We start from the raw sequence: 58449 nt of genomic DNA, 5'->3' as shown, positions 1-58449 counted from the left end.
AATCTGGTGATCACTAATGAAAACCAGGTTAATGATGAATAACAGGGATGAGGTGGTATCATGGTAATCAGAAGAAAACATAAAGGTAACTGAAGCATCTAGGGACAATGGAAAGAAAACAAAATTGGGTCAACTTAGCACAAAGAGTAATAAAATTTGTTTTTGATCATTTCTCTCCTTTATTAATGCTGACGTGTGATATTATACATAGTTGTAAAGTCTGATTACTCACATTTATGAGGTATAACTTATAAGGTGCAGGAGCCATATTATAAGTCATGAATGTCTGCGAATAGGCTGATGTGTGCAGGCTTGATTGGCACTTGGGTGGAGGGTGTGTCACTTTGGGTGTGAACGCACACATTACAAATAGTTGCACTCACCTGAGCGCATCATTTGGCTGTAAGGATGCAGAAGTGGGGTGAGCTCGGGAGTAAACTTTTTGTTGACCGCAATTAGATGTTTTTGCTCTGCTCATTGTAATTTATTTAAAGTAACTATAAAAATAAACAAACGCAATAAGGAGAACATACATCTTAGTGCGCGTCATCAATATCTCCCGTGTTTAGCCTGCAGCGGCTAAGTAGATAATGGCGTTGGACAGTTAGCCGCAACATAAGGATTGTGCTTCTTTAGATTGAGAAACACAACCAGTCATGTGGGTAGTGCTCCCAAAATCCCCTACAATGCTATCCTGCTGATATTCACTCTTGTTTTGAGATCAAAATGAGATTCTGGTGGCAGTGGCAATCCCATATGTCCAGAATGTGGTACTTAACTCCATCCTCCAGGGTGATAACACATGACACCTCCCCCACAGAGAAAGGATCATCACAGAGTACCTCCAGAATTTGGGAGTTGACAAGTTGGAAACTCCTGTAGTGAGCTGAGACCTCAACTCAACTGAACACTTGTGGGATCCACTCTGGCATACTGTACATGCTAGAGTAACCAGCACATTCGTGCTGGTTGACCTTCAGTAACTCCTAGTTGAGAAATAGAACATCATCCTACAATAAAATGTGACCAGGCTTGTGACCAGCATGAAGAGGAGGTGCAAAGATGTTGTGACTATGTTGTGAGTAGGGATCTCCGACCGACAGTCTGACAGTGTTCAATAAGGAAAGTGTAAAAATTACCAAGGTGTGTGTGTGTTTATTCTAAACTTATTACTGTGGGCGAGTAAGAATCCAATCTATTAAGCATTTTGAAACTAAAGTGAATACCACTGGAGGATATTACAGCCTTTTTTCCTTTTTTGAGGTATGTTGCTCATTCCACAGAGGTACAATCCTTAGAAATTATATCTTGTTGGAAACGTGACTAATTAGACTTTCTAACAATTTGTAAAATACCAGTCATTAACATTAAAGAGGAAAAATAATCTCTTACTTTTTGCGCCAAGTATCTTCTTGCCAAGAACTGAACCAAAAATAAACAAACAAAGCATAAACTATAAAGATAAAGCAGGATAAGTAGAGCATGAAGATCCATTTAACCTCAAGTGTTTCACACCTGGCTCAAATCAACCAAGACTGACCGTTGAATTTAAAAAGTAAAAAGTTGATGGACAGTATTATTTTAGACAGAAGATTTTATTTAGTGAAGGCATGCAAGAATGACCTTCAGCTCTTCATAAGTGTGTTTGAACACTAAATTGTCATGCAATATCACAATTGTGACATTTCCATATCATATCAGATTTAAGTATGTTACAGTTTTTAAGGGAAAATGTGGGCATGTACGGCATTTATCTTGAAAATGTATAATAGTAAATGTATAACATTTACTGATGAGTGACTGCTCTCAGCAGGAGGGACATGTTGCCCAACCACAGACTGTACTCAAGCAATTCTCTACAGCCCTGAATGCACTTCACCGGGAACAGATACAGCAACATGTCTGTTTTTGTTTGAAGATTGTTTGGAGAAAACTGAATCAAAGCTTAATGTGCATGTTGGAGTCATCTGCTGCTCACCTGTACTTGCGACTGTGACAAGCTAGTGACACTAATGCATGATCAGAGGCTAATGGTCCTTAAGCAGGGTCACTTGTTCTTATCTGACTTGAATGTGAAAACTGAAACTTTGTGTTCATCATCTTATATAGATTTTGTTAAAGGTGAGTGGCTAAGTGGGAGGAGTGGGATCAGCCTCTTAATACATCTGTAGGCTAGTTGATCACATTTTATTCTGGCATGAATATTTTTCCTCATTCTACAGCCTTTCATTAGAATGAGTGGTCATCTAGGGATAGTTAATACAAAATGACTTACAATTATTCCTATGAAGGCTTAACCTACTTTATAGCACTCAGCGCAGGGTTTATGGCGAGTTTATGGTATATTAAATTTTTTTTTTTATCCTCTATGACATCACTGTGACTGTTTCATAATATTCTCATCTTTGACAGAATTACTTTTTTGTGCATCATGGTGTTCTAGTAAAATACAAACAGCCTGTGTTAATATGACTGGGGAAAAAAATAAAAGATCTCGTCCCCTGCCTCTGGACATTAAATGAGTCTTCTGCTGAATGCTCAGATAATATGAGTAGTGATGGGGACTGTCATTTCAAGATACCAGCCTCTGGTCTCAGCTGGACTCGGCGCCACCTCAGATGCTTTTTTTCTTCTTCTGAAAAACAGCCACTCGCCTGCTCTCAGGAAGTACTGTTTGCATATTAATATGGATGCAAATACACGGTGAGGATGCCCACAGCCTGAGCCTACGCAGCGCGCTGATGTCTGCGCATTTTTGTTTTGACGTTTCTGTTTTTTTTTCCCCTGTTTATGCCTGAGCTGGAACCATGACTCTTTTTCGGTGATCATTTCGGAGCCTCAAATGGCTTTTCAATCACATCACACGCCGACCAGTCTACGACGAGCCTCGCTGGTACAGTATGCTGTTTATCATAAAAATGGTAGACCTTTCACGTCAAGAAAAGGCGTCAGTCCGGTGATGTGCGTCTGAATATCTTATTTTTCATCTCCACGTCAATTGACACATCTGGGAACGGGATTTTTTTTCCCTCTCTCTCCCTTCTGTCTGTCAAGACAGCTGTGTCATCAACAACCGGCGTGGTTTTGTTGTTGTCTGATTTTTTACGAGTCTGGGCAACTGGATAAGGCTGTCGGCTTAGTCTCCCTCCTAGCGAACACAGCTGTACGGTCGCCAAGGTATGTATCCCACCTTCTTTCTACTATTAGGCCCGTGTTGTGCTCCATAAATCGCCGCATGAGTTGCTTGCATCATCCAACCCATATAGCCAGCTGTCACAGTCCAAATGCGCCGTCTGCCTAATTAGCAGAGGGAAATCTAATGCTGTATTGAAGAGGGACATCGGGCCTTGTGGCATTTTATGCGTACGTTTTAATCCAATGTTGACAGTGAGCTGCTGTATGTTCACAAGGCAAAATATTCAACCTTGAGGACCGACAGCTCTTGTTGGTGAACATAAGGCCCGTAATTCTTTCCCCCAAACACAAAAGATGTGTCCAAACTGCCGCGAGGCTGTGAACCCAACTCACAGCCTGTGTTTAAGTTCAGTCGTGACAAAGCTCCTATCAATATTTGACCAAAAAACAAGCCAGCGTCAGCTGACAGGAGATGCCGGAGCAAGGATGGCGTTTTGTTATTATTATTTTTTATTTTTAGTTATTGTTATTTTGACCAAATATTCACAGCAAGGCAGTGACGGCGGTGCTACTATGCGGAGCTTTATCTGCGTGGACGTGGAACATCTGCATGTTTACGAATAATGAGAGTCCGTAAATACTGTAGACCTGTGTGTGTGTGTGTGTGTGTGTGTGTGTGTGTGTGTGTGTGTGTGTGTGTGTGTGTGAGAGAGAGAGAGAGAGAGAGAGAGAGAGAGAGAGAGAATGGGCGGTATTTCTGGGATTGTGAAAAATACGAGTGACGTGAATGTGTATGTGTGTGCTTGCGCGCGCGCAGCCAGGTGAGGATGTGTTGGCGCGTCTTTGAGGTGCGGGAGAGGCAGGTGTCTGGATGGAGGGGGGCACATTATTTCTTTTTTTTTTTTCTTTGAAAAAGGGAAAGCCATTTGGCGATTAATCTTCGATCAGTTGCCGCAGTATTCCACCTTAGATCGTTTATAAGACGCTTTCAAAGCACGAGTTGCGAATAAACGTGGTAAAAAGCTCACCTTAGCATCGTTTTTGTTATCCCCCATTTTTACCGGGCGTGACAGTCCTCTCAAAATTAATATCACACCTACTGAGAGATTACAGCTTCTGTTCACGCCCCACCACACGAGGAGAATGAATGGGGGAAACAAGTACATCACTGAGCCTATTGCAGTTCGTTTATAGCTTATATTTAAGTAATTTTCTAGCAAAATAAACAGAAAAAAAATAAGAGATGGTTACTCCAAATGGTTCGTTCATGTTGCATGCATTTTATTCAAATAAATGCAAGTTTCTGGCACAAAATAAATACAATGTAATAATTTAGAAGGCACTGCAGTGTGTACATAAGAAGATCACAACCTTGCAGTTTGAATGTAGAAATAATATTACCTCTTTTTTTTTTTTTTTTTTTTTATCTGTAAAGATTATGCACCAGTATGTTGCATATCAGACTCTCCTTGAAACTGAGGCTGAAATTAAGTCTTGCTTGACCTTGGAGCTGCATATGACAAAAGTCTTCCAACACATGCCTTTAAATCTTTCTCAGGCTAACAGATGCACATGAGCAGGATCTGCCTCTGTGCACTTTGGTTTAACCACTATAGAGCAGGCATGGCTGAGAGCAGCTGTGACTTTGGGGTCATTGAGTGCAGGTGGTGAGCTACACACACGGTGCAGTGTGTCTTCAGTGCAGTGATAGAGAGAGATAGAAAGAGAGAGAGAGAGAGAGACAGAGAGAGAGACTCAGTTTGCACCACCTGTCACTGTCTGTTGTGCTCACCTGGTGATCCTAAAATTCAGTCTAGAAATGTGATTAAATCACAAAACAGCAGCTCTGTTTTGCTGCTTGTGCCAATTGAATATGCTTAATTCCAACCCTTCAGTTCTAAAAGATGAGCATAACTAGAGGACTACAGCCTGTGAAATACATGAAAAATAACCCAGTTTGACTGATAGTGAAAGGAACTGAGTGTAGCATATGTTTTTATAAGCTGGTGAAAGTAATTTAAATAAAGTCACCATGGTTTTCTATCAAGAAGAGAGGATTTTCTATATAGTCGTACTTGTTTCTGAAGTGAAGGATTCATTAGCTGTTGTGAGCGTAGATTGTGTCCTGTTCCAAAAGCGTGAAGAACAGTGGGAAAAAAAAGGAGTAGTAGATCCAGAGAGAATAGGAACTGATGGGGAAGATAGTGAGTGAGGGGATGTGAGACAGACTTGGCAGATACTGACATTTTCTCTTGTCCAGTGGATTCCCCTGTCTGAATGAGTATTAATGGATTTTTATTTTTCCTGTAGATTTCCTGAAACAGATTGTTTAATTAGATTCTGAGCAGCAGGTCAATAGGTTGACGAAAGCTATCCGAGTACCTGCTTTTGTCCAATGGTGTAGATACGCTAAAATCTATACAGCAGCAGTTATGATAAACTAGCTTTAGGGTGCATTGTTATTTTTCAAAGGACAGAGCACATGCTTCCTTCTTCTGTTGATTCACCATCTTGCTTCTCTGAGCTCTGCTGGAGAGATGTGGCATAAGAAATGACGAAGGAAGGGTGTTTCTACTGCAGCATGTGAGCAATGTGAATGACTGCAGTCAGTAGGAAAAAAAAACTGATTTATAGGAAACTCTTCTGTTGTTGTAAATCTTACATTTTTTCATTGTATATGAATAGCATTTATTGACCTAAACTTTTGCTACCAACTTATCTTCAACCATTCTGCTTTACTTTTCCATGTACTTACAGATTATAATGATTTAAGAGTTCCAGAATATACATGCTGATGCTCTCCATTTGTTTTATTGAACGAAGGATATTTTCTTCCTTTCAAGTATAACTCTGTGAAGTTGTTGTAAGTCAGTGTGTTACCTGCAGGAAAAGATTAGGCAGTCCGAAACAGCTGAATTGTTGTATAGCTTACTAGCTTACTAGGGTACAACCTTAGTAAGAATTCAAAAGATGAGATGGTAACCATTTATGCTTCTTTGAGGTTTTAATTTGTTTTGATGATTGTATAGCTGCTAAGTCAGAGTTAGATCAGCAGAGATTGAAGTGAGACTTGTTCAGCTGTTTGTATGTTTTTGGCAGCCAATCTTCTTGCAATGACACATGCAACATAGATGCTCGTTGGCTTGAGGAATTGGAGACAAAGTAAACAACAGATGCAAAAGTGAAGTGGTATAAAATTCAAGTCAGAGAACTTGGAGCGTTACTAGTAAACTTCTTTCCTTCAGTTTAAAAACTCAAGTTTTAGGGATATTTTGTTAGGATTTTACAGTTTGAAGAACAAACTAAGTGTGCTGAAAATGATCAGGGCCTGAGGATACTATGACTGTTTGAAATACTACCATGTGTTGATTCCTGAAGTATGTATGAATCCATGCAACCATGACAAGATGTTTGTATGACTTTATACACGCTATGATATTGTTTCACTTGTGATTCTTTTTATAATTTAAGCAATTGACCAATATTTGCTTTAGTACTCAATTTAAATAAACACTCTCTCTCCTTTTTCTAAATAAAAAAGCTATTAAATAAAAAATAGAATGAATGCAAAGTTTTCTAACCCAAGAAAAGGATTGTGATGTAAAGTAACTCCAGACTTGAAAATGTGGGGAAAAATTGATGGAGTGCTCTTTAATTCTTTAAACATCTGTAACCATGGAAAGTTAAATTGATTTAATCACCTTCAATACCTTTTTGTATTGTATTTATTCCTTCTGTGAACATGATTTAATCTTAATTACATCCACTCAAACCATATTCCCAGTTCTCACCAACTTTAACATGAGACTGAGTGTTTCTTCTGCATCAAATTAACTTTTTTCATCAACTTGAGTCAATCACAATTTATAATAAACAAGTCTAAAGGTAAAGGTTCTCTCTAGTGGCTTCTTGATTAAAGGGCTTGCCATTTATAGGCCATGTCCTGTGTACAATACTGCTTCAGACAATGTTAGAAGCTTACCTCCTTTGTCTTATGTCTTGTGTTGCTCTTTGCACACAGGCTGTTCAGTAATATAGTGAAAAATTAAATGAACTTAATAATAGGCAATCAAACAATTTCAATGAAATAGTGGTATAGCTTTCAGCTGTGTCCTTTGCTCTAATTTCTGTAGATAACATGAAGACAGACATATTGGCCTCTCTCCCATTATTTTTCAGTCATAACTTGTTTGTTTTAGTCTTTGATCCATTCACTGAAGAACAGAAACAAATCATGTAAAATTTACAGACAGACAGTCATTGCAACCACACAGAGAAGAGGAGGAGGAGGGTTACTTTTCTGTAACAAATGAGCACTGACTCCTCAGTGCTTCATCTAGGAGCTCCCTCCACAGCTACATTGTTGGATGTTGTTTCTCCCAGCGTGCCCCTCCTATTAAAAGCCTGTGCATGTCTGTCTCTTGTCTGAGAGGGGGGATAGCTCGGATGAATATGACCAAGTTAACCAATTCAATTTTAAATTAAATGTTGCCTTTAAATGCTTCCTCTCTGGATTGTAAGCATCTTGCAACATCCTGTTTTCACTGCAGTGTGTAGTCAAGAGTAATGATGTGTGGTAATGATTTCCTTGAGGCAACTCATCTTTGTTCATTTTCCTTCTGCTTTCTTCTCATTAAACCTTTCAGTCATTTGCATGGTACCATGCAAAATAAATAAAGTTAGGCACCAGCAGTTACTCCCCTTCTTGTTGGAGCCCCCCAGTCTCAAGTCATGTTTATCACTACCTGCTTCCCTCTTTTTAGGATTGTTTACATAAATAATGAACAGGTGTGTTTACATAAACATGTATGTGTGCTTTTCATGATTTGTCATGATAAGCCTGCAGCAAAGTCATTTTAGGTTCATAATGCGACAACAGCAGCTTGCTAAATTTGAAATGACAGAAGAGGCACATTTATACTTTTATTTTATTTATTTTTTTTGCTCTACATGTTTACAAAATGATCCAGATTGCTATTAAGATGTGCTTGCTGTTTGGGCTGGGTGATATGACCAAAATTTCTAATCCTGATATAGCTCTTTTATATCCCCATTACAATATACATAACGATATAAAATTGTTTGGGTAATTTTGTGTCAGTCATCAGTTATTTGTCAGACGGCTTGACAACAGCAGCAGTGATCTCCTTCCATCTGCAGGAACTATGGCCGTATGACGTTTCACAGGGAAAAGCCTGCTGCAGCGTTTGTGTCTAGAGTTTATTATGAGTGCTTTTGCCACCATTTGACGCTGCTTTAGCAGCTTTTGCTCTTGCGCAGGTGCTAAAATGAGTTACCGGTAGTTGTGTTAAAGTCCGTTGGGACTGTGAGCTCGTCTGTTGTCGTTTCCATGTCAGTCTTTTTATATTCAAACCACATCCATGTGACAGAAATTTCCCCTCTTTTATGAACAAGTTCATCAGTTTTGGTTGGCTGGTCATCTTTTAGTGAATTATTCTGGTCTGAAACGCGTCTGTTACCGTTTTTCTCCATGTTTGTTTTTATATTGTAGCATGCGTGCCGTAAAGTGCATCTTGACGTAAAACACCTTATTGTAGTGTAAACAATAGAGCCTCATATGAAACGACAGACATTTTCTATCGTCCAAACGATATATACCGTCATATTGCCTACCCTAGTTGCTGTCATTAATGAGCTAAATGTATGCTGAACCTTCTAAATAACTTGAATGTAATTCACTGAAGTATCTGGAGGCAGTAACACGTTCATGTTCACAAACAACAAAAAACGTTCCACAAACATAGTTGCCCCAACATGCCTCTGCATGAATATGGGTCTGATACTGATATGGAAGATAATAGTCTTAGAAGTGTCTCACAGAGATAATTTATAGTGTGCAACGTTGCTAAAGGTCACCGAAGACCTGCAAGAATTCAAGATAACAGGAGCAATGTGTGCAAAAGACAATGGTGTACAGTAACTTAAGAAATGCAAATCCAAACTGATGTGTAACTTAAGTGGCTTTGTAAATGTCAAAGCAATCTGGCTTTTTGCTGAGAGGAAGCCAAGACATTGGCTAATAGTCAGCAAAAGGGACTCAAAAGTCACTAGTTTGGAGGACAAGCATATTATGGTTTTTTTTTCCCCCTTTGGTTGTATTTCCATTGAGCAATGCTTTTATTTTTTAGAAATTATTATCTGTAGCTATAAAACACTTTTCAGCGTAAATATCATGTCTGGTACAGTTGAAAATTTCCCTTCTTTTCTTCACTATTTTTGCCCATTTTAACAGTGGTGCTTCACAATGTATTTTTAAAAACAAGATATTGGAACTTTATAGGCACTTTTACTCATAAAACAGTAATACACCTTTCCATCATGCTGCTGATAATACTTTTGTCAACATATGTCACAACATGTTGTCATGTTGTGCTTTTTCTAGCTACAATAGTAAAGTGTAAGTAAGTCATGCCCGGCTCAGATATCCTGTTGTATGTAATGAGCTATCACCTGCCATTTGCCCCTGTTAGTGCCTTTTTTATATTTTATTGCTGTCAGTGCACTGAACTACAGGAATGACAAGAAAAAGGAATTGCCCAAGTGAGACCTTGAGTTGAAAACCTGTCAGTCACACCTGTGGGGGCAATAAAGCTGTACCTTTCACTACTTCTCTTGCATCTCAGCAGCAAGGAACCTAAAAGGCTCCAAGACGTGTTTGACTTGATTATCAGAGACCTTCAAAAGTGCCTTATGTGATTTTATGTGTGTATACAAGGCAATGAATGTCAGAAAACAGAAGCAGTGCTGTAGAATCTGTGCTTTGCTGGCTATTTAATTTGTCATATGAAGTCTTTATGTCTTCCAACTTGATTTTTGACGGTTGAGTCTTAAAAAAGAATCTATTCAGCCCAAGTTTCCACCAGGCTCGTGAACACTGTGGGGTGCAAATAAAGGGGCCACAAGGGAAATGATCTGTATGTGCTGAGATGAATGAGTGGGAGTGCTGTGTGTGGGCATGTATGTGCTTATACTGGACAGCCTACGCTGTGACTCGTTTATTCGGGGATTTTGAGCACAAAGAGTAGGTTGATTTAAATGGTGGAAAAAAAACACTTGTGGCCTACATGGCATGGCTAATCACACCAACGCTGCTGCTGCTCCACCTGTCAATCAAAGGCAAAGCAGCTCAGCAAGTGCTCCAGCAGGGTTATTAAAGTAATATCAGGCTGGCTTATTTAGGACAGCTTTAATGATTTGTTGTATGTAGCTTTGTTTTTATTTCATTTTTATTTTCATTATTAGTGAACAAATCTTTTAACCCTATTTATTTCTTTTATTCTGCAACATCTTTCACACATTATTCTTTTTTCAAACATAAAATTTCTAAGGCTAATCTTTTTTTTTGTTTTGCATGTTTTGAATTTGGGAAGCTATGAGTCAAGCCTACGATGAGCGGCTGTGAGACAAATCATATGTTGAGCATACAGTGATGTTCAGCTGATCCCTGTTTGGCTTCAGGCTATTGGACGTTACTTAATTGTTGCTGAATAGTTTATGAGGTTTGTCATGTTGGGGCACGGACTGCCTACAGTGCTGCAGGCTGTTACGCTTTGGACCTCTGATAGGTGACTCAAAAAATTCTGTCTTGTAAGGAAAAAAAAAAAAAACAGCTTCTGTAGCCTTCCATTTTCCTTCAATAATACAGCACTGGTTTTATGTTGTGGAATTGTTTCATGGGAATCGTTAAAGATATGCAAATTTCAGAACTAAGACTTTAAACTGAAGAGATTTAGAGGGAGGCAGGAGACGTTGCAGGGTAATCCACATCTTAAAGAAGTCAGATTTTGGTCAAGAGAAGGATGCTGGCTCAGTGAAGCATGTGCAGCTGCAGAGTGGTGCTCTTCCCTGCCAACCCCCCCCCCCCCCCCCCCCCCCCATGCACAAACGTGAGCATTAAAGACTTTTTCAGTTCTCGCTCTTTTCCCTGCAGCGCCATATACCTTACAGTCCTGGTTTCAGTGGCCAGATGAAAAGAACAAACAAAACAGAGGCCATGTCTTTCTGCATCATGTGATCTCTGTTTGCTTTTCTTTTATCATGCAGGGACTCCTGGCGATTTTGCACGCTGTCTTCGTATCTCATCCAGAGTATTCATGCCGTACACACTGACATGTGGCTTTCATCAAGTTTCGCTGTTCAGTCTTTATTTCTCCTTTCTGTCTTACTCTACAAGTCATTTCCAATGCAAAGTGAGAATGCCTTATTTCCCTGTGATATGAGGAACAACATGTACTGAATGAAGAGCTCAGCAGTGCTCCATAAGGGCTTGTGAATCGGTAGGTTGCTAAGTACTTATGTATGCTAAGTGCAGTGGGTCACCTTGGTTACTGCAGATTCCAGCAGAAGATGATGAAAGCTAGGGCAAGCTGGGGTGAGATATAGAAATCGGAGGGGTCACTGACACTACTGCCTCTTTATCTATAGAGAGAAATGACAAATGTGCTGTTTATTTTTCCGATTTATTTTCCAAAATCAAATATTCCATATAACTCGGTTGCTGATACATCTGTAACTTCTGTAATTGTATTGTTGTATTTACTTTGTGAAGGTGTTGACATAACTTACACACAATTGCTGGAAATAATAGTTGCATTGTTAAGATAAACACTGAGCATCTCTTCAAGTTTGTTGTGGCTCAGGGCTGTGTCCTGGTTATGCAGGGTTTGCCAGATCAGGAGAAGCTTTTTGCAAGATATTTTTGGTTGCAGTCCATGAAAGATTTAACAGTCACTCAGTTTATACAACATGCAGAAGGAGATTCCAAAGACTGCAATTCATGCTGTGCATGTATATTTAAGTGACTATATTTGGGTCTTCTTTGTGTTTCAATGATGCAAAGCTCTTTGGGTGCTCTTAAAGTTTTTCCCCCTTTCTTTCTTCTTTTCCTTTCTTATACAAGCATAAGAAAGAAAACGCAAAAAGTAGTTTGAGAATACCCCCTCTTGCATCTTATGTGCCCACCAGCATTGGCCTGGAATACTGGAATACCCCCCTTTTCTCTACATCATCAGTTACTTGTATCTCACTGCATGAGATTGAGGAGAAACTAAGCAATGCACCTGCAGAAAAAACAACCAAACCCTGAGGTGAAGATAATGACGTTGGTTCAGTAATTCAGAACATGCATATGTCAAATGTGAATGCTGAATTAATGCCTCTGAGTCTGATTAGACAATTACATCATGCCAGTAGTTTTCAGCAGATCTAGGCTGGAGGAAAATATTAATTGTTTTAAGTTTGTATTTTAAACAGCGTTGCTTGAAATGTTTTCTGGGATGCAGGTCAGTAATGTGGAGGATTTTGGTTTTAAGTCAGAAATGTCTCTCAGTCAGGTCTGCAGTGCATGTGCAATACTCTTATGACTTTTAAAGGGCTGCACAACATAATGTGACATTATTACCTTATTTACATGAGTTAAAGTTGGATGTCCTGCCCACATCAGGACAGTTTTGGTTAAGCTGATTGTAAATGATAGAGCACAAATTTTTCAACAGACCAAATGTTTAAAACAACATATTGCATGTTTAGCCTCTGTACACAAAAAGTGAGAAATAGGACCATTAAAATTTCAGAAGCATGTTAACATAGACAAAAATTGTAATATTAACTTTTGGGGAATTTAATGATCTGTTTTACTTCTAAATTTATTTGATTCAGAAAATTCTTGCAATTTTTCAAAAGAACCATATTTTCTTCCAACCTTGTCTGGTTCTCAAGTTATCACTTATTTATTCTTTTTGCAAATTATAAAATATTCACTGAACCCCAATTTATTTAGGTCCACAGACATGAATTAATGTTTTTTCATGCAGAACAGGAACTAAACCTCAAAGAGGCAAACAGTGCCTGCATTGTGATTTTTTTAAAGGTGACAAAGTCTGTATTTGGAGGTCAGAGAGGTTGGAGGATGGAGCTTTGCATTAAACTGTCAAACCATACAACTCAATTAAACTCCTGTCTATTGCTTATATTCTAATTCAACTTAAAATGACAATTTAGGATTCAGTCACAGTTTGGCTTTGTTAAAGTTTGAAAAACAGACACTATATCTTTTTCCTAGCTAACTGGCTTCGCGCCACCACCTCAGCTAAACTCAGAAAACCTGTCAGATCCACAACCAGATATTCTACTGACATAAATTGCTTTGAAAGTTATGCTTGGTGGCAGGAATGAAATATAGAATTCAGTAGGGGTGGGAAAATCGAATAGAAAAATCGAAAATCTGGATTTTTTTTGTTTCAATTTTAAAATCGATTTGTTTTTGTTAAAAAAAAATTGATTTTTTAAAATCCAATTAAATAAAATTAAACCACTATAATAGTTTTGTCATTTTTATTGGTTTTATTGATATTTTTATTTGTCTTCTTGGGTATTATAGCTGCAGAATGATGGTCTGGCTACTGTGTTGTTTTTTCTAACTGAAATCAAGAAAAATTACTAGCAAAAAAAGTTTTTATCATTTTTTGTTTGTTTTTAATCCACAAAAATCAGCAAAATCAAAGAATTTTGAGAATCGCAATTTAAATCGAATCGGCACCCAAAAAACTCAAAATCGAATCAAATCGGGCCAAAAGCATATCATCACAGCCCTAGAATTCAGTGTTAATTCAAACAGCTCACAAGTGTATTTTTCTGAGAACATTTCAGTGCAGAGGTTACACTTTTAGCTTCAGTATCTAGCATTCTCCATAACTTCTATAAAAGTCCCTGAATGACTGAAATGCTCAAAAATGTCACTGAATGCGCACTTTACTGTTCCCGATGAAGAGTCTAATGCGACAAGTTTCTTCTACGGCTGAGTCCTCAGAGGAAAAGATCAAAACCCATTTCATAGATAATTTAGCTTAGCAAAATGGCCTTAAACAGGGAAACAGCTAGCCTGACTCCATTTGCTTGCTAGCATATCCACAAATTAATTAAATAATTTGTGACCATGAGAGAGGCTGATAGGCAGTTTTTTTGTTTTTTAAAAAAAAAAAAAATTCTAGTCATTCTATTGTTTTTTATTCTTAGAGGCCTCACTTCTTTCATTTCATAATCAAAGGTTGAAGCTTCTATGGGCAAAGTTTCATACTTACCATAAAACCTCAGATTTTTGGGAAAAAAAAAAAACCTACAGGGCAACTGATAAAAGTTTGATTATTGATTAATTAATCCAGAGTTGTCACCATGCTAATGTAACACAGGCTATATCATGCTGTACTTTAAAAACATACAGTAAATTATGAGCTCACTTATATATTTTATTTCTTTAAAAAAAGTAGATTTCAAATCAACCTTGTGTTGCATCATTTTAAGTCTCAGTTCTCAGCACATGGCACTGTTTATATTTGTAAAACCTTTTTGGTTTGAGTAATCAAGCAACTTATCATCCTGGATTTTTTAATCTGAGGGTGCATTCACAAAGGAGTAGAATTAGATTTTTACTTATTTATTTATTTAATCTTTTAATGGAGTTTTTGATGCAATTCTGTCCTGTCTTTTCATATTTAGAAGCTAAAAACCATCTTCATATTTTTGTGCAGTCAACAGGTTTGTGCAAAGAGTAACGCCAAATTGGTTAATTTTTTTATGAGTTTAAGTAAAAGGAAACCATGGAAACATCTAGTAAAACAAAATTACAATATTTTTTTTTTTATCCAGCATGTGTAAAAACTGGAATGTAACCAGAAACAGGTGATAATTCGTGTGACCTCTGGTGTGATTTTATATGTAGCATTCAGTTCCAGCCTCTAGTGCAGATATCCTTAAGTTTCAGTTGCTGGAATACATTCACCATTGCAATTTCTCACTGTGATGAACTGTTGATCACAAAATGTACACCTGCTAATTGGCATGCCTCTTTGCTCTTTCCAGACATGCAGCTGGAGAGAGAGAGCACATTGTAAGGCATTTATAAAATTTATAAGAGTTATTTTTGTCTAATAGTTTTACGTTTCCACATGATTAAGTTGCAGTGTATATAATGTGTAGGGACTGTATCAATCAGTGCATTATGTGTTCACACCGAAGTGGTTGCTATTGGATACAGATGCTGTCTCCATTTAAGATACATCAGATACATCAACCCCAAAATATCAGGTATAAATGAAGCCACAGTGAAGTTTAACACAGGAATAATCACATATGACGAGGTTGACATCCTGCTTTGTGCATATTCAGTGGCTTAAGGAAGAAATGCATGATGACAGTGTTGCTAGGAGACCACACACGGCGACTAGTGTGAGCGGCTTGATTTAACCTCCCTCCCCCATTCTTGTAGTCTGGCTGCCTTTCAGTGTTTCTCTATTCTCTCTTCTACTTTCCTTCATTGCTTATCCCTCCACTCCTGTATTTCCCATCCCGATACTCCTCTCCAACAGTCTGTGCGCAGAATGTTTTCTGTATGATTATATTCATCTTATGCCCGGGTTGATCTCTCTCTGACTCTTTATTTGTCGGCTTTCCCCATTTTTCTCAATACCCCCTCCCGTCTCTTTCCCACTGCCTCTAACTCTCCTCCTCTTTGGCTGTCTGCAATTCAAGCTGCTCATTCTTCTCCTGAACGCCTTGCTCCATGTTCACACTGATTCTCTGGCTAAACTGCAGCGCTATGACTGATGGGTCAAGATGCTGTACAGTGGTGGACAGAAATGACTGATAATTGTTTAGAAACCAAAGACAGGCAGACATTTATTTGAATTTTTATTTCACTTCACCAACATACACCCTGTTTCTTCCTCCAAAATAAAAAAAAAGAAAAATGAAATTGCAGGTTTTAAAACTGCTTTGACTTGTGCGGTTGATTTTTCTTATTTGATGTCATTAAGTTGTTTAAATGAGTTCTGATGATTATTTTTTTCAAACCACATTTCTTCCTTAACCCTTTAAGGTCCTGGTCTGCAATTTTGATAGAGGTAAATTTGCAGCCACTTTGGTGAATTTCTTTTAAAAGTTATGGAAATAAATCTGACTGACCCATCTCTACTAATTGGTATGGGTTTATAAAACCCAAATGAAGTCTTTGTTTTAACACTACTGTTTCAAGTTTCAATCATTTCACTGTTGTTATATTATTATTAATTTCTTCTTCTTCTTCTCAGCCATTTGCTAAAAAAAATTATTCTGTTCATTATTACACAATAACAAACAAACAGAGAAACACAGAGAAGCATTCTTCTCTGGCCTTTTTTTTTAGTGTGAAAGTTAAAGGGTTAAACATAATGGTTAACCGCCATCATTTACAGTTTAAATAATACATCGAGCTGTCTTCATGCACTCTTAGAAGTGTTAGTAGACCTCTAAGTTTTGTTTGCTTAAGGCAGACCAATAATGGGTCCCTTTTGAAACTAAGTTCCATTTTTTCCACAGCCACTGATTATGTTGTACAACATGGTCGTCTGAGGGCTGCTCACCACATGAGGGTTGTTGCCAGCTAAAGCATATTAATCACTACGGTAGCCTACTTTTTTTTCCCAAATGGGACGCTTTTATCTATATGATTATTTAGATCCAGCTGGTAGCATTTTTATTTATTTAAATTTTTTTTTAGTGCTTGTGATTAGTTGTCTCTGGCCTTGTGATGGACTGGTGATCTGTTTATGGAGTCTCACTTGAAAGCACCTAGGATTGGTTCCAGCTCCTGTGACCCTAAGCAGGTATTTGGACTGAGAGATATGACCCGAAATCAATATCACTATTAAATAGTTAATTAACAGGTTACCTCTATTGCAATTATTAGCAATTATTTCAATATCATTTTACTTTTAGCCCTCATAGCTAAGTGAAATTTTTTGTTGCAAATATTTTCATAATAGAGGAACAGATACTGGTAATACTGAAAGGAATTACCTTATATATATATATATATATATATATATATATATATATATATATATATATATATATATATATATATATATATATATATCATCCAAAAGAAGTCACAAGTTTTTAGTACCATTTAGTTGATTTTTGCAAAACACATTGAGGTTGAGTACTCCAAAGTAGTTAATTTTTATTTTGAATTTGTTTTGCCCATTTGTCATAGGTCAGGTGGGTGGCATGATGTGTCACTCCACTCAGCAGTGTTACTCTCCCGCTCGCAGTAAGGTGCAGCAACATTACTGGACTGTTTGCTGTGGTAGTGGCTGGAGGGCAAAGGGCTGCAGTGCAAAGCTTTATAGGAGTATTAAATTCAGTAACAGTAATAGGCATTTTAAACAGCTGATACAAGAAGTGAAACATCAAAGTTGATTTTGTGACTACATTGTGTTTCCCTCATTTCCTAAGGGAACATGAGCTCTTTACTCTCAAGTATGATCCTTTGTGACTTTAGCTACTTTAAAAAATGCAACTTCCTTCTGTCTTTTCCCTACCAACAGAAACCTGCAATCAAATAAGCTGCTTTGTATTTTCAATTATGACTTCACACCCATGGTGAATGTATTTAGCATGCACGAAGGGCTTTTAAGTTAGCGTGTGATGTGTTTGCTTATGTGCATGAATGAGCTGTCTGCAGCATTGCATGCAGAATGAGATATATGAATCATGGCTCCATCTGTCCCCTGGTCTTAATGAAGAATTCAAACTATTCCAGACCCTGCAGATGCTACTCAAACAACTAGCTCGATGACCATAATTTATTCGTGTTGGGCTATAAAGTGACTCAAGGGATTGATACAGTCAGCTAATAAAAGTGATTATTTTTAAACAAGATAAACCTGTTTGTGAATGAAAGACTTTGGTTTCTTCATCCATTAAGCTTGGGTAATTGTACACCAAACCACAATGCATAATGGGAGAATTGTGGGGCTTACTGTTCAGCTACCTGATCATAGAAATAAAAATCAAAGCTTCACTTAACAAATGTCCAACGTAGAGTCGCAGCTCTCTAACCTAATTAACATTGAGTCAGCAAGCATGGCAGCAGTGGTCGAGGTTGTGGTCAGGGCTGTGGAATACAGGAATAGCAGTAGCCATGCTGACACAATGGATGACACACTGGGCCATGACAAAAGGAAGACGCACAGCCACACAGATGGGCATGCCGCCTGGTCCAGGTGACAGAGCCTGCTGCTCCCAACAGAGTATTCTTTCTGTATTTTTTAAGTTGTTCAGGTGTTGTGCATACATTCAAGATAGTGTACAGTTGGTGGTAAATGTTTATTAAATACTTCTAATAATCTACAGAATGAGGAGCGCTGCTATTCACTAAAACACATAACCTTGATTTTTTAAGGATATCAAAAGAAGAATTTCAAATGCCCTATGGTCTTTTATGGTTTAACTGCTTTTTAACTTTGTGGTGCTTCACAAAGTGCCCAATTTAGTTTTGATAAACAAAAATGTAACTCAACAAACTGATGCCAGAAGCAGCAGTGATAATATTCAGTGTCCTCCAGAATACAGTTGCTATTTCTGATGGAAAAACACTAGCATCATGCATCAGCTGACAGCTGTGCTTTTCTTAGCCAATTGTGTTGCTCACTCACATTCCCTTACATGAATGCACGGTTGGACTCTCATAGATCTGCCCCACAACAAGCCTGGCTTCTCATGGGGAGAGCATGAACAGGAAGCTGTGCATGCGCTACATATGACAAACCACATTATTGTCTGCTTATCGGACAAGCTTAGATAGGCCATCCCAAGGCCTGCAGCCAAGGATGCTCTGCAGCTGAGTTACTATGCTTACTCAAATATTCATAACTGGATAATGAAAATATAAATACACTAGTGTTTGGGGTAAACAAAACAGCAAATTCCATCATCATGCATCACCGTGTCTTTGCTGTGATGGCTGCCAGGTGAAAAACTGCACAGGATTGTTCTGTATGTTCCTTGAAACTTGATACGCCTCAAGTTTTGCCATTGAGTTTAGTTTATTTGGGTTTCGTATGGTGTTTCCTCATCACATAGTCACCTCTGTGAGACTTGTCAGCTCAATGTGACTGTGAAGCTGTTATGTGCTTTCTTAATCATTAATGTGTTCAAATGTGGCTCTTGTTTCTTGTTTAAAGGAGGGCTGCCTGTGGCACACTTCCACTTCTTCTGAGTCTTCTTCAATACCATGAGCTCTGGCTCTGCCCAGGATGTGGCAGTCGAGCATTTCTTGCGTGACATAGAGAGGCGAAATAAGCGGCTACACTGCGCTGTGATTGGCTGCGAGGAGGAGCGATCCCGCAGCGACATGAACCTGCTGTATCGTAAGAGCCGTTTGGACTGGAGGCAGAGAGATCAAGAGGGAAGTAAAAAGAGGTGAGTGGATCAGCTCACAGGAGCTCTGCATATAGGGGATTACAGTAAGGCTTAGTTTGCTAAAATATAAACCTCTTTGCTTGTGTGAATGAGTTTAATTTCAAAATCTTAATTCCAAGCTAAGTTCATGAAGTCAAAGGGGTTTGCATGAGGAGTATCATGCAAATTTGCCTTGCAGCAGTTCACAATGAAGACAATGCATTACATTGATTAAATACATAAATAAAGGTTTGTTTTTCAGTGGATTACTATGTAAATAATGTCAGAAAATTAGTTGCAACTCTCATTTACCAATGTTGTACTAGCAAGCAAAGGTAAAATAACATAAATGTTTCAACATAAGATGTTTCTCGAAAATGCTTCTTCATCTTGACTTGAATGGTAGAAAGAAGTTGGGAAAACAAAAAAGTTGGGGAAATAAAACAAAAGAATGAAAAAGTAAGTGGCACAAAAAACATATTACAGGTTTAAAACAGTATGACTTGAACATAGAAGAGGCTGGGTGATGCACTGGTGTGTCTGAAGTTCAGACTTTTCACAAGGTGAAAACATTTGGTGCATCATGAAATGCAAAATACGACAAAGAGGATTCAGGACTGTTGATCAGCTAGAATCATATCAGGACAACTTTACTCCCCTAAAGATGCAGCGGCTCGTCTTCTCAGTTCCCAGAAATACACAGTCTGCTGTTAAAAGAAGAGAAAGTGTTGCACAGTGGGAAACATGGCCTTGTTCCAACTTTTTTAAACATGTCACTGCCATTACAGTGACAAGGAGCTCATTTTTTCAGGATATAGGGAAATGCCTAATTTCTAACATTTGAAAAGCTCCTTTTGGTGTTTTATTGGGATTGTAACATTAATCTATACTGAGTATTTTGACATATACTTTTTATTTAACGTAGACTGTGAATATGTTTGTCCTCTGTCTCTCAGAAGGGTTTTAGACGTTGTGGTGAAACACGGTGCAGTGTGCGTTCAGGCTTTAAATTCTGCAGTGCTACAAACCTATTAGTTGATGATACATTTGTCCAGCTGCTGTTTTCGGGAGTTTTCCAGCACAGGTGAAAAGTAATCAGTAATAATGAACTAAAACAGTCTTGTACAGGTGTTGTAATCATTTGTTCTAGTATAAATGTAAGGATTTTCAGGGAAAATACAACTTAAACACACTCACAAATGCACATCCAGAAAAACAAGCAAGTACTTTAAATGATGACGTCATCACACTCACATCATATTATAGTCATGACAGTGTTGTCTTAAATACAGTATACATGACAATAAGTGAGTGACTGTTCTGTTCTGTTCTGTATGAGCATCCAGGAACAGAAGTCAGTTTATATGCGAGTCACCTCCAAATCACCAAAAGAGGGGGAGCATTAAACATGACCATTGAGTTTATTTAGTAGTCCCATCCAGTGCTTTCTGACACACAGGGGTAATTGGAGGTCTTTGTGCTGGCAGTAGGCATCAACGTCACAGCAGCATCAAGGTAGTGGAGGTGTGGGACAGCAAGTAGGACACAATGAAGGATGAAAGCACAGTCGGGCAGGGCCAGAGCAGCAGAGGTGGGAAGCAGGACATGACTGGTGATGATTAGGAGCAGGGCACGGTTGGGGATGAAACCGAATAGGGACACAGGTACTCAACACAAGGTGGTGGAAATGGAAGAGTGTAGACGGAAAACGTTAACAGCCTGGAAGTTAAATGGGAATGGTAGACAGTTTGAGATCTTGGGGCCTCGTGAGAGAAATATTATAAAGCAGAGGTGGCTGTGGATCTACAAAATGGTAAATAGGTGAGTTTCAGTATGAGTTTTAAAAATAGAGTGGGTTTCCTATGGCTCTCTAATACAGACAGACAGACTATTCCCAGTAGTGACGAGTGGTAGGAGAAAAATTTGCTATCAGCTTGGGTTTTTTTTTTAAACCTCAGCACAGCATTATGATACAATGCCATATATTGTGTATCTGGTAATCCACTTAAAGGCAGTCAGATAACAACTTGGCAGGGAGGGGAAAATAAAAGGCAAATATATGCTCTTCAGATCCACTGATTGATAATTCCTTTGAAATGTTGAGCTCACTTGTTTGAACTCATTTAGTTGAATCATAAATGTACTTTACTGTCGCTGTCAGCCAGCCTCATGATCCCAGAAAATAAGTGATGACTAGATTAATAAAAAACCTCAAAGCTAAGGTCAATGCCTGAAATGACAAAACCATGTATTGTCTTACAGTGGAAGTTCCAAGAAGTTACAATCTCTGTGGTTATTCAATGCGAAGATTGAATCAGAGACAGGAAACTTATTTTGGCTGTCAGTTGCTTCAAGGGATCTACAACTTTTTGTCACATGCTAACAAATAATTCAGCAACACAGTGATCGGCATACAAAGTTTTACTGCTGCAAGTTAAACCATTGGGCATTGACATGAAGAGGAATCACATTGGTTTGAAATCACACAGAGACAACCCATAACTTAATAACTATAAATGCTGTATATTGTGTCAACTACATCTGACAGGTTCAACACAATGACGATAGCTACACAATCCGTGTCAACAATGACACTTGTAATTTTTCTGATTTGTCCACAAAAGACTGTTTCAAAGATAATAATCTAAAATATCTCATTCAGCTGCTTAAACATTCTTAAATTTTGCCCCCAAAAAGTAAATTAGTAATGGGACAGAAGATGCTACAGGCAGAATTATATAAACTGGATTTCATCTATTAAGCCTTTTCATTCTAGTTGAAGCTTTTGGGAAGATCTTACACTCTAAGGAGGTAAATAAAATTTGCCCAGAAATTAATTTACAAAAATTAGGATGTTGAGACTGAAAACAACAGTGATATATTGTAAGCAAATTTGTGCTTGATGATTATTACTTTGTTGTAACTTGGTAATACAACCTGGCATTTTCTCCTCATGCTGGTCACCAGCTTGGTCCCACTCTCACTGCTATGGAATAGCATCCTATTCTTCAACCAGCATCTGTCACAATTCAGCCAGTGTGGTTGTGTTGGTCACTCTTACACAAACAGGCCCAAAATCATACCACAAATGTTCATTGGGATTACAGGCTATTCCCTCATCTACACTTCCAAATTGTGGTGTGATTATTTGATGAATCCCACTCTGTGGGGAGAGCGTTGTGTTCTTGGGGTCAGAGTTCAGTTGCACTGGTTGCAGAAACTTATCTTGATGTATCTGTGTATTAAGATAGCCTCAAACAATGAAAAACCTTGTTTTTCCAGTGAGGGAGAGGCGGTCGCACGCCATCACAATGCCTTCACCAGAAGCTATCAACCCTTTGGTGCAACAGTTAGTATAGCTTTCTCTTCATCTTCTTGACACTTTGATCTCATATGATCAGGCATCAATCAAGCTCCTGATTGTTAATACCAAGGGTCCCAGAACCTCAAAGGCAACACTCGGCTGCAGAGTAAGATGTTTGGCATTGGCAGAGAAAATTTGGCAAGTTATTGATGGGTATAACGCACATATTCAGTTCTGTTGCTCATCCCATAAATACATTTTCCTTACAAATATGACACCAATTAAAAGTAAAATAAACAGTCCTACTAATAATATGAGTTATATTGCCACGAAGGATCGTTTAAACAGCGAAATAGTACACCTCACACAAATGTTCTTTCTTTTTGAGATGTTTACTTTTCTCTGTCTCCTTCCTTATCCTAATTAGGTGAATACCTAAGAAAACTATGTAATAAAGTGTTATTCAAGCTAAAACACTGATCATGCACTTGATAATTTAATTGCAGACAGTAGAAACCCAAATATATTCACTATTTTGTGTTATAAAATATAGTTGATAAATAAATGTGTTGTATTCCTGCATTTCAGCCCTACAACACCTAACAAAACGAAAAAGAAACACTGACTTTTTAACACTTTGCAATACTGTTTTTTTCTTCACCCAACAGTTAAAATACGTTCTAGCTTTGTGGATACCAAGTCATGAAGTAGTTATGTGTTTTTTTTTTGTCAAATTCTTTTTATGAACAAGTCCGCAACAGCACAGGGTTTGGTTCTTGTATTATTTTGTCTACTGGAGGCAAGTCAGAATTGCAATCTGGTACCTCCATCCCCATTTCCGTCTTTATATTTGTGGAAAATAGTTTGACACTGTCTTGTTGAGAAAATGCATGGAAGTCCACATAAAAGATATCAATACAGAGGCAACAAAAGTTGCTCTCTAATCTCAGTTAATTTTTTTGCAGTCATGCTGCCATCGCAGAAGTTCAAATGAGCTTTTTCCAGGGTGCTGGTACATTTACATACAAACACAGACTCCGTTTTTGTTGCTGCTTGTTTGGTTGATAACAGTCTGGATGGGCCTTTTCTTTAGTTTCAAAGAACATTATGTCTGTTTTTCTGCCCATTTGGTAATGCAAGCTATTGATGAATTGTCAGTTTTTGATGCATAACTGTCTGATTATCATGAGCTGATCATGAGTGATGCCTTTACCCAGCTGAAATCCCCTCAGAATATTTATTGATAATATATAGTGTAAAGGCAGAAATATGATGAAAATTCTTATTCTTGCACTAAGGGTCATACTTGTCAATCATCTAAATTATTTGGTGGCACATTTTTTTTTGTTTAAATCTAAGACATTCTGCTCATCTTTACTCTTCAAAGACTAAACATTTCATGGATGCTCATTTTGTACCAAAACATTAACTTCACCTTCATTACCTTTTTGAGGTAATGATAATAGTTTTCTTTTTTTATATCTTACCTAACTAAATTTACCCCATTCCAACTTTTTCCAATGTTTAGCAAGTTTGAAAATGACCATAAATTATGAATTGAGTAAATACTGTCTGTAATAACATCCAATCAAAAGTAAATCAAAGGACCTGCCTTTTCGCTATTTCAGTACCACTCCAATTTTCCTGATTTTAGGTGAAAATTCTTATTTGGACTTTATTTAGTCTAAATTAGCATCAAGATGCTGAAATAAAAATTTTGTCTCCCGAATACAAAGGAAAGGGTTTCCCTGTGTTTTCAGTCTTTGTAGCAATCTAACAAAAGCAGCAGCTTGCTGTAGCCTCTTATTTAAGGAGCAGATATGAGCATGCTATTGATCTTGTCTTTCAACTTTACTTTAGCTACTGCAGATTATAGGATCAATGTAAAGTGACAAGAAAGAGAGCGCAAATAAAAAGGTGAGAGTCCTGGTAGTCTTTGAACAGCTATGTCTTTGGTCTCATTTTGAAGCTGTTGAGAGCCCCAACCCTTTAGAAGAAATAAGAGAAAAAACAGAGCTCTCCAAGCTGCTAGAAGGGAACCGCTCAGCGTCTGTTCTGAGCTAAATTTGGCCCTCTTGTTTCTATGTGGATTGTGAGGAGTCACTAGTACATCTCCGCAGGCATTCAAGGGCACAAACATACTTGTACAGATGTAAATGCACTCTGTCGCCATACCACATGCATAAGCAAACTTACACATGCACACAACCTCGCACAAGAGGATGCATTTAGGAGCCTGTGTTCCCTGTGATGAGCAGCCTTAGTGCTCCTTCTGCTGCTGCTTCTAATGCTGAATACAAATTGCAAGCTCCAACTGTCTTCTTGTGTGCTTCATTGCCTCACAGGGATTGCAACTTATCTAAACAAGCGTGCTGCATGACTTGTCATATGTTGCCATTATATACTATGATGAATCACTTATTCTAAGAAAAATCACACACTCAAACACTACTTTCTCCTGTCTTAAATATGTAGAAACATATATTATTATTAATATGTGCTCCTGGTGTTTTTTTCTGTGAAATAATAGGCAACACTAAACTCTATGGATGCCAGCCCTTTCTCTCCTAAGTGCAGAAACTTCAGAGTTGCAGCTGCAGTAAAAACAAGGAACTTGACCTATGTTTCTGTTGGGTGAAGCTGCATAGAACCCCATGAAGAGTACCGGTCTATAAGGCACAAAAGCAAGGAGAGGGTTGTCAGAAGCCATTTGGTAAACCTTTGACAGGCTCAGCACGGTACCAAAAGGCAATGTTTTATGTTAGTAAGCTGAACCACTGATCTAACACTGTATCTGAAATTCAGGTGCTCTAATCATAATTAGTCAACAATGATTTTGTTTTATTTGATAATGCATTTATAATATTGTTCATAGTTCATTTTAAAGATATTTTTGTCTTACCTTTTATTCCCCTTTTATAACTACAACAAAACCAAATATCAACATTCAGTGGTGTCGCCCAAAAGATTTTTACTTTACACGTTTGGCAGAAATATCACAGATACTGAAAAGGTGGAATATAACCCCTAACAAATCCACAGTATAATATAAATACTGCACTACTTTGTCTGATTTCTACTTCTGTCAGTTTTATTCATTGTTGTGGGAGCCTGTTCCATTGATTACTTCAAAGAGGAACTATCAAATACCAGAAACTCACAACTGTTCCCATGGCAACAGATGAAATGCTTCTGGCAACCCTCAGCACAGACTACAGATATGCATCGAGGATGTAAACATTAAAAGAAAAAATGGATTCTGTCAGCTGTGTATACTTCTACTTTCCTTTAGTCAGGGGATTTGATTTCCTAATTGAATGTGTTGGAGGTGTAAACAAATGGATAGGTGCATGAACTCCTCCTTTTGCAGTGAAAGCCCAGCAGGCATGTCTTCAATGCAAACAGAATTTCTGATGACCACAGATATAGTGAGGAAAAAGTGTGGTCAATAAAAAGGTTTGCACATGAATTTTCCCACTGTATTTTGATTTCTTTGTGATGCAATACTTTTCCTCATTCCACATCTTGTCCATCTCCTTCCCACACTTGCAGCTCCGCCCAAAACGATCCAGCAGCTACTGTTGGTAAAGTTAGAGACTTGGCTTCTTTCAGACGGCACTTCCGGATGGGTTTTATGACCATGCCCGCCTCCCAGGACCTGTCTCCTCACACCTGTGCCTCTGCCATGGCGCCACGCTCTCAATCCTGCCATGCTGTTGGTGCTGGGGATACAAGCCTTGAAAATGGAGATTACGCAGAGACTCAGTCCCAGCATGGAGGCCGCTGCCCCCCAGCAAAACCCAAGCGCCATCCAAGTACTCGCCTCAGCTCCTCATCAGCTGACAACAGAGGACCTCCTGAGACCCCACCACCGCCTCCACCCTCTCATTCACAGGCCAAACACTCAGAGAAGAAAAATAGTAAGAAATGTGGTTTGAGGCACATTATTTTCAAAGAAATGTACCTCTCTTCATGACATTTCTTTTATCTCTTTCAGCCATGAAAAAGTCTGACTCTGGGGAGATTGGAGCAAAGAAGGTGCCTCCTTTAAAACCCAAGAGAAGTCCCAGCACCCAACTTACCTTTGACTCCCTTCCTCCACGTGTGCCTCCTTCTGCCACATCCATGCCCTTTCAGGCAGCAGACTCTCAGATTCAGACAAGAGATGGGGAGGATGAGCCTGTATATATAGAAATGGTGGGCCAAGTGTTCACCAGAGACAGCCAGACAGCCACACCCCATCCTGTCACCCCTGTGGCCACCACACCAGACTCTGACTCAGACCAGAGCGAGGCGATCTATGAGGAGATGAAATACCCGCAGCAGGAAGACAGAGAGTCCCAGAGACACCTCCCTCCTAAACATGAGAAACTGAAATCCTCAAAACACTTCCATGCCACCCCTTCCTCTTCTAGCAGCTCTTCTTCTCTGCCACGCCCTTCTTCCTCTTCTCCGTCTTATTCCAAACCTAAAGCCACAGTGTCAATCTCTCATTCATCTCCCCTGCCTTCCTCGACATCTTCCACTCCTATACCCCAGGTCCTCTCCACCAGTCCCCACACGCCACGAGCTCCTACTCCCTATCTGCTGCAAGGAAGTAGATCTGAGCCAGAGTCCAACACAAAGATCCCAGCTCCTTTCCCCAATCTTCTACAGCACAGGCCCCCACTTCTTGCCTTCCCTCAGCCTGCAGCTGCTTCCAGTGGAGTTGGGGTGCAAACCAAGGCATCAGCTTCTTCTAAAATGGGAACTCAAACATCCAGTTCATCAGCTCAAGCCAGCATTTCTTCATCTTCTTCTAATGTCCCTGTGTCAGGGTCCAAGGAGTCATCAGGGGGAAGTGCAACACAGCAGGACAAACACAGCAGAGAGGCCCAGTTAGCCCCTGCACCTGGACTGAGAGCTAGGAGTCACTCAACACCACTACCGCCCTCTTCCAAATCCACCTCTCCCTTTTCCCACCATCATCACCACCCTCACCATCGCCCCTCCCATTACCATCACTATCGCAAGCCAGATAGAGGAGACTCTCCTGCTCCAACCAAGAGCAGCTCTCAGACTTCAAACCAGGCCACAGTCCAGACACAAACGTCAAGTACCAGTAAGGAGGGCAAGTCTGTCAGCTTTCTCTTAAAGTCTGAAAAAGGAGAGAGGGATAAAGAGAGAGACAAAGACAGAGACAGGGATCGTGATAAAGAGAGGGACAGGGGCAGAGACAGGGACAGAGAACGAGACAGAGATAAGGAAAAGGACAGAGACAGAGATAAGGATAAAGATAGAGACAGGGACAGAGAAAGGGATAGGGACAGGGACAGAGAAAGGGATAGGGATAGGGATGGAGGACCGCACTCCTTACCAATAGAAGGTGCTACGACCAGTAGCAGCCAAACGCCTCAAAGCAGCACCAGCTCTACGCCAACGCCTTTATCCTCATCCCAGCGTCCTCATTCTCGCCCACATCTCCGCTCTCACACACCTCATGGTCTGCCAGCGTACAAGCCTCCCTCCTCAGACAGCCCCCTGCTGTGGACCTACCCTTCTGGTGGTTTCAGGAGACCGCCAGCATATGAGAGCTTGAGAGGCAGCTCTCAGACTCCATCTCTGCAACAGCCCCTAACGCTTACTGATGTAGGTGAGGGAGCACCTAAAAGCAATGGGGGGTCTTCGTCCCTCCATTCGAAAGTTGGCTTCATTCCCTGGGACAGCAGTTGCAGCTTAGCTGCAGAGGATGGGTCATACTGGCCTATGCAAAGGAAACTGTCTTTCAGCCACGGGAGCAGAGAGAAAGAGAGTAAGTGGATAATTTGATGTGCAAATGTTGTAACAAAAAATAATTGATTAGATCTAAAAAAAAAAAAGTTGTTTATGTTCTTTAAATAAATACCTCACTTTCCTTCCCCTGATCCAGAAGATGAAGGACGGGCCTGGAATGGGAGCGCTGATGCTCTGTTAAGGATGGATAAAGATGACCTCAGAATGGGGTCTAGAGGAGGCCACTCTGGCATCCCAGTCCATTATAGTGGTGCCACCAGCAGGGGCCTTGGTCACAGTGAGTCCTTGGCAGGTGTTGACAGTGCCCCAGGGTTCAGAGCTCTACCCCGAGCAGGGCTACCTCTTCCCTGCCAGACCTTTCCTGCCTGTCGCAATGGAGGTAAGCAAACTGTGTTTAACCATAACATTTTCACTAGCTTCTAATCACAACAGCTTATTTGTGCTAATCTTGCTTTTTGACACGACTTTTTATAAAATCTTGTTACAAAGACTTGAACAAATAAGGATCAAGGGCTCTGCTCTCGATTGGTTCAAATCATATGTATCGGACAGACACCAGTTGGTATATGTCAGTAGTGTATCTTCCAATCCTTTGGAATTATTTTCATTTTTAGATCTTAATGCGGCCATTAGATCATTTATAGGGTAATCAAAAAGCATTATATAAACTTTCACTGCTATGCCAATAACACTGAGCTTTAATTATCATTGAATCCAAGTGAAACAAATCAGATAGTTATATTGCAGATCTGTCTAGCAGATACTTAAAACTGGATGTGCAGGATTTTTTTCTTTTACATTTTTTATTTATTTATTTATTCTTTTAAATTGAACAAAAACTGAAGTCATCATTTTTGGTCCCAAACATTCTACAGATTCTCTGCAGATGCAAACACTCTTGGTGGACAGCATCCCCTTAACTTTGAACCCTACTGTGGAGTTCTGTGGGGTTTTCTTTCACCAAGATAATTTTTTTCTTCCCCATTTAAGGTGGCTATCTAGAACAGCTTTCTCTCATTTAAAAACATAGCTTGGAACAGGAACTTTATGTCCCAGTATGGGGTTAAAAAACTCATACATGCTATTATCTTGTCAAAGCTTGATCGTTGTAATCTCATTTTGGCAAGTTGTCCAAACCCTGTTCTTTTAAAATCATTTGGTTAATTCAGGACTTTTTACTTTTACGCAGCACAAACAAGTTTGAGCATATCTCTCCACTTTTCACTGGCTTCTTACTAGATTTAGAGTTCATTATAAATGTACTCTCATTAGCTACTAAACTCTAAATCAGGGGTGGGCAAGTCCGGTCCTTGAGGGCCGCAGTCCTGCAAGTGTTTGGAGTTTCCCTGCTGCAACACACCTGTAAAATATAAGTCTTAATAAAAGAGATTTGTGCAGAGCTTGACATCAAACATGCACAAGTCGACTAATTGCCCACTGATTTTAGTATGGTGTGTTGCAGCAGGGAACTCTTAACACTTGGAGGATTGTGGCCCTCGAGGACTGGACTCACCCACCTCTGGCCTAAATGGTCAAGCCCCACCCTATAAAAAAAAAAAGTCTCATAGCATCATATAAACCACAACATCATCTCCTTTCCCAAGATGCTGGTCTCCTTGTGGTACCGAGAATTTGGAAGACCAGAATGGGAAGCTGTCCTTTGTTTTCATGCCCCTCTATTATGAAAACAGCTGGTTTGTGTGTGCGACATGGAAACAAGACATAACAAGCCTTAAAATAAGAGTTACAAAATATTCATTTGAGAATAACTTCTGCTACTTTTAGTTTCTGGTATTCTGGCGTTTTTGTTTTTATTGTTATGATTGATGTGTTCTTTATTGAATTTATTTTGTAAAGCATTTTGTGTTTGATTAAGTACCGTACTATATAAATCATGTTCAGATAAGTTTAGTCAGTTCATATAGTGGTGAATTTCTAGTTTGGTTCTTTCAGTTCTTGTAAAACATAGAATGTGGTGGTGACATGTTGGAAGTCAGGTAAAATGGATGCAGTCATTCAACCATTCAAGAAGCGTGTGAAAATGTGTCCTCTGTGATTTAACAAGATTAACTTTGATAGTACATATTAGCACTCCCAAAAATAGTCACATGTGGGTTTGTTGTCAAGTATAGCTAGCCAGTCATTTATTAATATTGAATCATCTGATTTAGGAGGAAATAGTAATCATTCATAAGTTTTAAAGTGAATTATAATCATACCTTAGATATAAAAGAAATCAGTGCACATTGTTAATTCTCAAGCGTAGCTGGAGATACAAAGCTCTGTGCTTTTTATTTTACTGTTCCAATTAGCAGGCACACATTGTAACGTTTGTTTCTTCACAGAAGTGGGGCGGCTGGGCCGCTCCTCCTCTGCTGCTGGAGTGAGACAAGTGGGTGGTGGAGACGTCCAGAGACAAAGCAGTTTACCAGCAAGAGAAGCCCTAAATCAGGTAAATATATAACATCAGGCTTTATAACTGCAAAGACCATAATCTTCAAACACATTTCATTTTAAAGTCAATATTAATACTGTTTTTGTTATTACTTCCCCCTGCTGCTGGAGACAGTGCTTCTCCAGATCTATTTATAGCTGGTAGATGGGCTCACTGAGCAGAATAAGGTTCTGCCTCTAAGGGGAAAAAGGTGTATGACGTTGGTTAATATGCAATCAGTAAATTAAAGAGTAATGTGGATATGAGAACTTGCTGAACTGTGTTAAGGAGGGGTGAACTGCAGTCTTCTAGTAGCACACTTTTCCCCATTTCTGGCTCCATAGCAAGTGCTGACGCAGTTCGAGTGTACTGCAGCGACCGTCTGCATGCAACTGACGGACCCTCCCTCAAACTGCAACAAAGCAGCAACACTGCAGCCTTGTGGCTGTCCATAGAAACTGCATCTTTCTTCTGATTGTTCCTGCAAGCTGCACTGCAGTGACAATACAGATTTAAAGTTTCGGATGCTATTATGTCATGAAATTCAGCTCAGAGTAACTAAAGTAACTATTTCCTATATGCAGCTGCATGGTATGGCCCTGCCTCAAACGCCCTGCAGTCCCAGTGGTCCCAGCGTGTCTCGGCAGCAACAGCATCTCCAGCTCCACCAGCAGCAGCTGCAGTTGAAGCAGCAGCTCCAGCAGCTTCAGCAACAGCACCACCTGCAGTTGCAGTTCCAACAGCTTGCCCAGCTGGCTCAGGGACAGCCTTCTGTCAGTGGGGGAACCACCCCGTCCTCAACGCAGACCCAGAGAGATGGCAAGCTGCTGGAAGTCATTGAACGGAAACGCTGTCTGTGCAAGGAGATCAAGGCTCACAGACGCCCTGACAAAAGCCTCTGTAAGCAGGACAGCATGCCCATTCTCCCTAGCTGGAGACGGACACCTGAACCTCGAAAGACTGGCACACCGCCCTGCCAAAGGCCGCAGGCCGTTGTGTGGGACACAGCTATATGAAGTGGAAACACAGGCGAGTCCCCAAAACTCGCAGATGAGCAGAAGATATTTTGAAAAAATAACGATGAAATAGAAATGAAACAAGTAATTTCTGATGACATTATAACCACAAGGAAAAGAAAGACTGTGGATGATGAAAAGGAACTTCTACTGTACTCTTCTTGTGTTATAGACTGAACTGAAAATGGGATTAAAGGATTCTAAACTTGTTTGTGAAAAGGATAGAACCACAAAAAAGGCTGATAAAGAGGTGAAGAGAAATAGGTACTACAATCAGTCTAAATTCTTTTCTTACATGGCTGTTTTTATCTGCTCTGTACTACGTACTACACTGATGTGTTCTATTTGCCAATAATTTTGTCACAAACACCAGTATTATCGCTACAAAACAAAAAAAAGACAGCCACTAAATACAAACGAGTGGGTTGTTTGCTGAGATTGGTTTTGCCAAATTTTTTCCTGACTACTTGAGACATATCTAAATCACTTTTTTTTTTTCCAACTCACAAGCATAGAAATTACTCTGTGGATGAGAGAAGGCAAGACTCATAGATAAGTTACTGAAGTGTTTCTTGAAATTGTGAATGTATATGATATGTCTTGGTATCAATAGATTGTCATTGTGGATGCAAATAATCATCACTGAGACGTAAAAGCTACCTACTGTATCCGTTTGCATATTTGTAATGTAAAACTAATTACTTTCTCAACATTTCTGCAATTTTATAGCAATATTCTCCCACAGCTGGAGAAACATAATTAAAACTTGTGTCAACTAGCCTAACATACATATCTAAGACTTGGAAAAAGTCATATTTACTGTGTCATCCTCTGCATGTCATGATAGACATACAGTGTTGTAAAGGAAAAAAAAATATGTGTAGAGATGATCATATCAGACTTTTTCATACAGCAGAGCTTCACTAATATGTGGTTGTAGAAGATGACAAATATGTTGCCGCAGGGTGTGGTGAGAATAAGTGGCACGTATCAGTGCAGACCAGCCAAATACAGATACAGATCAATGGTACAAAAAGATAATCACTCATGCTTATCCACAGTTGCACATGAGAGATTGTTTCACCACACAGGAATACCAAGCACTGACACCCATCATCACAGACTGTACAATACGGTGCAACTGATGAGACTGTGAGTATTTGATCACCTCAAACCGAATGCTGGAACAATCTGCACAAAGCATCGTATATGCTTAGGAGAAATTAAACCCTAATGTACTGTAAATAGATATGTACAACTGTATTGAAAATGTAGCAATTATTTCCATTTTCATACTTGTAATCAATACATATTATGTAGCATATACTGTATAAACATAACTTTGTTCACGTTTTTTTCTAAAAGAATTAAGTACTTTATCTGCTGCAGCCAGTCCATGCATTACTTAGAGTTCTACTAATAAACAGTAAACCCTCTAAAGAAAGGCACAGGTCAACAGTTGTTTATTCAAATTTATGCAAGATTCCCTTTAAACTCTGTTATCCATTTATTTAAGGCCCATTTTCTACATGCTATTTTATTTATGTACAGATTTCCACAGCTACACATTTTTAATACTTTGCTGCTATCTTGAATTAATAGTGTTGTTTATTCAACTTCATGGTGTTACCATGACAAACTTGATTAATATATTGCTTCTTGTTACTTTATCTTTTTTCTCTGAAAGCCACATGAAATGAAGTTTGTACCTTAACGAGTCAGCCCTCCTGTAATAGTACTAAGGCGCTTGAATGTTGTTGTTGTTTTATGATAGTTAGTACCAAACTGTACTTAACAGTACACCCAGTGAAAAGAAGACCTATCTAAATGTTTGACAGTCACTGCTTGGCCTTTTTTTGGTTATTGATCTACCTGCTCTTGTTTGAAGGGTTTTCGAGCTTAATGAGCAAATTTTAAAACAAACCAAGGTTGGGTTGAGGAGAAATGGGCAAGTGCAATGCATGCAGAGATTCCTTACACTGAAATGTTCCAATAATCCTTGTGCCCAGTTTAATTTCAAATACCAGGTAATCACCTTACTATGATTCCTTTTCACACATTGATACAAAATCCAAGGTAGGCTATCATTTCCAAAATAGTTTACAGAAGCTGTTGGTTTTGTGTGTCTTCTGAAACAGTGGCCATTATATAGTGCCATACTATAATGATATGGTAAAATACGGTGTACCTTGGAAATCACTGTAGTGCTATATTTGCATTGATATTGTCATTGAAAATAAATTTTATATAATGAACTTTACACAACAAACAAAGGTGCTCCATGTTTTCATGCAACATGTTGATATCGGCTACAGCCAGATGTGAAGTGGACATCATGTTCCCGCTGCATTCCTGCAATGCCTTTTGCTTCCAGGTGAGGGCGCTCCCCTCACTCCCCACTTGCCCAACTGTGGCTCCATTCAAGTGATCATACAGTCACTCCTTCACTGTTGGCACACATGAACTAGAACCTCAGACAAATCCCATAATGTAAGTTTGATTTAGATGATTGAGGTTTTTTTTTTTTTTTTTTTGGTTTTTTTTTAAAATGTCTTTTCCCTCCTTACATTTTATTTGTGACCATGCTTGAAAAACTTCACGATATTCCAGCAATTAGTAAAATAATGAGGTTAATCTATATTTAGATTTTATATTATTATCTGAATGTCAATTGGTTGTTTATTATTATTATTATTATTATTATTATTATTATTATTATTATTATTATTATTATTTGTAACCAAGATAAGAAAGTTTGCATTAAACTTTCTGAAAGTCTTGAAAGTTATTAAACCTAGGCATAAACAATACGCATAAACGTACACATTTTAACTATTCTGCAGAATGAATTTGTGCACCCCAATCATTCAATGACCGATTACAGTCACTTGAGAGTCTGCGTGGAAATAAAAGATTGGTATTTTATTGATATTTGTGTGGATATGTTACACAGAGGGCTTCGGGGCCAATAAAAAAAAAAAAAGACCTTTACCCGCCACAAGATTTGCTCTTCAGGTTGTCTTTCATGGGTTGGCGCAAGAGATGAAGATGCAGGACAGATGATTGGTCAAGTGGGAGGAGGAGGCGGGAACAATTTGCCGGGGTTGGAAGTAGTTTGGGCGTGTGTATGCCGGTGTGCGTGTGTGTGTGGAGGGTAGCGGGGTGCACGTAGAGAGGCGGAGGGAGTGCTTTACCGCAGTATCACTACATTTCTGCACCACTCATCAAAACTCTGCGGCATGCAGACAAGAGCTGGGGGGGAGGGCACTTATTAGGTCTGTTCTGGGTGCTGGACCGCTTCCTCCTCTGGTAGCCTATCAATTCCTCTCACAAAATAGGCCACGCGGGTGTTTTATTGCTTAAATTTCAGTTATTTTCTGCGTGCTCAGGATTTTAGGGGACTTCTTATATTTCCGGTATTCCTCACACGGTGATAGAGCGCAGCTGTCACTCCGCTGTCTTGGTAATTGTTGCAGTCCAATTAGGGCGCTTTTATTAGAGGTTTGGTAGCTAAACTTTTAGGAAAAAATGGCAAATGAAGGAGCAAAAAACCAATGGAAGGAATTTATCTGGAACCCCAGGACGAGGGAGTTTATGGGCAGAACGGCGAGCAGCTGGGGTGAGTATACTGTCCAGCCACAGCAATGCAGCAAAGACGGCCCCCCCGGCTCCGTAACAGGTCGCTGTCATATAGTATGAGGCCTTCCCTAAATACTTTGTAATGCTTTAAGCCGGTTGGCCATTTAAAGATAAGTGTGTACATTAGTCTTGCGAATATAACCATGGATAGATTTGCTTCCGTGTAGTTGGTGTTCAGATAATTGGACGTGTGTAGCTGTCTAACGGAGCCAGGAGCTGAAATCTGACTGCGGCACCACTGCTGTGGAATCCGGCACATTTTCACTCCTCCCGCTAGTTTTTATTTATTAATATACGACTGTAGTTTTTGTGCGCAATGCGCCCAACCTAAGGATGAGGGCATAGATTATACATGGACTTAATTGAGCTACTTTAGTGAATTTGTTTGTATTTGCCAGATTAGCGCAACTCTACTGAAACAGGTTCCACTCTGTTGCAAAGTGCCAATCATCACTTTCTACAGTGAAAAGTGCTGCTGACAGCTGTGATATAAATTCTGCTGCACACAAGCCTTTTCTTGGAGAGTGGCTATCTAAAGTTGTGCAGAATTGGTTTGCATGTTTCTAAATTTGTGAAATGTCCGCTAAAAATTATGCTTTTTTTTAGGCTTTCCCTCAAGAGGTTCTCTGGAGAATAGGATTACCCACATTGCATCCCCCAGTCCCCTCTTGCCACAGGGAAAACCAACACATATTTAAAAGATTCATGAAAGGGCACATATGGTTCTGTTCTAATGACATTGGAGCATTTTAATCTGGGTAAAGCCAAATGCTATTTGCATCACCTCCAACCCGGCCCCTCCCAGCCCGTGTAAATCAGTGAGGGATTTAATCCTAACCTAATGACTTCATTGGCTGAAAAGGAAGATATCAAAGCAGGATTTTCTGGTAAAGGAAAAGACTTTGAGGAACTGTAATTGTTCTTGATATCTTAACCGGTAACATGATCTCAGTCTCAGCTCTAATGCTTAGTTTCTTGTGGCTTGAATGATGCTGAAAGTGGTTTCACTTGCAATTACTGTTTTTGTGATCATGTTTCATCAATGGACACTTAGAGGGGAACTGAGAATCATTGGTCTTGGCTTCCTCTGTTGCAATCCTCCAACAGTGTAAACTTAATCCAGCTCAGAGTGTCCCAGGTGCTCTGAGGTCTGGTGGCCCTTTTAAGCTGTGCTCTCTAAGGCTTGTTAATTAGGCTATTTCTGTTCTAAGTTACTACACGTATGTCTGCTAAACTTAGCATTTCAAAGCAGCATTTCATGAACAAGGTCATGTAGGTTTTCACACAGATTGCGTACTTGTTAATTTTATATACACTTCACACATAATACACAAAATAACCAGCTGTTTAATCAGCATCACACCACTCATTATACTGTGTAATGTTGCTCCAGAGCATTGGATCAAAGAAGTGTGTGTGTGTGTGTTTTAGTTTGAAACATACACTTCTTTGTGTGTTCTGCTTTGTTTGAAGAACTTAAATGATATGGAAATACTCTGACTAAAGTTTTGACGTTTCATCTTTCTATTCACTGATGAAAGATGGTTGAACCTTGTACTTAAAACGGGACTACTTAGATGTTTTGCACCACTCTTTTACAAAAACAACAAAAAGTTTCTATTGCAATAAGCAAAAAGAAATTTAATCGGTTTATCACTGTGGAAAATCCTCATGGTGCTTCTGGTTTTTAAATTGCATCTTGCATAAACCATGATTTAATATTTAACATTAGAAGATGTGCAGCTCAAAACCAGCCATTCTCTCCCTGGATCTTTTCACTTTGAGTTCAGAGGTCTGTTTGATCACCAAACTAGAAAACAATTAATCAGCAAGTCCTTCCAATTAATTCTGAGAGAAAAAGAGACACCATTAATATTGAAGAAAGACCAGGATGCTGCGCTATCCCAAGCTGTCCTTTGGTTCTTTGCTTTCAACTCCTGTCTACAAACAAAACTGGGATGAAAGAGAGATGCTCTGCCATCCATCATCGATGTGGACTGAGAGGCCAGACTGTAAACCTAACACCCTCTCTGCCAGGGGGGAAAGCCACCCTGCATGCAAATTCTGTGTGTACATGTGCACATTCAGTCTCCCCCGGGTGGTTTCATATTTGTGGTCAGCAAAATCCTCACACCATCACCAGCCGGGTGACAGAAATCACTTAAACAGTGTTTTTTTTTGGTTTTTTTTTTTGTCCCCTAAAGAGTGTCTCTTATGTCTCTAACTGATCCATGGCGTGACAATAGATATTCAATAATGTGGAACAATTGTGTGCAATGAAAGAGCACACATGCAGGCAATAAATTATTAAGACACCCATATGCACATGCTCCCCAGATCATCTTCCCCTTTGACATTTTGTTATGGCTTCCTGCAAATGTTGCTGTAGAGGAGGCAGATACAAAGCTGAGCTGACTGATGGGGCACTTTGCTGGGGGCCTTCCAGCAGAGGCGCCGGGTCAGGTCACTCAGCTGCTTCCCTGTGCTGACCTCAGGCATTGATGGATCATATAAAAAAGCTATTTACATAGTTCTGATCTCTTATGGATGGAAATGCCAGTTAGCAGTTGTTATGAAAGTAGCAGGACCCACAACATTATTCTTATTTGAAGAGGGTTGAAGAAAGTTTATTATATACTGCCTTCCATTCTGTCACATGTAACAACATAACTGTGGTCTTTCAATCTGATGACTCTGACCCAGTCTCCTGGGGGGGTCCTCCTGTTCTTCTCGTCCCTGATCCCCGTGTCATCATTCCTTCCTCTCTGTGATGAAATTTGTCACCAACCATTCACTCATTAACATCTTCATCCTGGCTTGGGCAGAGACGATGCCTCTTTCGCTATCAAGCCAAAATGTGTTAGGAAACAAAGTGTTAAAACTTTGTTCTTTTTCCTATTAAGTCAAGTCAAATTTATTTATATAGCACATTTAAAACGGCCCCTGCTGACCAAAGTACTTCAAAAAATAGAAAATACTGATAAAATTGTTACAAGTAAGATAAAAAATAGAAAAATAAAACTTAGGATGATGAAACAATAAAACCTACTAATAAGACAACAATAAAATAAATTACAAGTAAAAATACAAAATATGAAACAGTGAAAAAAATTAACTAAAAAATATAACTCTGTCTTTGGCTTTGTTGTGTATTGTGGGACAGTTTAGGCATAAACAACACACACAGACACAAAAAATGTTTGTGAAAAAGATAATCAGATGCTGCAGATGGAATAAAAGCCCTTAAATGGTTGAGCATTACATGAATTTCCTTGGAAATTTGATGACTTCAGACACAGCAACAGCATTTAACATGAATAATTTGTTTTATCATTCAAGATTTTGGTCATCAGATTTTCACATTTCCCTTAAAAGTCCTCCACGATGATGCACAGCCACCAGTTGAACTAGTGGCCTAAATGACACGGAGGTTTGAAAACAGGAATAAAGGAATGGATAAAACTATGATTATTGTTCCTGGAAAAGCGTCACACAGCAACTTTTAAAGTTAAAAAGGTTTGAACTGAAAGATTTTGATTCTAGCTTAGAGTTGACAGTGAGAATCTAGAATATTTATTTACTGATAGCATGGAAAATTTGAAATTATGTCAAATATCTATAAAAAATTAAACGAAGAAATAAACCAACATTTTGAAGAAAAACAATGTCCTAAGTTTAACGGGATGCTATTTAGTTGTTTTGCTCATTAGCCTCGGTTTATAATAGTTACAGCAAACTCATTATACTGTGTCACACCAACAATATATAATTGAAATTTATTAATAATGTAGGAAAACAGGAAAATAGATATAATTTTGGATGTATTCATGATCAAATTTATTTATTCCACTCCTCTCTTTTTGTGCAGGTCTCATCCTCCTCTTCTATTTAATTTTCTACATCTGCCTTGGTGGCCTGTTTGCCCTCACCATGTACGTCATGCTGCAGACCTTGGACGACCACAAGCCAACGTGGCAGGACAGGTTGTCCACACCAGGTACCGATGCTACAGATTTAAACTACGAACACTTGTCACAGTGCATGCAACATGTCATAACATTCCTGCTGTCTCCCTGCCATTCATAGGCTTGGTAATTAGACCCAACTCTGATGAAACCTTCCAGATTATCTACAACATCCAGAACACTGAAAGCTGGGACATGTATGCTCAGGCCCTAGACAAGTTCCTGTCACGTGAGTACAGCTCTTTCTCTTCAACAGTGACTCAAAAGGCTTACTGCCTTGGATTATCCAGTGATCCAGAATGAATTGTTTTTACCTAATAAGAGATAATTCCTTTGTCGTCATTGAGTAGGTAGTTGCCCTCCAACAAGGTTTTAGTTGAGTCATAAGCCCTTATAAATAAAATGAACCCTATGCCCAATGTCCTCCCACATGCAGCCTACAACGACTCCATCCAGGCCCAAAAAAATCACGAGTGTACCCCTGACCAGTACTTCAAGCAAGAGGACAGCGGTGATGTGAAGAACAACCCAAAGCGCTCCTGTCAATTTAACCGCACCATCCTCGAAGCATGCTCTGGAATCCACGACCGTTACTATGGTTACCAGGACGGCAAGCCATGCATCATCATCAAGCTGAATCGGGTATGAAAGAAAAAGAAGGAAGAGAAAGGGATGGTGTTGCTAGGAGACATGGAGTAACTGGTTGGAAATTAGGAAAAAGTCTCTGATCAGCATCAGTGTTAGGGTTAAAGTATCTCGCAATAATGTAAAAGGTTTTTTTTTTTTTTTTTTTTTTTTTAAATCTCACTGTGTTTAAAAAGTAAAAAAACAAAATGGTGTTTCTTTCTCACCAGGTAATTGGGTTGCTGCCAGGAAATAATGGACAGGCCCCATCTGTCACCTGTGGCGCAAAGGTAATCCTTTTGTCTCATACACTGAACAGTTTAACGTAACAGTTTGGATTCCAGCCCATTCACAGCGATTGCGCCTCATTTTTCCTACAACATACCAGCTGTTGCGTCTCTCCAGCTTCCTTTTAATGTTTATCTGTGAACTGTTTCAAGCTTGACACGTGTGTTTTGAATGCTGCTTTGTCTTTGTCACCAACTATATTTTGCTGGTGTCTTCTTTTATTTTATTTTATTTTCCTCTATTGTGTTCCGTAAAATTGCCACTTCTCAGAGATACAAAGTTGGCAAAGATGAATGGGTAAGAGCAGGACAGCCTGCATTTGGTAGAGTTTAGATCATGTTTACATGTGTAGGGATGTATTGAGTGTTGTGATTCAATGTATTCATGTAGATTCGGTGGACATGTTGTATTAAATAGGCTTCTGAAGTGAACAGTGTTGTTTGAAAGTATCAATTAGAGGAATGGAGAAGCAATATAACTGATTGAGTTGTTTAACCCTCTCAGAAAGAAGACAGTGAAAAAATGGGAGAGCTAGTCTATTACCCTCCAAATGGCACTTTCAACCTCATGTACTACCCATACTATGGCAAGAAAGCTCAGGTAAGAACCTAATTTCAATCAAAATTTGAATTAAACATGCTTTTAATTTCCACATAGTACATCTCTGTTGCAGTTCCTACCTTTAAACATGTCATTGGATGTTTATTTTGCAGGTGAACTACTCTCAGCCTTTGGTTGCTGTCAAGTTCCTTAATATTACTCACAATGAAGATGTCAACATCGAGTGCACTATCCATGCCGACAACATTCCTACTGGAAGTGAAAGAGACAAGTTTGCTGGGAGAGTGTCTTTCAAGCTGAGGATTAACACTCACAATTAGGTTGACCCCTGAAAATCTCTGTCCATTTCCTGCAACACTGCACATACACAGAAAAAAAATTGCAGTATTCACACCCTTTGTAGGATTTGTTTACAAACCCTCCTTGAATTATGAGGGGGGGGGGTCTGGGCTTGCTTTCCCAGTTGAACGACGAAATGAAGCATGAATAAAAGGGTGGTAATCCTGTCATTGTTTCTGTCTGTGAGCAATCAGACAAATTATTTTCTGTAAATTAGTTTGAGGTGACGTCTATTTATACTGCATGATAAACTAGGGGATATAAAGGATGTGTTTTCAAAGTTTGCAAGATCTGCAACATTACCGGAGTACTGCTGCTCACCTCCTGCTGCCTCCTTATAGAGTATCCCTCTATATATTAATATACACAAATTACAAAACCAAATGTGTATATCTACAGTATTTATATGGCATCATAACCTTATATCAGTACGTCTATTTTGTTGCACTTAAAAGAATAATCCAACAAACTTGCATATATCTTGATGGATGGATGCTGAGATGAAGCCATTTGCATGTGTGTTTTGTCTTAAGTGTGATATGAGGACAGGAGCCCCACCTCGCTGCGTCCCACCTCTCAGCTCAGTTTTAAATAAGGTTATGCTAAATGACTGACCACCAGGAGGGATTGCACTGCACTCTGTAACCCTCAGCACTGCGAGTGTTTATGTATGCTTTGAAAACAGTTACAGCCAGATCTCCCAAAAATAAGAAAAATTCAGTAGAGGTCAAGAGACATGATCAGTACATAAAACTGTGAATTTCCCTCTGTATGTGTTCCATTTTTAGGTCCCATTTCATACCGTAGGTCGGGGAGTTGCATGCAATGTGCAATATTCATTAAGTGGCATACATTATGAATGCTTGTGTCCATTCATCAGATGACTCTTATTAAATAGTCATTATTTTGGATCATTGGATATTCACACTGGTTGAGCTGAGAGGAATGGGTAAAGCAAACATAATTCATATTTAGGTTACTTTGAATAATGGTTACTTACCAATTATTAACTGACTGTTCATCGGTCAGATTTCTTGAAAACCCAAATTCAGTTTAACTTATCTGGGGTCCCAATTAACCATCTGAATATCATATAAATGCAGCAAAAGGGAGCCATTTGCTGACATTACATTCCTTGTGGTTGATTTTATTCTAAAGAGATACCAAAAGCTATTTTGCAGTGTTTGAGTTTTTAATGAATTTAAATACAAATATATCTAGTTTTTTTTCTTTTTGTTTTTTCTTGGTTTTTATGCATCTATTTTGTTTGTATGTGAAATAGATGCAGTTATATTTTTTATTGTTTTGCACTGGAAGTGTGTGGTTTTTTTTTTTCTTTTTTTCTTTTGTGAAGTATATTTAATAAGTGTATTTACAGTTTTGGAGGAGGACAACGTAGAAAGTTTGTTGATGTTCCCTATATTACTTTCATACTCATTGAGTATTTACCCAGGATGTCAGAATGTATAGTTTGTGTTTACTTGAATAAGTGTGAAAAATTTGTGCATCGGAGTTTTGATCAGAAGATTTGTAGGAAATGACAAAAAACAGGAGATGAACACTTCTTCACTGACTGTACAGAAAATGTTGATTAATTTATTTAGTTGCTTTTGTGTTATTCTCTGATGTTGCATCTCTCAGAAGGAAAAGCCATCATAACTATATCAACCTCTTTAAATACATGCCAGAGTGTGGTGCTGGAGCTGAGGTGCCTAGCATGCACTTGTGATGTAATCTGTAGAGTCACACTTTGAAACGTACGTCAGCACAGCCACAAAATACTAAGCCAACTCTGCTGTGATCCGGTCTACGCAGCAGCTGATCTTGCACAGTAAGGTCTGACTTGACTTCACAACTCAATTTTTCTCGGTTAAGTATGCTTGCTTATATCTTGCAAAAGTCAAAAAACAGACTTTGTTATTTGATCCAAACTTTCTAAATAAAAAGAAAATTAGATGCAATGTGATTATGTGAAGGCTCATTCAATTGGCAGGATGTTCTCTGATGGGCACTTCTTTTATAGCATTTTGTGACTCCACTGGCCAGTTCACATGCATTTCTTCTCTAGCCTCCCTGTAACACTTACTTAATTTCACTGTAATCTCTTAATCTGGTCAGATAATCCTGTACAGGCATGCTGAACTTCTTTACCCCACCTTGTTGCTCCTCCTCCTGTCAGACGCGTCCCTCCCTTCTTTAAAACTGCATTTTCACTGCTTGTCAGTACATTTAAACTCATGCCCCCCCCCCCCCCCCCCCCCCCCCCCCCCCAGTCAGTATCAGATTTAATGAATTATGAACCGTAAAACAGCTAATCAAGTGTTTGGCTTCACTGCCTCATTGGAAAATCAAGTTTTATTCATGTAGGCTTGAAAATTACTTCCTAAACCAAAGATCCTTATGACAGTTGTATTTATTTCGACAGCACTGACACATCAGCAAAAATAAAAAGGGATCTCCTGTAGAGATATTATAGGATGCAGTCGGAAGGCCTAAAACCCTGTTATAAAAAGGTCCCACTTATATAACAACGCACAAAAGGAACATTCTTCAACATAACAGTGCCTCCTGGTGGACAGACAGTGTTGTTAACCAGTGTCAGAAAACTATTTCTTGCCATCTCCATTATCTCTTTAATTTTATTGTGATAATTTGGAGATGTCCTCAAAGAGCAATATATTTTTTCCTGTGTGGATGTATGACCATTGAGCGAAGAAGCTGTAACAAAACTGGTGCAAAGTGTATCAACAGCAAGGGGCAAAAAAAAAAAAAAGGGAAGGAACAGGTAGTTATTGCATTCTGGCAATTTTGCAGGCAATATAAAAAAAATTGCTTTGTTTATAATAGAGTATTTTTGTTGTACAAAGGCAAGAATGTACTAGCTTGGATTGTATTGTGTAATGAAAACTACCTGGTAGATTATGAACATTTTGTTTTGGAACTTTTTAGTTTAATATTTTTTCATCTTTTGAGTTGTCCTTTCTTGAAAGGGAGTTCTGGCTTGCAATCAAAGTCCTAACAGCACTTAATTTTCACAGCACTTTTAAAATTGCTAAGGTCCCCAGTAAACAAGCTGGTGAGGGTCAGAAATTCATGGTACAAACAAAATGAATGCAGCAGACATAACTGGCACATTTCCTTTTAACTTTAACACTCTTGTTCAAGATTGTGGTTAAGGAATTATTCAGTAAAAGAAATGTATGACATTTGTTCCAATTCTTGTCCAAATGGGTAAAAAAAGAAAAATCTGGATCTTTATATTTTGCTCTTTATTGTATGTATATTTTTGCTCATGTTTACTGCAAACAAACAGAGAAATAAATGTCATTTAAGGGAACTCAAACTTCACTTTTTGACTGTCTCTCAGTTGTTTATATTGTACTGTTAAGTTTTTTCTATTCCTTTTTTTTAGAGTGACTGCCCATGAAAGTGTTTAGGCTCCTTTAGATTCACAATATGCTCAAATATACTATGATCTTTGCAAGTGACGGGAAAAAGAAGTCCGGCAAAAGTATAGGTAGCTTCAGGTGGATATAATTGGTAATCTCATTCACTATAATCCGCGCAGCTTGCTGTCCAGTCTTCAGTCTTTGCACACATCCGATTCATGGTAACAAATCTAAAATGGGTAGAGCTCCATCTCATCACACAAAGCAATGAGTTAAAATGAAAATGTAAGAACGTGATGTAAACATTTGTCATTAACTCATGTAGTTTCTTGTATCAGAAGTCAAAGTTCACTTGGTGGTTTAGATTGTTTAACCTATGATTATGTAAGATCATAAACAGTTAGGCAAATAGTGTAACAATAATGACTTTTATAAAAGTGAATCCTGTTTCGACAGGGTTTTTTTTTTTTTAAATTTGTTTAAGAAGAGCCTTTCAACAATTGCTTGACAAGATTAGTAGTGACGTGTGCTTCCGCTCACTGACATTCACCCAGTTCCTGTCTCCCACACAATCTGTAGCTTCAAGCTCTATCCTGAGCCCTCTTTTCTTGTGCCTCCTCCTCAGAAAGAGGTAGCTCAGTACAGGAACATGCAGAGAGCCTGGACTATGTGCATTAGAGGTATTTGTAGGTTTAAAATAATTTGATGAAGACCAATGTGTGTAGTCTCACGCTATTCTCTCTACTGGCGATGTACTATTTATGCTAGTCTGGAATAGCTTCTGTATGTCTTCAAACTGATTTTTAGAATAAAACAGGGATGGAGCTTTAAAAAAATATCAACACACTGAAAATAGGTCCACAGATTTAAAATAGTCAAACAGAGCAGATTTTACTTATTAATTTCAGTGACATTTAATTATGAAATATCATACTAATGTATTATTCATTCATTCATTCATTTTCCGAACCACTTATTCCAATTCAGGGTCGCGGGGAAGCTGGAGCCTATCCCAGCCAGCTTTGGGCGACAGGCAGGGTACACCCTGGACAGCTCGCCAGTCCATCGCAGACTAATGTATTATATTATGTTTTTATTTTGTTTGTAAACAGGCACATTGAGTCTTTGATGTTATCTAAATATTTAATTCTGAACATACATGATACAAAATGTTTTAATGTATATTTAAATAGAGACATGAAACTCCACATTACAGTCTTTGTGAAGCACCATATCATCTTTTTAAGCTCATATTGATTTTTGTGTAACACCTCTTTAATCACAATAGATTGGCCCCAAAACAATTTTAAGACTCAGCCAGTTATGAGGTAGCATACTAATTCAGAGATCAGCGCCTACATTTAAACAAGCAATGATTTAAAAAACAAAAACAATGATAACCACATATGGGCTAGAGCAGGCAAATAACGTTTGTGCACTTCTTTCGGTTGCATAATCTGAAACAATAAAAAAAAAAAAAAAATCCCCCACAACTTGTATTTTAGTGCAGGTGATTATTGCCCTGCTACTGTGCCCATTTCTCTGAATAATTCACAGCCTGCATTCATCATTAGCTGCCTTAGGTAAGCAGACAATTGTATCATCAAATCAAAAGATAAATGCCAGAGTAAAACTGACTTACAGTTAGATTGTTGTACAGCACTTTGGTTTGGCAGGATAAGTTTGGCTAGACACAATGGTCAAATGTTGCCAAAGATACCATGATAGTATAAAATGGAATAACAGCATTTATGGCAAGTCCAGCATGCCATTTTCCTCAAAGGCTTTTTGTGTCCTGTCATAAACCTCTCCAATGCCCACAACTACTTTGTTGAGCACCGCGCTCAGCTCTTGCTGGTTTTGCACACACACCAGTCTGAAGAAAATGCCCCGCTCTGGCATAGCGATAAAAGCCAGTTCGGCAGCTCTGCGGACAATCCAGGTGTGGTAGGTTGAAAGGGTGCTCTGGTAGGCTTCTTTACAAAGCTCTGAGGGACTCCTGAGTCGGCCAGCCACTGGTGTTTCAGCTAGCTTCTGCAGGAACAGCTTCAGCCAGAGCAGAGCTCGATGCAGGCGCAGAAGAGTCCGACATCCAGATTCTGTCTGGTGGTGGAAATCCACCAGGCCTCGATTCATCTCCACCCAGATCATAGAGCGCACAGAGTGGTATGCATCTGTGTTATGGGAGCCCTTTAAATGATTCTTTTCCTCAGACTGTGTGTCTACAGAGTTTAATGAATGTCCATATGGGCCAAGCTCTGCTTCAGGATTCTTCTTAGACAACAGGGCCAACTGCCGGATAATGGAGGTCTTGGTTTCTATCTCTTTAGATATCAGACCCACCATTGGGCCTAGAGCTTCCATGAACCTGGAACAGTAACACAAACCAGAATGAATCATCATGCATATTCCAGACCCCCTCTGTTGTAAACAAATCTATCTCTCCCACTGTATTGCTGTTTGTCTGATGATCTTACTTCACAAGCTCGTCCCAGCTGGACAGATATGGCTGAAGTAGCACGTCAGAGGTGTAAGCTGGAGTGGCCAGCAGGTGGGAGAGAAGCGCAGACACCTGGAAGGTCTGGCCAGGGCACACTGAGACATGTGGACCCTCAACCACGTCTGCCACACTGCTGTTGGACAGCTGGGGAAACTGATGAATGGGGGATGGGAGGTGAAACAGTTAACAGGGGGACAAAGCAAGGAAGAAAGCTGATGAGATTTATGCATTCACTACCCATCTGTTTCCCCAAATCAAACTTGCAACCTGCAAGCAAAAATAATAACTTCTATATAATTTCTACTTACATTATTTCCCTGATTATAACCTTTTAAACAAGAATCCCAGTGGTAATCCAAACCGCCTTCTGCAGAGATTGTAAAACGGAACATTAGGAAGTCCTACAGTCTGATTTCACAGCACTGTTACTTAGAGCTATGTTTTCAAATAAGCATAAATGCATAGTGAAATGTACAAATAAAACGTAAAAGCAGTGACTTACAACTAGTGCAGTTTCATATTTAACTGAGAATATTACAATGGTAAAAAATCAAATGTTGAATTGAAAAATCTTTTGTTTTATTTTTATATAACGTACATCTTGACTTTGAATTTGATGCTAGAAAGATGTTCCAATAATATTAGAACTGTACCAAAGGAAGACAAAATATATTCTTACAAAGGAATGATTAGTGGAGCAGCACATTTTTAAAGGGTTAATAAGAAGCTGTCGAGTAGTAGACAATAAGGTTTATTCTATTCTATTCTATTCTATTCTATTCCATTCTATTCTATTCTAGTATGACTGAAAAGAGGAGGATCTCAGGGAATACCAAAGTACTGGGGAGTTTACATTTAAAATTCTGAGAATCTGGAAAAATCTCCAATACTAGCATGCTTCAATCTGTTTTCAAGCTTTCAAAAACAAATAAAAGATGAGATGCACTGCATGGGGATAGAGACACCTTTTAAAAAAGCTTTCAGTGAATAGTTCAATTTTGCATCCACTATTTAGGCCTTGAATAATAATAATAAAAAATTCTTAAAATAGGCTTCTGTCTATAAGTCCCAGCTTGTTTAAGATGACCTGAGGGGGATTGAAAAACTGTCCTACATTTGGGAAAATCATTGGAATAGTATCATCTGAGCTAGAGATTACAGGGATCAACAAGAAACTGAACTCAGCCTACAGTTTAAAAATCAACATCTATTCTGACGTGATGCTGCATTAGCACTCACTTGGAGGCACCTTTTACATTGAATGATGTACAGAGTTTGGAACTACATTTACTGGTATACTGTCTTGTTTGGGGAAGATATTGCTCAAAACGATATCAAACAGCGTTTTACAACAACATAATTTCTTTGTAAGAAAAAAGACAAAGGTGCAAACTGACCATGAGAACTAGTTATACACGATTTGATGAAACACATTATCAACAGCTGTTCAAAAATTAAAATCTTATGTGATGTTACAGTAAGAAAATATTCTATTAAAAAAGATTCAGTGGTGTTTATTTAAAAAAAAAAAAAAAAAAAAAAAAAAAAAGGTGAAGCATCAATTATTTTTGCTGTCATCAAATTGTATATATTTCCAAAAGCAATGTGCTTTGGTGTGATGCCAGACAAAAGGCTGTTTCTCTTGCTATACTCAGTTGTATTAATTTAACTCATTTTAATGATTTGTGAATTATTGCATTCAGTTTTTAGCCACATTTTAACAGCGTCTTATGCTTTGCATCAGTGTGTTTTTGGATAGGAGACAGAAACAGGTGCAACATTTATGCTCTTTTACGGTAGCACTGTTTCGGGTCTGTGTTAGCTCTTGTGGGAAATCTTCTGCTGTGTTTAGCAGCTTGTTGCCAGCTGTGTTTGTTGACTGTTAGGTGCCACCAATTCAATGTACTTTGGGCTTTTTTGAGGTTTTCAGTTAAAACAGTTGTCTGCTATTCAGCCAAAAACATCTGTGAAACTAGAATGAAGAAAAACAATTCAGTTGTGGTCCAAACAGATGAGCCACAGTTCAGTAGACATCCAACTTTCACACCAACTCTTTAAATCTTTAAAATACCTTTTATTAGCAAAAATTCTGATTGTAACTACTTGAAATTACCTGAGAGTATTCTTGCTTACATAACAGTTGCTAATGCAAGCTGCCATTTAGCAACCTTTTCCTATTCCAGTAAACGGTAAACTGATTATGAAAAGCCTGTACCTCTGTACTCATTCCTGATTATTTCAGGTTAGGCCTGAGATAATATTGTACAGTGTACAAAGGGGCATTCTTAGGGGCACAGATAACGTTCTTCTGAAAGTAAATCAAGCATTAGTTTTAATTAATTTCGAGTTCTTTTCTGCTCATGACAAAGCAAACATTATCTTTAATTGACATCATATGTGCAAGTTGCTGTTGGTCCTATGAATTATATTACTGTATATAAAACCACAAGATCAGTGATTTAATAATGGCGCCTGTACACACCATTATCAAATCAGTTTAACAACATATGCGAATGTTATTTATACAATTATTGAATTAAAGCATTTTTACACTTCTACATAAAAAATCTCAAAATTTAGTTTGAGGTCTCTTTAATAAATTAATCCAGATACTGACAGGAGTGTACAATTACTGATGCCATACAATGTCAAGAGAAATGTTAAGTCTTGTCACAATGGACAAAAACCTAATCATTGAAACTTCATAACTGTTTACTGTGTTAGTACAAAGATGAATGCTAAAGGTTCCACCTGGAAACCACGACTGGTAATTAGTCAAACTGGAAAAGGAGATCTCATGGTCTCAGTTTGAACCTTTCTAAAATCATTATTTTGAACCTCTTTTAGGACTACATTTACAGCATTTATTTTATATTTTCTACATAAAATCTGATAAAGAGGAGTTTTGTTTTTTTTACGCAGTTAGTTTATCTGAGTAAATATCAAATCATTAACATCAGCAGTACAATCACTGTGCTTAAATCTGCAGCCACTGCACCATGTGACACATTCCTGATGTGGCGCAAAATGCATTCCAAACAAGGGATATTAAATAGATTAATAAGACAACCCCTGAATCAAATTCGCACACTGACAGAGAAATACTTACGAAGCCAAAGCGAGCCCAGAAACAGCAGCAGGACTAAGATAGCAGCAGCAGCCTTGCTCTTCACACCCATACTGAAGTCCAGTTGAGGCCTGCCAGTTTGCTTTTGTTCCTTTTCTCCGTAGTTTATCTTTTAATTCCTCTGTGCCTCACATGAGTGCTTGTCCCCTTGCACTGGCTGTCACCACAATTACTCTCTACTAGACCCCTGCCTTTGACCCCAATTCCCCTAAAATCCATCATTCTCCTCCCCAAAACCTAAAAAAAATAAGTATGTCTGCCATTTTACAAAAAAAAAATCCTCTTTAGAAAATGAACTCTTTTGGTTAAATAGTTTTAAGACACTGTCATATTTCTGTCTTCCCTCCTCTCTTGAATTTGCGTCCCTTCTCAGGCGTACCTTTGTCTCTAACTGATTTTGAAACTGCCTGCCTCTCATCATCTGAGAGTCCAGAGATCAGCTGAGTGTAGCCACTAACTGATAAAACACAGCCAGCACAGCTTGTCCGACAGTAACCTCCTTCCTTCAGATTCATCCTCTGTATATGCACTATATTTCTGGTCAACCCGGGTAAACACATGCTCCCTCGCCTCTCCTCCCCCTGCTACCCTCCCTCCTCCCTTTTCCCTCCTCTCACTCTGTCTTTCTGTCTTTCTATAACTCATTCATAGACACTATAAAGAGCCCCACCATAACCCCCACCACACCTTATAACAGTGCTGACAAACATTTCTCAAAACATATTGGTTTGTAGGAGTATAACATGAGTAATTAATTACTGTGTAAGGGTCATGACAACCTAGAGTGTCCTTCTATTGACTCATTTTAGTCAAATAAAACAACAAAAAACCAGTCTTGGCTGAACAGAGAGGGATGATATCAAATGCATGTTTGTCAATGGCTAACTAACTCTAACCGAAGTTCATCCAAGCTAATGGATAAAAAGGAGCAAATGTGGCTACACAAAGGAATTAGTCCATAATTAAAAAATTACATTTAATTTCTTTTTTCTCTGGGGTAATTTAAATATATTATTTTGGACCTCTAAATCTTTTTTAGTACAGTAGTATAAAGTCTGAGGCATATCAGTAAAACAGATGTATTGATTGTGCTTATAAATGAGTGTTCACATTATCCCCTATGATAAATGATAAGATTAAAAAACCTAAGGATGGGCCCTATCAGTGCTGCTGCTATGATAGTGATGGGGGGAGGTGTGCAGACATCGAAGTTCATACTCAAGCCAAACCACATGTGTGCTCATGAAGAGGGACTTAACAATGGTATTTTCCTGCAGAGGAGCGGGAAAAAAGTGAAAGCAAGGCCATTCATTACAAGGCTAGGAGGGGGCTGGTCACGGGGCTTTTATTTAGTACAGACAATGAATGAGCCTTTCTGAAACAGGCAGCAAAGGATAGGGGGAGGCTAAAGGGTAACCTGTGACTGATTCAGATGCTTTGCTTTTACATAGTAACTACAATGCTTTTATAAGTATTATGGAACAGCACACATTTTCAAAGAGATGCTAAAAGTAAAACATGCTAAAACAGGCTGTTTGACAAAAACAAGCTGTGAAACTTAACATGGTCTATATCTGCTGTAGGTTAAAACACACAAATTCACACTCAGTGAGTCCGTCTATTCATATAAGTTAGGGAGGAAAATGCCTTTTTTGTTTCTTTGTAAGTTTACTCCAATGAATGACTGTTGCAGATCTGTCAAAACTTTAAACCATAGAATCAAGTTTTTTCATAGAATAATCCCAAACTTTAATAGAAGTATACTAGGTGCAAATTTAAACAAATTAGGAATAACAAAATAGTATTAAGATACTCTTCAAACAAACTCTTGTATTGAAATTACAGAGGATGTCACACAAGTTGATCAGATATGCAATGTACAATGTTTTTCATATCAGTATACAAAGCCATTGATCCACTTTCAGTATTCGTTTATTCTAATGCAGCGTTCCATAAAACCCTGAACAGGTCACTAGTTCATCACAGGATCAACACAAAGATACAAACAACCACTCATGCTCACACCCATGGCGAGAATTTAGAGACAGCTAACTTTACCTGCATTTATTTGGACTGGGAGGAAGTGCAGATACCCCTAAGAGAACCATGCACCCTGCGAACATGTAAATGATGCACACAAAGGTATATATAAATGCTGTGTGCAACACAGAGCAAACCTGTCTTCCACAGAATCACATGTAAGTTCATGGTTCATAATGACAACTACCCTAATCATTCTGCTAAAAGCAACAGCTCACTGATCTTAGGGGGGATATTTTCCATATCTTGTAATGCCCTAAGCAAAGCCCAGACAGACATCAATCTGATTTAGTCTATGGAATGACAAGATTACAGAATACCAGCAGGACTCAGCCGGTTTGAAAGAGCTGGAGCAGGTTTATCTGGAGGATTATGAAAAAATCTTTCTTTTGTGCCAAACCTACAAAGAAATACATAAGACAACTGTAGTTGTAATTTAAGAAAGGTAATTCTACCAAGTATTGACTTTAGGTAGGAAGGGCATGACTGCACTTTCAAAATAACAACCATGTTTCATTATTTATTATTATTATTATTATTATTATTATTATTATTATTATTATTATTATTATTATCATGTGACAGCCCCACCACTGTTTTGATTTTGTTAAAGTGCTTGTCTTTCTGTTGAGTGTTTACAGATGCTGTCCTAATCAGTGGCATGAGCCACACCCATAGACTGTATATAAACAAAGGCCACACTTGGGCCCAGTGTGCTCTGCCACAGATTAAGAGCTCCACCAATCCTGAGCTCAGTGTGTCCCCCAGGCTTGTGCTAGGAGAGCACCCTGGCTGTGTGCCGGTGTGGCACTTTGGTTTAGTCAGTGTGAATGCGATTCATCGCTGTTAGTCTCTGTAAGAGCACGGACTTTTAACAATCGCATTCATACTATTGTTTTCCCATTTTTTACTTTTGGCACTTAACTCCTCTTGAACCTTTTGTACCACTTCAGCCATTCAAATATTAATCTCTTCAGTACATTCAGAAGTAGTGATGGCAGAAATGGAACGTTCGCGAGATCTGATCGTTTGTAATGACTGTTCCAATAAAATAATTGATCTTTTGGAACGTTCAGAAAACATTACTATAACATTACTACAGAGACACCTAGAGGCCCAAAAATATGATTTCAAATTATTGAACTCAATAAAATGGAACGTTTTGCTGTGTGCTGATGGGTTTAGTCTGTTGTAACTTATTTTGTTAGTTTTTAGAGATGTCAGTGGAAGTATGGATTTCAGTTTATTTACAAAATTCCTGAAACCGTCAATGTCCCCAATTAAAAAGGGTTGTGGGTCCAGTTAGGTCAGGTTGGCCAGTGCCTTAGTCAAAACAACAAAAACGAAGTGAGGAGGAGAAATACTGCTAAAAACTTTAGCATTTTATAACTAATATTAAAATTAATCTTTATGTGTGAATGTAGATATAATTAAATGTGCCTTTTTGTGCTCAGGTGTAAAATTTATTCATTCTAAATAGTAGGCTTAATTGAAGAGTAAACTGAAATGTGCAATAAATTAAATGAATTAACAATTACTTCTTGAATTAAGTTTCTGATGCTGAATATAGCTACTGTACCATAAACAGAATACTGGCTCGCATCAGCACTGGAGTGGGTTTCCCAAGACTGATGGAGACATCAAGATGTTTGGTCCACAGGTGTCTCCACATTGTTGGAGTATTACAACAAATGTTGCATGCAATGCATTTGACCTATTTACCTTCAAGGAGCTGCAATCCCAGACAGCTGACCTTGGACACTTTGTTCTTCCTTTCATTCTAATACAATTCTCAAAGAACGCTCAGAGAAGACTTGGCAAATAAACAGATGTTTAGGAGAGATTCTAAATATTTCATGCACATCAAGTCACTCTGCCGCTAATCAGAAAAAATAATTTTGAATATCAATATTTAAATTTTATGAAAATTCAGTATATTCATGAATGTAGTAAACATTTTAACTTTCTTTTATTTAGTTGTTCCTTTTTGGACACAAGTTTGAAAGAGCACCGAGTTTTGTGTTTCACAAATTCTGACCTATGGTTCTGACTAACAAAGGGCAAAACAACCATATCATTTCAAAACGATTGGTGACATGATGGAACGCAATAAGGAGCAGTCACGTGACATCCAAGTCTTGCCTCAGATCATGGAAGGTTGCCATCCCTATTTAGGAGAATTACACTATGACTTTGGTCATGGCAACCTTTTGTAGTTTTTCAGATATTTAGCATTTTGTAAAAATAACTTGTGATTGGATGATAAGCCTTCAAACCAAATGCAGATTGGACACTGAAACATATCAGCTCAGCCATTGGTCAGTTGCATAATGAGCTACAAAGTGCTTCAACAGGAGTAAGAGGTCTGATCCAGTTTCAGGTGTCTGGTACATGGCAGCCTAATAATACTGACAACCTTCTGTCTGTTCCTCTGTGGAAGTGTCTCATAACAGCCATGTACACATGGCAAAGTTCCTACATATCTTTACATATCCATTCACAATGTGTCAATTTGCATGATTGCGCTCATTGCTCCCAGCTGGGAGCTGTAACAGAGTTTGCATGTTACTATGCTGATGTTTACATCAGCCTAGTTAGTGTCAGCTAAGACCTTTGAAACTTATTTTAAAAAGAAAGGGGGGTAACCCTGTTACATCAAGTCAGTTTAGTACCTCCATTTTGCCATTGTAACCAAGCAGTTTAGGACACTTTTCAATCATAACATGTTTATTTTCATTAGAATTATAGACAACTTATTTATTGCTCTGCAACTAATAAATTACAGACGAACTTGCATATTAATCTACTAATGTATTGTAGCCTGTTAGGCATTCGTGGGTGGAGCTTTCCAGCATGCCTTATGGATTCTCTTGCTGTTTGCACCAGTTACCAGTATTCGGTACATTGAAGCCATATAACAGACTACTTTCAGTCTAGACCTCTGCACTAGGGTTTCATAATACCCATGTTCAAATAGAGATGCTCCTAAATCTAACTCTGACCTATGCTACTTTGATACTAGCAAGTTTTACTTAAATTCATGGTGGAACTTCACTGTTTATTGAAGCTGCTGCCAATCACTCTGTGTCAAGTTACATGATTGCTCCCAGCTGAGTTCTTCAGTCAACAGCATCTGTTTTAAACCTTCTGTTTATTACTTTCTAAATGAGCATAGTTGGTGTCAGCTAACTCTTTTTTTCAAATTATTTAAAAAAGAAAGGCCATACAGAGTACTGCAAGAGTCTTTGTTTACTTTATTGCCTTCAGATGTGCTGCACTGAGCAAAGTCTGAAAAACTGCATAAGTAAGACAAAGTTTACATGGTTCCAAACCAACGTGGATAAAACAATATAAAGCGTTTCATTCAAAATGAAAAATGAAAACAATCCCATTCATTCATTCATTCATTCATTTTCCTAACCACTTAATCCAATTCAGGGTCAAGGGGAAGCAGGAGCCTATCCAAGCAGTCTTTTTGGGCGAAAGGCAGGGTACACCCTGGACAGCTCGCCAGTCCATTGCAGCAAAAATCCCATATGCTATGCTAATTGTTTTTTCCTAAATGTTAGTGGCCTGGATGTTAAATAAGACTGTGGGCCAGAGGACAGTTTTTAAGCCTTGATCATAGATCTCTCCGACAACTGTTGTGACATCATGCCTGCTGCCAATCCTTAAAAAATTCTTAGTTTGCAACACTTAAAAATTTGTTGTTCTTTTACCTAATATGCTCCAACAACTTACCACCTTTAGTGTCAGGTACATCACAATCTAATTTAGTTGTGTTTTTTGCAACACTTTGGAGTGCTACTTCTTCCTACTAATGAAAAGGGCTCACTTCCATCGTAACTGGATGACACTCTAGGACCAGAAATGAAAAGGAACTGTGTCCTTTTTGGTGGACCAACAGATCTGTTTCTGTAGTAGCTAATGTTAAATAGTTAGCAGCAAATGGTTAATGCAAGATTCAAACATAAAAATTCTATGATTTAATGGCATTTAATAATTATTTCTGCAAAGAATTTTTTACCATCTTTAGTTCTTCATAGCATTATGGTCAAAATATTCAATATTTTTCTACGATATCTCCCTGTACACTAACATAGAATGAATCCTCTTCTCAATAGAAGAGTTATGTCTTTTTCCACTCATTTACACGTCATAGGAGGTGACCTTTGAGCAGTTAAAAAATTAAAAGTGCTCCCTTAAATTGCCACTAGATGATTCTGAAAAGATCACATCATGCCTCTCACTAATCCATGTCAAATTCATCTTAGTTTTCACCGCTAAAAAATTAACAAGTTTTAATTAAGGTTTAATTAACTAACTTCAGAGACATCTTCAGCTTTTTTGCATAATGCATCAGTAATTACACATTATTGCATTTTCACTTGCTGTTATGTAATGACAGCATGATTCTAGTTGGTTTTGCTTTTTTTTTGGTCTTGTTTTGAGTAAAGTTTCTATTTATTCTTATATTTCTTTAATAAAGTTTAATTTTGTAACAACCATTTTTGTGTGAGGCGGGGGACATTGAGTCCGAGTGGGCTGTGTTCTGTGCCTATATTGTTGAGGGGGCCAGCCGGAGCTATGGCCGCAAGGTCATTGGTGCCTGTCGTGGCGATAATCCCAGACTCGTTAGTGCCATGTTTTTGGCTTCTGGCAGCAGTGGGTTGTGTGCATGTTGTGGGCGTGCCTTCTTTGCAGGGGGAGTGTCGGTTCCAGCAGTTTGCTGTCACAGCTGGGGGAAATTTCCTCGTCACCTGCACAGCATTTAAGCTCTGACTGGATCACTGCCGGATAGTCGTTTGCGGTGGTGTGGTAAAGTGCTTGCTCCTGAAATTCTCAAATTGATTCTTCCCTGTTTAAACCTTGTTTAAACCCTGTTCAGAAGTTCCCTGCCTGCCTGCCTGCTTGCCTGCCTACCAGTCTGCCAGTCCACCTGCCAAACTGTCCAGACACCAGAACTATACAGTTCTATTGTCAATAAATCTTTTGATCTTGCAACATTCATCTGCTAGTGGGTCCTCTCAGCTTCCTCCATGATAGTTAGTGGACACCAGCAGTGAGGAATGCCGTCAAGCTGAAAAGAAGTTCTGTCTGGCCTTCTTGGCCTGTGAGACTCTGGAGGCAGCTGATAGGTACTGACATGCCAAGCGGGATGCGGCTTTGGCTGTTGCCAAGACAAAAACTCAGGCATGGGAGTTCGGTGAGGTCATGAAGAATGACTTCCGGATGGCTTCGAGGTGATTCTGGTCCACCATCCGGTGACTCAGGAGGGGGAAGTAGTGCTCCGTCAATATTGTGTACAGTGGAAATGGGGAGCTGCTGACCTCAACTCGGGACGTTGTGGGTCGGTGGAAGGAATACTTCAAAGACCTCCTCAATCCTATCAATATGTCTTCTGATGAGGAAGCAGAGCTGGGGGACTCAGGGGTGGATTCTCCTATCTCTGGGGTTGAAGTCACTGAAGTGGTTAAAAAGCTCCTTGGTGGCAAGGCCATGGGGGTGAATGAGATCCGCCTGAAGTTCCTGAAGGCTCTGGATGCTGTAGGGCACTCCTGGCTGGCAACCCTCTGCAGCATCATGTGGACATCAGGGACAGTGACTCTGGATTGGCAGACTGGGGTGTTGGTTCCCCTTTTCTAAGAAGGGGGACCGGAGGGTGGGCTCCAATTGCAGTGAAATCACACTCTATAGCCTCCCTGGTAGTCTATTCAGGGGTCCTGGAGAAGAGGTTATGTCGGATAGTCAAATCTCGGATTGATGAGGACCAGTTTGGTTTTCGTCCTGGTCGCGGAACAGTGGACCAGTTCTATACCCTCTTTGGGTCCTGGAGAGGGCATGGGAGTTTGCCCAACCAGTCTACATGTGCTTTGTGGACCTGGAGAAGGCATTCGACCATGTACCCCGGGGACTCCTGTGGGGGGTACTCTGGGAGTATGGGGTACCGGACCCCCTTGTACGAAGTGTCCAGTCCCTGCGACAGATGTCAGAGCATTGCAGGTGTCCGCATTGCTGGCAATAAGTCAGATTTGTTTCCAGTGAGGGTTGGACTCAGCTAAGGCTGCCCTCCTATC

General features: G+C 39.0%; 3 protein-coding genes across 3 annotated transcripts; 2 read left to right on the top strand and 1 right to left on the bottom strand.

Annotated features, from left to right (window-relative positions):
- Positions 1–19207: 19207 nt before the first annotated feature.
- On the top strand, positions 19208–31900 carry nyap1 (neuronal tyrosine phosphorylated phosphoinositide-3-kinase adaptor 1; the record flags this gene model as incomplete). The annotated part of the gene is made up of 6 exons (XM_079248224.1): positions 19208–19395; positions 26231–26598; positions 26676–28469; positions 28587–28829; positions 30796–30902; positions 31469–31900. The coding sequence occupies 6 exons, from the start codon at positions 19208–19210 to the stop codon at positions 31898–31900; spliced, it is 3132 nt and encodes a 1043-aa protein (XP_079104350.1).
- A 3246-nt stretch (positions 31901–35146) lies between these two features.
- On the top strand, positions 35147–44624 carry atp1b2b (ATPase Na+/K+ transporting subunit beta 2b). Its single transcript, XM_079247916.1, has 7 exons — positions 35147–35519; positions 39408–39536; positions 39626–39733; positions 39941–40146; positions 40359–40418; positions 40921–41016; positions 41130–44624. Exons 1-7 carry the CDS (start codon positions 35429–35431, stop codon positions 41295–41297), a joined length of 858 nt encoding a protein of 285 aa, XP_079104042.1. The 5' UTR covers positions 35147–35428; the 3' UTR covers positions 41298–44624.
- Positions 44625–46156: 1532 nt separating this feature from the next.
- Positions 46157–50384, bottom strand: gltpd2b (glycolipid transfer protein domain containing 2b; the record flags this gene model as incomplete). The annotated part of the gene is made up of 4 exons (XM_079248086.1): positions 46157–47073; positions 47183–47358; positions 47514–47572; positions 50315–50384. 4 exons carry the CDS (start codon positions 50382–50384, stop codon positions 46455–46457), a joined length of 924 nt encoding a protein of 307 aa, XP_079104212.1. The 3' UTR covers positions 46157–46454.
- Positions 50385–58449: the final 8065 nt, after the last annotated feature.

This window comes from Telmatherina bonti (assembly GCF_933228915.1).
Source record: "Telmatherina bonti genome assembly, chromosome: 10".
NCBI lineage: Eukaryota > Metazoa > Chordata > Actinopteri > Atheriniformes > Telmatherinidae > Telmatherina > Telmatherina bonti.
Note: the sequence above shows the minus strand (reverse complement) of the source record. Positions and strands in the feature narration are given on the sequence as shown.

What these genes read in the sequence shown, in the direction of transcription:
- atp1b2b (XM_079247916.1), top strand. Translation starts at nt 35,429, where the DNA reads ATGGCAAATGAAGGAGCAAAAAACCAATGGAAGGAATTTATCTGGAAC. An exon ending in TCATCATCAAGCTGAATCGG is followed by an intron (nt 40,147 to 40,358) that starts GTATGAAAGAAA and finishes CTTTCTCACCAG; the next exon opens with GTAATTGGGTTGCTGCCAGG. An exon ending in CTGTCACCTGTGGCGCAAAG is followed by an intron (nt 40,419 to 40,920) that starts GTAATCCTTTTG and finishes TAACCCTCTCAG; the next exon opens with AAAGAAGACAGTGAAAAAAT.